A 72,089-nucleotide genomic window follows, 5' to 3' on the forward strand; every position below is an offset into this window, starting at 1 on the left:
CCTGACTATCAATTCCGCGACTACCTCTTGGTACCCTGACAAGAATTGCATACTCGACGGCCCTTCCAGTGCAAAAAGACAGAGACAAACATAAAAGAAGATCATAAATTTTGGAAAATTAGTATAAGCTAGTAACTATTAGAAAACAATATGTTTATAAAAAAATAAGGTTGTATAGTAGATTTTTTTTTCCCAAAAGACCCCCAGATTTATTAGCCACAGATCAACATTACAAGACAACCCTAAAAAAGAAAAATATTACAACTAGGTCCCTAGGATGCTTCACTCCTCCAATCTCCTAGATGGCCCGATGGTGCGCCATCGCAGCCGCTCCGGTAGGCTCCCCACTTCTAGATTTGGGCGAGCATTGCATTGTACTCTAACGCGCACCGTCAAACATCTTAGAGATGAACTTGTTGTAGCCAAATTCGACGTCCAAGCGTTGAGAGCATCGATGCTAACCAAGCCGACGCGGAAGCACGAGAACATGGCACACCGGCACTGCCCCCTAGGACAAAAACAAACAAGCGCACCCAAAGCCTACACAAACTCTTGAAGCTTCCCAGTGGTGCTGCATAAGTCGCTGCCACGACGCCTGCGAAGCTTGAGGACAAAACAGCCAACGGTACTGCTGCCATCGTTGCCTCCACAACAACACCATGCCAAACATCGACTGGTCCTTCAGCGCTGAAGCCCGGAGCGCCGTCGTTGAGGTGGAGCAAGGATTGGGAGGACATTATTTCCATACGCGTCGAGGCTGCTGCCCCAACCACAGCACCGCCTTACACGCAAGCCCACACCCTATTTCCACACCGGGCAGCCAGATCCGAGGGGTTCCTCCTCCCCCACCCTTCCACCGCCGGAGCGCCCGGGAAGGAGAGTTTAATTAGAAATCATAAGAGAGAGCAACAACTCACCGCCTTTACATTAAAAAAATGCACAGGCGAGCTAATAGGTGTCACAGAAGAAAAAAAACCTTCTCAACGATTTGAAATTGGCAACTGCATGCATCTGGAACAGCCAAGAGAATTTCGATTTGTCGACCTTTCGATGGTGCACAGGTTCGCATTGTCATCGCCGTCGTCTGTCTCTTCACTGTCGTGTTTTGGATCACACGTTAAGGTCCTGAAGCCTTCTCTCCAGTCCAATCCACAGCACATCCTACACAATCAATGATGGACAAGTTACGTACGAGCTACGACGGACACCGAATCGCATTGTGAGACTAATCTTGTGGACGTTCTCATCCACGAACGCAGAGCCACTCATTAATACGGTACATGATTAACTTGCTCGTTTTTCAGATGTACGTCACGTACTGGTGTCACATATGCCAGCTGCTGCAGATGTGACCACCTCCGACATTTTAGTACGTAGGTACGTGCTCCCGACGACGATTCAACCCCGCGCGTTTCGCCCGCGCGATCACATGTCACAGCTAGAACACAAGCTATTCATTCTCCGCGTCTGCAGGCTATAAACAGGAATTAATAAATCCATCATCAAAACTATATCAGCCAGCAAAAATTTATAATAGCATATTTCGGAAATCAACAAAATTACATATTTCAAAAATACCTTTTCAGATACATATATGCATATGATTTATAAACATCGTTTCTGCATATTTTTAAAGTTAATGAAACTAATAAAGAGAACTTGTAAAACAAATAAAACTCGAGCTTGGCTAGCTCTAAGCTCAGTTGGAGTTATTTCTTAAATGAGGTTTCTTTTTTTTAAATGGAGGCATACCCCTGGCCTCTGCATCATGATGATGCATGCATCCATCTTATTAACAATCCATAATCGTCATAAAAGTCTTACAGCTCACAAAACGGAGCAGATCAAAGTACCAAAAAAAAAGGAAAAAAATACATGTGAACCATATCAACCGGCACAATGAAGATAAAAAGGATAAGCTCTCTAGACTCCTATCCTGTTATGCGAGCGCCATCCGAACCGGTTGAAGATATCCCGAGCTACCATCTCCCATTGGTTGCACCCAGTAACCAAAGGCTCCCTGGAGTCCATAGGAGTGAGTAAGGACCACGTACGGTGCGAGTTTCTTAAATGAGGTGGCTGCGAGTCCCAGTCTCAGACCTGCCCTTTCCCCGGAGACATGTACTATTTTGTATTTGGTGTTAACATCGCTCCACAATTGGATTAGGGATTCATAGTTAACCATCGACTAAATCATCAGCAACACATGACAGATCACCGGGCATAAAGAAATATATAGATAACTAAATTCTTGAAAACACATAAAATAAATCAACAACGGATAAAAATTGCATTCCAACGGATTTGCAGGTCTGACTGTCTGCTGGACAAAAATTTAAAAAGAAAGAAACAGACATAAACCGAAAGGCCAGAAGTGTTTAGAAAACAATACAAATATATTAGATTATAATTTCCAGCAAAATTAAAACTTATCACATTTTTATAATATGAAATTAATGATTAAAATAAAAATTAAAGTCAACAAAATGCACAATTAATCTAAGAAAATTAAGAAAAAACTGAAAATACTTTAGGAACAATCACCTTTTTAATTCCCTAGTTAGTAAAGCAATGAATATCATGCAACCTAAAAGAAAAACGAGCAGATTGGTACAATATAAACTTGGAAACTCTATCCCCACCTATTATAGTCTACTTAAAACTGATATTTTTTTTCCTTTTGCAATACTAGATATGGAATTCATTGCATGGATGCAAATTGTACGATGTATGATATGATCTATGCCACATGTAGGTAGTCTATTCCATAAACACCTGTGGATAACGATGATTCTGTTATTTAGACCAGTTTGCAGTTTATGCCGAAAAGTATAATTACTATAGCAACTTTGCCCGCGTAATTCAGAAATAAATTTTTCTTTCTGTCTTTGTTGTTGCACTGATGAAATGAAGTGAAATTAATGAAATGAAGGACCTGCAGCAATAAACGAAAAGCTGACAGTACAAACCAAACAGCAAGAACTTACTCGTAGCATTATCAACAATAACCACTAGCCTGACAATACACTGTCCTGCATCATACAATTCATTAAACGTATGAAAACTAGAAAATTACTTCCAAAATTAGAATTCTCACATCGTTTTCAAGCACCAAGCCATTTCTTCGGACAACCTGTTTAACTTGAATATTAAGCAGAATCTGCCGCAGTCTAGTTCTTCAGAATTTTGGTTGTTTCAAAGGGAAATGAACCGGGCCTTGAGCCTGATTAGGATGAGCATTTTCCCTTTTTTCGCCATTTCGGTGATGGCGAACCTGCCCGGCTCGTTAATCATTGTGTATAAGTTTCTTTCTACTAAAATGCATCATGATACAGCTTTTATATCTCAGAAGAAAAGATTTCTCACAAAAAAACCCTAGTTAATAGAATATGAAAAAACTTAGTTCATAGAACAATAAGTTGGCAATACATAACATATTGATGCATGAATGACATAATTGTAAGACGGGGTCAAAGCTGGGCACACAATTGTACAGCCAGGCATGTATACAACATAAACATAAAACTTTTGTGCAATTCCAAGGATTATTTCATGGTACACCATAATGGAAAATACAGAGGTTTTGTTTTACATAATGATAAGTACACACATTACATTAGTGATGCAACCATCGATTGCTTCTTTGTTTCTGCACACATGCAGTGTCATAATATTAAAAGAGAACTGAACGTAGCGCCAGAAACATGTAACATACACTAGTTCCAGATACATTTTATTGACACATAAATGAGAAAACGCATATTAAATCTATTTAATTGGATCATATATAGAGATGTGCAGCCAATCGTGGTGTAGCTTGCAGAACAAGGGGTTCAGCTAGTGCAAGGCCCGCATTGCGTTCTTGGAGACTCATACTCTTAACGTCGGGAGGCTTTGTCCAAGTGAATCCCTGCAACATCCTTGCGAACAACATCATTGTCATAGAGGTACCAAGTGAAATCCCAGGACAACCCCTCCTCCCACTGCTAAATGAAATGAAACGTAGGCCTGGATCAGTGAGAAGTACATTCCCAGTGTTCAAATGCCTCTCAGGGTGAAACTCCAGTGGTTCAGTCCAAATCTTGGGATTGCGGCCAAGTCCAAGCCGGCTTAAAAGTATGTGGCTATCCTTGGGGATGGTGTAGCCAGCAATTGTTGTGTCCGCCATGGTGACATGGGGTACGTTAAGAGCATGGTATGTGTGTAAGCGGAAGGCCTCCCGGATGCACGATTTGAGATAGTTTAGCTGAGGAATGTCAGACTCCTGCACCAGTCTATCTTTACCGACAACGGCATCGAGTTCGTCGGTTGCTTTCTGCATGATCTCTGGCATGTTTATCATCTCAGCGAGTGCCCACTCAACCGCATTAGATGGGTTATCGACTGCTGCAAAGATCATTTCCTAGGTACATCCATAGATTTGAGAATAAATAAAGTAATCAGTATAACGCAACAGAAAAGGTCAATACACAGATAAAATGGATCGAAGAACAATGAAGAAACTTTTTATTGAGGTTAAGATGACATACTAACCGCTGTTTGTGCTCTAATGTCTTCTAGGGAAAGCATTGGTTGTCCCTCTGCATCTTTAAGATGAACCGGAACGTCCAAAAAGTCTCGGGGCCCTTTCTCAAGAGTGGATGACCTTTCACGCATCCACTCCTCTATAATAGGATCATGCAACTGGTTGATTGTTTGCATGGCAACCTTGGAAACCTTTTCATGGCCATCCAAGTCGAGGCCTATGAGGGCAGGGAAGTAGTCGGACACACAAAAGCTGTAGAGATGGTTGAGGGCCGTGAAGAGAGCGGCAACATGTGCCACCTCATCATGTCCAGGCCCACTAGTGGATGAAGCTGGTAGGTCACTAAAGTATCTTTTACCGAACACAAGCCTTCTTATCATGTTACCAACGAAGTGTTGGGTTACATGACGGACGTTGACAATGTTGCCTGGACATGCCATGTCGCTGCAATGAGTTTTATTAATGTACCTCACAAGGTGGTCGTACTCCTCTTTCCGGAGGTGGTGGAGCTTTCGCTCCATGGACGAGGCGAGAATCTCAACAGTAAGGACACGCCTCATCTTCTTCCACTGGTCTCCGTATGGTGAGAAGATGGAGCCCTTGTACCCGAAGCTGAATATGCCCGAGGCGAAGGTGGTGGGACGGGAGGCAAAAACTTCATCATTTTTTCGTAGTACCTCAGAGGCTATCTGTGGACATGCTACAACAATGACATGAGTAGCTCCGAGACGGAGGCACATGATGTCTGTGTCATCTCCTTGAGCAGGCCATGGATCCATCGGAACACCGCCGGCTTGCTCAGAATCACCTGATGCATGTTGCCAATGATGGGCAGTGCCGCAGGCCCCGGGGGCAGCCTGCATCGTCGCCCCCGTTGCTTCTGGGACAATAGCACTCTTTTATTTTTCCAGAGAAAATACACCAGCATGGTGACCATGATAACCAGAGTACCAAGAGCCATATTGCATGAGCTGGGCAGGGTGTTATATGAAGTAGGATAGAAGGCAATTTGTGGAACTGATAGGTAATGGACAGATGTTTTAACAGTTGTGTTTGAAGACACTCTTGCTTGGTGCATCTTTGTTGGTTAGTTGTGCGGGTATTTATAGGACAGCCGGGGAGCCAGGATCCTTGACGTACTAGTTATTTAATCAATTAGTGACTCCTTTCATTGCCCCACGTGGCCACATATACCATTCATGTCGCCTCATGCATGTTCAATGCATTCTGGAGAGCAAATTAAGTGAATGTTGGATACTCAGTTAGAGACGTTCTTCACTTGATCATCTACAGGAGCTCTTCCAGATTGGCATAGTCAGAGAAGGCCTTTGCTGAGCTAGCTCACATGGAGTCTTTCCTTCATTCAGAGAAGGAACCATCAGAGTTTTATGGAAATCCTTCTCATTTCCGGCCTCTATCGATTGTTGCACACAACCGTCTATTATCAGAAAGTTTCAACATCAGAAGTAAGAGCATCTACAGCCAGCCGCCTCATACTCGCCTCAAATGGCGGACAACCCCAGGTGCCGCAACCGCCTCGTGGTGGATTTCTTGGCCTCTGACCATGACGGATCCATCGTCGACCTCACTTTGATCGGCAACGTGCAGGTGACGACCTCCGGCAAGGAAGAGTAGGGCATGGGAGATGGCGGCGCCTCGAGTCCCGTGAGCCGGTGCATGTCCCATGTCCTACTATACCTCGTCGACGATCGCACCGACATTTCAAGGGGCGCAGCCAGCTGTCGGACAACGTCCGCTGAAGTTTAGGTTTCATGTGCATGTAATTGTATGGATTTGAGGATTCGTAATTGAGGTATCTGGTTCTGGAAACGCTAATTTGAGGTCTCATCGGTCACTGCCCGGCGTCCACGGGCATTTGAAGGGTCGGATTTGTTGTATCCAGTTGTAAATGCTCTAAATGTTACTTCCTCCGATTCAAAATAAGTGTCCTAGCTTTGAACTGAGCTTAGAGGTTAGAGAAATTAAGAACTCGACAGAAGTAAACTCCTGGAAGTATCATCACTAAAATGTGTTATTCATGGGAGCCAACCGAGGCAACTGCTCCTGTCTGCAGTCTCTTGGCCATGCCAAAATTTGATACCGATGCCAGTTCGGTCTTGCTTTGGAATTTTGCACTGAGGCTGTCCGGGTTTCCGTGGGTATCCGTCGACCCGTACGTTCACTGTCCGGAGCCATTCTCCTCTACAGAAACGCACTAGCTGCAGGTAGCACATGATGCACGAGTCTTCGCATCCATTCTCTTCCACACACGCACTAGCTGCAGGTATGTAGCCCATGATGGACGAGTGTCCGGATCCATTCTGCACTAGCTGCAGGCAACGGCTCCTGCTAGTCTCAGTACTGTGCTTCCAAGAGCATGAGGGAGATGTTGACGAGTTACCAACGCTCAAACCATTGGTTGACTAGTTATTACACATGCATAGCTCGTGTGATCCGTGATTTAAGGGCAAAGAATCGGAATCCAATTACCCTTTCTCTTATAGTACTGTCGTCTGTCGATCATTCTGACCTCCACCTTCTAGAGTGAGCGTCACATAGCTAAAGTTTGTTTATTTGATCCCGCCAAAAAAATGTGTGTACTCTTTGAGAAAAAATGTACTAGTGGCATGCGGACTAGAAGCCACGCCACATGACTTACGGATTTGGCATGCCAGGGTCTCACAATGATATCAACATGCTTCAGCGATCTCCGTTGTTAAAGAGACCTTGCGGTTGGCATTTCGAGTGCTCCAACTTCGTTGGGGTATTGTTCGTGGAGCTGCAAATATATGGGATCTTGAGATGCTGTGGACAGTGATGGCTTGTTGTATGATCATGCATAACATAAATGTAAAGGAAGAGGCTGACGATGCTCGCCATACCTCTGATATTTTATACATGTTCGCCTCCTAAAAGAAAATCCAGAGCATATCGTCATCTTTCTATAGATGCGTCAAAAACTTCGACATTAATAACCGCATGTGTAACTACTCGATGATCTTGTGAAGCATATCTGGATTCATGTAGGAAACCATTAGTTTTCTATTTGAGCGTTATCCTCTGAATGGTATTTATGTCTGAATTAACTATGCATTTTTAATTTGAATTATTTATTGCTGATTTTTTTTACATCTATGTGTATGGGAATGCATGGAAATGAGGACGTCGTTGCCCAGGCAGAAATATGGGCTCCATTGGCTACTGTCCGCCCACACGTCCGGACGTGTTTGTGGACAAGAGTCCACTGAGCCCCATTATCTAGTGCCCTCATTTCACACAGAGATAGAGGGGGGGGGGGGGGGGGGGGCGGAGGGGCTTAGCGCAGTTCGGCTAGAGAAGGACGCTAGTCACCAATCCTTGCTCCCTAGAGGGCCCACATTAGGTAGCTTATTTTTTTCTAAGGCCCACTTCAAGCTTCCTCGAGGTTTTTAGCGTCATATCCGAATTTTTTATTTTACTCTGAAATTGCACGAGTGCTATACCTCACATTCAGCGAGGCAGAAGGACCTCTCTCATCGAGTGCTAGATAATCGGGCTGGCCCACTAGCGCATATTTTCGACAAAATAGTTAAAAATAGGTGCGCGCGAGGGACCGGTTTTGGGATCTCCTCGTTGCTTGGTAGCACTCTTAGCCACTGCGCCAACATCGAGTCCGTGTACAATATGTAGGACGCGACCTACTAGAAGGAAAAGAACCGTCTTTTACACATATTTCTTCTTTTCTTTTCTTCGGTTTTTTCTTTCTTGCTTTTCAATGCTTTCCTCTGTTTTTTTTGTTTCCTTTCTTTCTGTGGGTGTCCGTCGACCCGTACGTTCACTGTCCGGAGCCATTCTCATCCACACACGCATTAGCTGCAGCCTGCAGGTGGCACATGATGCATGAGTGTCCGGATCCATTCTCTTCCACACACGCACTAGCTGCAGGCAACGGCTCATGCTAGTCTCAGTCCTGTGCTTCCATGAGCATGCGGGAGATGTTGACTGACTTACCCACGCTCAAACTATTGGTTGACTGGTTATTACACATGCATATTGCTCGCTAACTGACATCCATGCATAGCTCTTGTGATGCATGATTGAAGAGCAAAGAATCGGAATCGAATTACCATTTCTCTTATATTACTGTCGATCAGTCTGACCTCCACCTTCTAGAGTGAACATCACATAGCTAAAGTTTGTTCTCTCTGATCTCGCAAAAAGAGAAGTGTATATTCTTTGGGAAAATGTATTGTCACTAGTGAGAGAGTCGGGTGAGAGACGCGAGACAGAATGAAGGACGAGGAGGACAGCGGGCTAGGTCGGGCTTGGTTTTGGGTCGGGCCTGGTGGCGTCGCTTCTAGGCCACATGCCACTAGTAAATTTTGTCGGCGTTTTTTTTTAATTGAGTTGGCTGATACCAGTGGCATGCAAACTATTCGCACACCACCAACAACACATCAGTAGTGCCATTGTTATATGTTGGCATGCCACTAGTAACTCGGGCCATGTCCCACCCCTGGGGCTAGCTTACTAGTGGCATGGGCATATTTTAGCACACCACAATTTTGGCCACGCCACATTTATTTTGAATAATACCAGTGGCTAGTGTGTGGCGCGCCACTAGCATAGGATGTGTTTAGGCATTTCTCTACTAGTACCAAGGTCACATCAAACATGTCATATTTGAAGCAGTGGCATCAAACGACTTTTGGATTTGGCATGCTTTCTTTGTGCCAGGGTCTCACAATGATATTAACGTGCTTCAGCGATCTCTGATGTTTAAGAGACCTTGTGATGGGCCGAGATGCTCTGTCGTGCAACTACACCGTCAATGGCCATGATTACATCATGGGGTACTACCTTGCCGATAGTATGTATCCTTACTGGCAGCAGTTTATGATGACTATCCCCGAGCCTAGGTAGCAAAAGTTTTCTCTTGGCATAAATGCAAGGAGCTGCTAGGAAGGATGTGGAGGGGTCATTTCGAGTGCTCCAACCTCGTTGGGTTATTGTTTGTGGAGCTGCAAATAGGTGGGAACTTGAGACGTTGTGGGAGGTGATGACTTGTTCTACGATCATGCATAATATATTGTCGAGGATGAGGCTGACGATGCTCGCCATACCTCTTATATTTAGAGGCCTAAGGTACATGTTCCAGAGCATGTTGTCAACTTTCTAGAGATGCATCCACAACTTCGACATTAATAAGCGCACGTGTAACTACTCAGTAATTTTCTGAAGCATACGCGTATTTATACTGGAAACCATTAGTTTTATGTTTGAACTTTATCCTCTGAATAATATTTATCTTTTAATTAACTGCATTTTTAAATTGAATTACTTCTTGTTATTTTTTTTAAATTTTTATTGTTTGAACTATTTATATCCTTGATTGATCTATGTGTGTAGGAATGAATGCTACGTTGTCGCCTTATTAATTGCTCCAAGTTCAGTGCACCCCACAGTGGTTGTTGGTTTTAGTACTCTGCTTGACTAGCTTATAAGCAACCGATCGAGCTTGTGATGATAAACTAAGCTGGTTCCGAAGAACAATTGCGCCGAGAGCTCCAGCGGTTGTATTATATGTGTGTATTTTTTGCTAATGTAAAATGCGCAATTTCTATGTAAATTGTGTGTAATTTTTGTAATTTTTTATTTTCTTTCTTCATAACGGGTAATACCAACGCCACTAATTCATTCTTCTTTAGGAAACTTCCTATTTTGTTCCCTTTATTTCTGTTCATTTATTTTTATTTTTGCCTTGTGTCTTAACAGGTATTGGGTCAATTTCTGTTATGTTTCAGACCATGCCCATGTATTTAGTAGGCTTCCGTTTGGTGGTTGCAAAGAGTCGAGTGCTCCTCTAGAAAATTTACTGGCCCAAATAATTGCAAGTCGATTTTGATTTTGCTGCACTGAGAAAAGTGGACGTGCCCAAATTATTTTTTCAGCCAACTTGTCCCTAACCGGTCCCTTATATTTTCCACTTTTTCTTTTTTGAGCGGTCACAGAAAGTTCATAAAACATGTAACCAAGACCCAAAGACTACCTTGTACAGTATGTTTTTAAGAATGAAAGCTACGTTGTCGCCTAACTAATTGCTCCAAGTTCAGTGCACCCCACAGCGGTTGTCGTTTCAAGTACTCTGCCTGGCTAGCTTATAAGCAACTGATCGAGTTTGCGATGATAAAACTAAGCTGGTTCAGAAGAACAATTGCGCCGCATAGCTTCTGAAAGTGCTGTGCTAGACATTAACTTCCCATGGCAGATCTCGTCATGCTAGAGACGCTTCCGACGGGATGGTTTCTATTCCTCTTCCCGCTCTTCCTCTTGTTTGTGTTTTATTACTGGTTCACTTGGAAGTCAGGAAAAAGGCAACAGCTTGCAGGCAGACTCCCGCCATCACCACCGGCGCTGCCCATCATCGGCCACCTGCGCCTCCTCGGCTCGCTCCCGCACGTCTCGCTCCGCAGCCTCGCCAGGAAGTATGGCCCTGACGTGATGCTCCTCCGTCTCGGCGCCGTGCCAACGCTCGTCGTATCGTCGCCGCGTGCCGCAGAGGCCGTGCTGCGCACGCACGACCATGTCTTGGCATCACGGCCACACTCCATGGTCACGGACATCCTCATGTACGGCTCGTCCAACATCGGCTTTGCGCCATATGGCCAAGGCTGGCGGCAGGCAAGGAAGCTCCTCACCAACCACATGCTGAGCGTTAGAAAGGTGCAGTCTTTCCGCAGCGCCGTCATGGAGGAGGTAACTTTCAATGACTTTCTAGTTTTCGCCACACCACATTTGATAGAATTATTTTTAATATCTCGGCGTGAAACACATTATGAAGACATAAAATTGAAAAATGCATAAACTTCATCCTTTCCAAACCAAAAAAACTTAATATTTAAGATGATGAAGAAAATTGTGGATTGTTAAAAATCAAAATTAGATGGCGAGTTGACCAGAAGAAAATTAGAAAATGGGCTGGTCTGTCTATCCACAAGGCGGCGTAGTGCAGGTCCGTCGGACAAAAATATATCATCATATTTAATTAATATTTAACATAATTTGAAAGAAAAGCTATCCATAGATCATGAGGGTAAATAATATAGCTTGTGCTTCATTAAGAAATCTCAAAATAGAAAGGTGTGACAGCTCCCGGTGCCTAGGCACCGTCTACCAATAGTAAAATAAAAAAAAAATCTGAAACTTTGTAACATCAAAGATGATCAAACTTTGTAGGTTCTTGCAAGTTTTCATGCCAAAATATTATGTAGAGAAAGGTGTATGAACGAGTTTCAGATTTCAGTGCTAAAAATGCTCAAAACTTCAAGCACTGAGATCTTTTTCGTGTGTAGAGCTCCTCGAATGGTTTTTTGGTATGAAAACTGGCAAGCGCCTACAAAGTTTGACCATCTTTGATTCTGCAAAGTTTTAGATTTTTTCCTATTTGTTTTGATTTTAATGTTCATAGAGGGTGCCTAGGTACCCGGGAGCTGGAAAACTACTCTCGTCTCGAAACCAACTCAATCCAATTGGCACACCGAGGTCCTAGCAATTGCGAGAGGAAAGGTCATGGCTTGAAAATCCATCAGACATAGGAACGTGGAAACGCTCATACTACTCAACACCAGCAACAATCAAGAAAAGAGAGGTCAGGGCTTAGACGGTCTCCAGTTAACTGATGAATAAACAACATCCACTAGTTAGGATATTCCACATTTCTAAAAAAAATTGGGAGCTTGATTTTTTCTAGTTAATATGTCAGTTACCATCAGATAGGACGTCCCTTTTTATTCAATGATTTACTACTGTCAAGCCTTGTTGGTAATCTTCTTAGCATTTTCAGAAACTTACCATGTCAGAAACAAAATAAATAAAATTCACTTTCATTGTGCCCTCTGCTAACAATTGTGCATGCCATCATAGGTGAGCATGGTGATGGCCAAGATTCATGAGGCCGCCGCAGTCGTTGGTGTGGTGGACATGAGTGAGCTGCTCAAGACATTCACATATGACATGGCATGTCACATCGTGTCCGGAGAATTCTTCCTAAAAGAAGGACAGAGCAAGTTGTTCCAAGACCTCACCAATGATACGTCACTGCTGCTAGGAGGGTTCAAGGTGGAGGAGTACTTCCCAACATTGTCTAGGGTAGGACTGCTTAAAAGGACAGTCCGTGCAAAGGCTGAGAGACTAAGGCATAGATGGGCCGATCTGCTGGACAAGGTGATCGATTATCATGAGAACAAGGACAAGTCAGTGTTAGATAACCAGGGTAGTAATTTCGTCGATATTCTCTTGTCTGTTCAGCTCGAGTATGGTCTCACAAGAGAGCAGATGAAAGCTCTCCTAACCGTAAGTAAATATAATACCTTCCAGATTATTACAAATAAAAATTATTATAGTGTACTAATTAATTGATATCCACAGGATGTATTTTTCGGTTTAACTGACACATCATCTAACACCCTCGAATTCACAATGGCTGAGCTCATGAGGAGGCCCCGCCTGATTGGGAAGCTACAAGACGAGGTAAGGAGTATCGTACCCCAGGGACAGGAAATTGTTGATGAAGCCGACATTAGCAGTATGACATACCTAAGAGCAGTCCTAAAGGAGTCATTCCGATTTCATCCTGTTGCACCTTTACTTGCTCCACACCTTGCCATGGCTGACTGCAGCATCGATGGGTACATGATTCCTGCTGGGACGCATGTCTTTGTCAATGTATGGGCCATTGGTAGAGACTCTAGCTCATGGGAGGAAAGTGAAGAATTCATACCTGAAAGATTTACAGAGGAAGGCCGTGATGTGCATGTCAACTTTGTAGGGAGTAATTTTAAACTCTTGCCGTTCGGGGCAGGACGCAGGATATGCCCTGGTATAAACCTTGGAATCATGACTGTTGAGCTTATGTTGGCAAACTTGATGTACCATTTCGACTGGGAACTGCCAATAGGGGTTGAGAGGAAAGACATTGATATGACAGAGGTGTTTGGACTCACTGTGCGCCTGAAGGAGAAATTATGGTTAGTTCCAAAATCATGCATGTAACGGAACAAAATCTTCTAAGTAAATTTATGTTACCCGTATGTAGCCACTATAAAATAAAGGTTAATTCTAGCCATCAAAGGAGTCAGGATTTTCATCCTAGGCGTGGGAAAGAAAGTAATAACCACACAAGTATACCATGCATGTGATGTACTTTTCGTTTGAGCTTACTGTGGTTTTTTTATTATTGGCACAGTGTTTTATTAAGTTGGCATATCAACTGAAATGAGATCCGATCCGGATTAGCTCCATCTTCTCATTTAAATTTACAAATTGAAAAGTAAGGACTCATTCTGCTATTTTATTTTTATTCTTGAAATGTAACAAACTTAAAAAAATACTAGCACATATGCATGTGCGTTGCAACGGGATTACACCTGTTAAAATGCCGCTCCCAATCATAATAAGCGTAAACATACCCTTACTTTTTCAAGACTAATTATCCCATTGTTAATTGTGTCCAAGGATTTAAACATTTCGCTTAAACACACAATAGATAATAGAGACTGCCAAGTAAGAAAGCAAAGCTTAAAGGTCAGATCAATGGAACACCTTGTCAGCAACCTTCTTAGCTTCTTCATTGCCTAGAAATTCCTATAAACTAATCACTTATAATATCAAGTGGTTTATCTAGGACCTCTCATGCGGTGTGCTTACGCACAAAACTCACTTTACAGAGACAACATGGACTACTTTAACAAATAAACGTATGCATTGCAGTATCATGCACATGAGCAAATCGAATTGTAAAACCAAAATGCCTGGAAGGATGGAGAGTGTAAAAGGATAGACTACAAATACCTTCAGCCTATTTTGTAGCATTCCATCAATTCATGACCAAGCCTTAATAAAAACTGAGAATAGCTTACCATTGGATCTAGTAAATCAAGAATACCATAAGCAAGTCCGTAAGGAGAATTGTAGAATCATGACCAAAAAGTGCAAGAAAACACACACAAGAATTGCTTACACTGATACACTACAGCAGATCTCGTTCGGCCCCGACCAGGCAAGGAATCTGCGAAAAACTTGAATTATTTATGTTGTACAATGACCGGTCAAGTGGCATATAGTGATACACTACAGCTGACCCCGTTCAGCCCCAACCAGGCAAGGCCTTTATGCACATCACTATAAGCCTTGCAAGCAATGTAGCTAATGAGTTAGTTACGGGATGATGCATTACGTAATGAGTAAAGAGACTTGCCGGTAACGAGATTGAACTAGGTATTGAGATACCGACGATCGAATCTCGGGCAAGTAACATACCGATGACAAAGGGAACAACATATGTTGTTATGCGGTTTGACCGATAAAAATCTTCGTAGAATATGTGGGAGACAATATGAGCATCCATGTTCTGCTATTGGTTATTGACCGGAGACGTGTCTCGGTCATGTCTACATAGTTCTCGAACCCGTAGGGTCCGCACGCTTAAAGTTAGATGATGGTTATATTTTTTTTCGCTACATAAAAATTCTTTATGAATTTTACAGAATATTCTTGAATTATAAAAAAGGAAAAAAACAAAACAAAAAAAAAGTAAAAATGGAGAATGGAGAAAGAAATGAAATGAGAAAAAGGAGAAATTCATTATATATATCCAACCAAAAAATGAGAAAGTCAATGAATGGACAACTATCAGTTACCCTACTTGGGGTGGCCTAGTAGTTGGCTTTGCTCGACATGTTCACACAATGAGTATCAAATAGGAAGTCCTCCCCTAAAAAAAGGAAGTCCATCATCCAAAAAGACCAATGATACGGGCAGAAAAAGCTGAGCATTACCTTCCATTGTCCAAAAAATGGAAGAAAAATGAGGGAGAGGATTGGGCCAACGTGCTAAAGACCCATGTACTATCTGCTGCCCTTTGCGGGTGATTGGCGGGGAAACACACAGACGGTCGGCCAACTCGTGCATGCAGTGAAGCTAGCTTGAAACAAGGTACTGTAGCAAAACCAGACGAACACTGACACATATTGAACTGACTACTGTAGCAAACTGGAGCGAGGCAGTATAGCGAACTGACCTGATTTATTGTTGTGATTTTTTTAGGAAAACAATTGACAACAAGCTTTGAAAACACGAACATTTTTTACAATTTCAAAATAATTTAAAATCAAAATTTTATTTTGAAAAATATGATTTTTTTTTCAAAATCCCAAACAATTAAAAAATTTCTAACACTTTTTGATTATTCCAAACATTTTATAAATCAAAAACACAATTTTAATATTTTGAATTGTTTTCTAAAAATTCTGAAAAGTTCTTTGAAAATCACAAACTTTTTTTGAAAATGCGAAAATAAATAAATTATGCAAACAATATTATTTGCATTTGCTAATCACGATCATATTTTAAATTTGCCAATATTCTTTGAAAACACGGATATTTTCAGTTTTATGAACATTTTTTGAAATTTGAGAATTTTTGAAACAAAATGATGAAAGAAAAAAAACTGAAACAAAAAAGAAAAAAGGACAAAAGAACCCAATTAACAAGATAGAAAAAAACAGTTGAGGAACCATCTGGAAGGTTTCCAAAACCCTTCAGGAACCAACCAAAAAGTTCAAAAAATAGGGGTTCCTTCAGCAACTAACTAGCCCTAAATGGGCCCGTCCATATAACACTTGTGGCTAGCCTGTGTTTTTCAGCGACTACTTGACGGAAAGGTCGCCGAATAGGAAACACTGAACCCCACAACTCTCGTCGATCGACTTGATTAAAAAAAACAAAAGTTATCATTGATTTACAATGAGTCAATTACACTGGTGGTGCTAGAAGTTGGTGCAAATGACCACTTTGATGCTAGAACTTCCGGCATACATTGAACTGGTGCAATAACTTGGCTCTAGTATACAAATACCATGCAAATTTCGTTTGTGTACGCCCGAGCCGCTAACTAGGCATGCTAGCGTGGCATGGGACTAGCTGTCGGTGATTGAAAGGCAAAGGGGGGGGATTTTTTTGTGAAAACTCCCTCGATTTTCTGTGTCTCACAAAGAGCCCCTGCCGATGTTGCAAAGGTGGAGTTTCAGTTTTTCTGAAAAATTAACACAAAAAAGGAGTCTTCTGCGACTCAAACCACGACATGTGGCTAGCACATAGTCAGTCTTGCCCATTACACCCGTTCAACAGTCATATCGTCAATGGATAACTATTCTTTATGTAATGGAACAAAAGGGGCTCTTGGAGGTTAAATGGGCAGCCGGTGCGGCCCATTTGCACCAGCTTGTTTCTTTTGGAAATTTGTAAAAGGTATGTAAATTCTGATCTCTGTATTAAGATAACATACAAATGAAATAACTTGCTTTTAAAAACACAAGTACTATTTTAAAAATATTCATGTATTTAAAATAATTGTTATGTATTATAAAAATGTTTGTATAATTTAAAGCAATGCAATGTGAATATTAGTAGTTACAATTTTGAAAAACAATGGTTGTGTAATAAAATTATATGCATACACATAAAAATGTTTGTATAATTACAAACATTTCAATAATTATATGCAAATTTTGTGAAATTTAAATATAATCTGCAAATGTATTTTTTTATTAATTAGTTTCTATTAAAAAACATTTAAATGACCTTATTTACTAAACATTTTTATATAATACATGGCTGTATATTGAAATGTTTTTATTTACTAATCATTGTCTTTATGTATAATATTTTTATCGTTGTGGTTTTTATGCGTATGTGAGATTGGTTCTTGCTTAAGCCCGTAGCAGCCACGTAAAACTTGCAACAACAAAGTAGAGGACGTCTAACTTGTTTTTGCAGGGCATGTTGTGATGTGATATGGTCAAGGCATGATGCTGAATTTTATTGTATGAGATGATCATGTTTTTTAACCGAGTTATCGGCAACCGGCAGGAGCCATATGGTTGTCGCTTTATTGTATGCAATGCAATTGCGATGTAATGCTTTACTTTATTACTAAACGGTAGTGATAGTCGTGGAAGCATAAGATTCGCGAGACGACAACGATGCTACGATGGAGATCAAGATGTCGCGCCGGTGACAATGGTGATCATGACGGTGCTTCGGAGATGGAGATCACAGGCACAAGATGATGATGGCCATATCATATCACTTATATTGATTGCATGTGATGTTTTATGCATCTTATCTTGCTTTGATTGACGGTAGCATTATAAGATGATCTCTCACTAAATTATCAAGAAGTGTTCTCCCTGAGTATGCACCGTTGCCAAAGTTCATCGTGCCCAGACACCACGTGATGATCGGGTGTGATAAGCTCTACGTCCATCTACAACGGGTGCAAGCCAGTTTTGCACACGCAGAATACTCGGGTTATACTTGACGAGCCTAGCATATGCAGATATGGCCTCGGAACACAGAGACCGAAAGGTCAAGCGTGAATCATATATAGATATGATCAACATAATGATGTTCACCATTGAAGACTAATCCATCTCACGTGATGATCGGTTATGGTTTAGTTGATTTGGATCACGTGATCACTTAGAAGATTAGAGGGATGTCCATCTAAGTGGGAGTTCTTAAGTAATATGATTAATTGAACTTTAATTTATCATGAACTTAGTCCTGGTAGTATTAGCATATCTATGTTGTAGATCAATAGCTCGCGTTGTTGCTTTCATATGTTTATTTTGATATGTTCCTAGAGAAAATTGTGTTGAAAGATGTTAGTAGCAATGATGCAGATTGGATTCGTGATCTGAGGTTTATCCTCATTGCTGCACAGAAGAATTATGTCCTTGATGCACCGCTAGGTGACAGACCTATTGCAGGAGCAGATGCAGACGTTATGAACATTTGGCTAGCTCAATATGATGACTACTTGATGCTTTAAGTGCACCATGCTTAACGGCTTAGAATCGGGACTTCAAAGACGTTTTGAACGTCATGGACCATATGAGATGTTCCAGGAGTTGAAGTTAATATTTCAAGCAAATACCCGAGTTGAGAGATATGAAGTCTCCAACAAGTTCTATAGCTAAAAGATGGAGGAGAATCGCTCAACTAGTGAGCATGTGCTCAGATTGTCTGGGTACTACAATCGCTTGAATCAAGTGGGAGTTAATCTTCCAGATAAGATAGTGATTGACAGAATTCTCTAGTCACCATCACCAAGTTAGTAGAACTTCGTGATGAACTATAATATGCAAGGGATAACGGAAACAACTCCCAAGCTCTTCGTGATGCTGAAATCAGCGAAGATAGAAATCAAGAAAAACATCAAGTGTTGATGGTTGACAAGATCACTAGTTTCAAGAAAAGGGCAGAGGGAAGAAGGGGAACTTCAAGAAAAACAGCAAGCAAGTTGCTGCTCAAGTGAAGAAGCCCAAGTCTGGTCCTAAGCCTGAGACTAAGTGCTTCTACTACAAAGGGACTGGTCACTGGAAGCGGAACTACCCCAAGTGATTGGCGGATAAGAAGGATGGCAAAGTGAACATAAGTATATTTGATATACATGTTATTGGTGTACTTTACTAGTGTTTATAGCAAACCCTCAGTATTTGATACTAGTTCAGTTGCTATGATTAGTAACTCGAAACGGGAGTTGCAGAATAAACAGAGACTAGTTAAGGGTGAAGTGACGATGTGTGTTGGAAGTGGTTGCAAGATTGATATGATCATCATCGCACACTCCCTATAATTTTGAGATTAGTGTTGAACCTAAATAAGTGTTATTTGGTGTTTGCGTTGAGCATGAATATGATTTGATCATGTTTATTGTAATACGGTTATTCATTTAAGTAAGAGAATAAATTGTTGTTCTGTTTATATGAATAAACCTTATATGGTTACACACCCAATGAAAATAGTTCGTTGGATCTCGATCGTAGTGATACACATAATCATAATATTGAAACCAAAAGATGCAAAGTTAATAATGATAGTGCAACTTATTTGTAGCACTGTTGTTTAGGTCATATTGGTGTAAAGCGCATGAAGAAACTCCATGCTGATGGGCTTTTGGAATCACTTGATTATGAATCAGTTGATGCTTGCGAACCATGCCTCATGGGCAAGATGACTAAGACTCTGTTCTTCGGAACAATGGAGCGAGCAACGGATTTGTTGGAAATCATACATACTGATGTATATGGTCTGATGAATATTGAGGCTCGCGACAAGTATCATTATTTTCTGATCTTCACAGATGATTTGAGCAGATATGAGTATATCTACTTAATGAAACATAAGTCTGAAACATTTGAAAAGTTCAAAGAATTTCAGAGTGAAGTTGAAAATCATCGTAACAAGAAAATAAATCTGATCGTGGAGAAGAGTATTTGAGTTACGATTTTGGCCTTCAGTTAAAAATAATGTGAAATAGTTTCACTACTCATGCCACCTGGAACACCACAATGTAATGGTGTGTCCGAACGTCATAACCGTACTTTATTGGATATAGTGCAATCTATGATGTATCTTACCGATCTACCACTATCGTTTTAGGGTTATGCATTAGAGACAGCTGCATTCACGTTAAATAGGGCACCATCTAAATCCGTTGAGACGACACCGTATGAACTATGGTTTAGCAAGAAACCTAAGCTGTCGTTTCTTAAAGTTTGAGGTTGCAATGCTTATGTGAAAAAGTTTCAACCTGATAAGCTCAAACCCAAATCGGAGAAATATGTCTTCATAGGATACCCAAAGGAGATTGTTGGGTACACCTTCTATCACAGATCCGAAGGCAAGAATTTTATTGCTAAATTCGGAAACTTTCTGGAGAAGGAGTTTCTCTCGAAAGAAGTGAGTGGGAGGAAAGTAGAACTTAATGAGGTAACTGTACCTCCTCCCTTATTGGAAAGTAGTACATCACAGAAACCGGTTTCTGTGACACCTACACCAATTAGTGAGGAAGCTAATGATGATGATCATGAAACTTCAGATCAAGTTACTACCGAATCTCGTAGGTAAACCAGAGTGAGATCCGGACCAGAGTGGTACGGTAATCCTATTCTGGAAGTCATGTTACTAGACCATGACGAACTTGCGAACTATGAGGAAGCGATGATGAGCCCAGATTCCGCAAAATGGTTTGAGGCCATGAAATCTGAGATATGATCCATGTATGAGAACAAAGTATGGACTTTGATGGATTTGCCCGATGATCGGCAAGCCATAGAAAATAAATGGATCTTCAAGAGGAAGACGGACGCTGATAGTAGTGTTACTATCTACAAAGCTAGAATTGTCGCAAAAGGTTTTCGACAAGTTCAAGGTGTTGACTACGATGAGAGTTTCTCACTCGTATCTATGCTTAAGTCTGTTCGAATCATGTTAGCAATTGCCACATTTTATGAAATCTGGCAAATGGATAAACAAAACTGCATTCCTTAATGGATTTATTAAAGAAGAGTTGTATACGATGCAACTAGAAGGTTTTGTCGATCCTAAAGGTGTTAACAAAATATGCAAGCTCCAGCAATCAATCTATGGACTGGTACAAACATATCGGACTTGGAATATACGCTTTGATGAGTTGATCAAAGCATATAGTTTTATACAGACTTGCGGTGAAGCCTATATTTACAAGAAAGTGAGTGGGAGCACTACAGCATTTCTGATAAGTATATGTGAATGACATATTGTTGATCGGAAATAATGTAGAATTATTCTGTAAAGCATAAAGGAGTATTTGAAAGGAGTTTTTTCAAAGAAAGACTTCAGTGAAGCTGCTTACATATTGAGCTTCAAGATCTATAAAGATAGATCAAGACGCTTGATAAGTTTTTTCAATGAGTACATACCTTGACAAAATTTTTGAAGTAGTTCAAAATAGAGCAGTCAAAGAAAGAGTTCTTGCCTGTATTACAAGGTGTGAAGTTGAGTAAGACTCAAAACCCAACCACGGCAGAAGATAGAAAGAGAATGAAAGTCATCCCTATGCCTTGGCCATAGGTTCTATAAAGTATGTCATGCTGTATACTAGATCTATTGTATACCCTGCACTGATTTAGCAAGGGAGTACGATAGTGATCTAGGAGTAGATCACTGGACAGCGGTCAGAATTATCCTTAGTAAAATAAGGATATGTTTCTCGATTATGGACGTGACAAAAAGGTTCGTCGTAAAAAGTTACGTCAATGCAAGTTTTGACACAGATCTGGATGACTCTAAGTCTCGATCTAGATACATATTGAAAGTGGGAGCAATTAGCTAGAGTAGCTCCATGTAGAGCATTGTAGACATATAATTCGCAAAATACTTACGGATCTGTATGTGACAGACCCGTTGACTAATATTATCTCACAAGCAAAACATGATCACACCTTAGTACTCTTTGGGTGTTAATCACATAAAACAATGTGAACTAGATTATTGACTCTAGTAAACCCTTTGGGTGTTGGTCACATATCGATGTGGACTATGGGTGTTAATCACATGGTGATGTGAACTATTGCTGTTAAATCACATGGAGATGTGAACTAGATTATTGACTCTAGTGCAAGTGGGAGACTGAAGGAAATATGCCCTAGAGGCAATAATAAAGTTATTATTTATTTCCTTATATCATGATAAATGTTTATTATTCATGCTAGAATTGTATTAACCGGAAACATAATACATGTGTGAATACATAGACAAACAGAGTGTCACTAGTATGCCTCTACTTGACTAGCTCGTTAATCAAAGATGGTTATGTTTCCTAACCATGAACAATGAGTTGTTATTTGATTAACGGGATCACATCGTTAAGAGAATGATCTGATTGACATGACCCATTCCATTAGCTTAGCACCCGATCGTTTAGTATGTTGCTATTGCTTTCTTCATGACTTATACATGTTCCTATAACTATGAGATTATGCAACTCCCGTTTACCGGAGGAACACTTTGGGTACTACCAAACGTCACAACGTAACTGGGTGATTATAAAGGAGTACTACAGGTGTCTCCAAAGGTACATGTTAGGTTGGTGTATTTCGAGATTAGGTTTTGTCATTCCGATTGTCGGAGAGGTATCTCTGGGCCCTCTCGGTAATGCACATCACATAAGCCTTGCAAGCATTGCAACTAATGAGTTAGTTGCGAGATGATGTATTACAGAACGAGTAAAGAGACTTGCCGGTAACGAGATTGAACTAGGTATTGGATACCGACGATCGAATCTCGGGCAAGTAACATACCGATGACAAAGGGAACAACGTATGTTGTTATGCGGTATGACCGATAAAGATCTTCGTAGAATATGTAGGAGCCAATATGGGCATCCAGGTCCCGCTATTGGTTATTGACCGGAGACGTGTCTCGGTCATGTCTACATTGTTCTCGAACCCGTAGGGTCCGCACGCTTAAGGTTACGATGACAGTTATATTATGAGTTTATGCATTTTGATGTACCAAAGGTTGTTCGGAGTCCCGGATGTGATCACGGACATGACGAGGAGTCTCGAAATGGTCGAGACGTAAAGATTGATATATTGGAAGCCTATGTTTGGATATCGGAAGTGTTCCGGGTGAAATCGGGATTTTACCGGAGTACCGGGAGGTTACCGGAACCCCCCGGGAGCCATATGGGCCTTAATGGGCTTTAGTGGAAAGGAGAAAGGGGCAGCCCAAGGTGGCCGCGCGCCTCCCCCCTCCCCTAGTCCTATTAGGACTAGGAGAGGTGGCCGGCCCCCCTCTCCCTCTTTCCCCCTCGGGGAATCCTAGTCCAACTAGGATTGGGGGGGGGGGGAGTCCTACTCCTGGAAGGAGTAGGACTCCTCCTGCGCCCTCCTCCTGGCCGGCGCCCCCTCCCCCTTGGCTCCTTTATATACTGAGGCCGAGGCACCCCAGAAACAGACAAGTTGATCCACGTGATCTATTCCTTAGCCGTGTGAGGTGCCCCCAGCCACCGTATTCCTCGATAATACTGTAGCGGAGTTTAGGTGAAGCCCTGCTGCTGTAGTACATCAAGATCGTCACCACACCGTCGTGCTGACGGAACTCTTCCCCGACACTTTGCTGGATCGGAGTCCGGGGATCGTCATCGAGCTGAACGTGTGCTCGAACTCGGAGGTGCCGTAGTTTTGGTGCTTGATCGGTTGGATCGTGAAGACGTACGACTACTTCCTCTACGTTGTGTCAACGCTTCCGCGGTCGGTCTGCGTGGGTATGTAGACAGCACTCTCCCCTCTCGTTGCTATGCATCACATGATCTTGCGTGTGCGTAGGAATTTTTTTGAAATTACTACGAAACCCAATAGGAGAATACCTTGAGGGGTCGAAGGGAAGGATAAATCGCCGATTTGGAGTTCCGATTCACGAAATTTTGTGGGCATTAGGTAGGGGCTTGATTGGGGCGGCCGGGGTGGAGAAGGGGAAAAGTGAGGGTTTGTGGAGGGGAAAACAGGGGAGACTCTATTTTGTTCACGCAAGGGGCATGGCGCCCTGAGCAGGGGCGTCATGACCATCAACACGGCGCCCTGGCCTGGGGCGCCATGGTGGCAAGCCCTGCCAACGTGGCAAGTCAGCGCTGACCAATATGGCGCCCCTGACCGAGGCGTTATGATATCTAGCATGGCGCCCCTGGTGCAGGCGTCATGCGTGTAGGGCCATTTTATGAATTTTTTTCAAAAGAGGGCCATTTTGTGCTGAACTTTAGCCAAAGGGCCAGTTTAGTGATTTTTCATGGCATATGTATGTGTTTTTTATCTTTTTATCACGCAATAAAGGCGTCGAAACATTTTCGTACTACTGAAAAACGAGCCTAAATGGTTGTGGCTGTTTCACTCTCCTCTTTGTCTCTATAAGTGTAGCCTTCTAGAGTCTATAGGTTGCTTCTCTTCCACCAACACTGCCACTTCGGTTTCAGAGCTATGTGCCACCTAGTGCTTTCCCATTTGCTTCTTTGTGTGTGCCGCGTTGTGATAACATGGCTCCGAAAGACTGACTTGTGATCATGTAAGAGAGACAGGCGTTGAAGTTTTTTGGGGATCGTTCTCGTGCGACTTCTAGATTCTTCTCCACCATATGGATGCGCACGACCACTTCCCCGACACCAACAATCTCTTCGGCGATATGGCTACTAACACAAATTCCTCTTCTTTCACCACACTATATGTGTTCTTGTCCCTCCAACTAGGGATTGTGTTTGGACTACTAGGAATAGACATTGATACGATGCTTCTCGCTTATTTACCCAATTGCACGACTTGTTCAGTACTTTGTTACTGGAACCAATTATCATTTCTATTATGATTTCATGTTTGGTCTATTTTTTTGAATTAAACTTAATGGGAAATAGCTCTTCAACAATCCAAAAACCTGATTTGTTTAGGCAGTTTTCTCCAATTGCTTTTCCCGCAACCCTCAAACCTGCCACGTCCAAGGATGTGAATTACAAGAGATGGCATGTCAGGGTAGTTCTTTGGTTAACCACCATGAACTATTTTGATGCTTCCAAGGGCATACCGGAGGGACCACTAACTCGCAAACAGAGCAATTTTTCTAGGCTACAGACGCCTTTTTTGCATGTGTTGTTTTGAGTGTTGCTGGCGACAAGATGGTTGATCTCTCCATGACCATTGTGGTAAATTTCCTATTGATTCTTTCAATATGTCATTATTATGCTTAGTGGATTGACATGAGTGCCAATATACATGTGTGTTTTGATATCTCCATGTTTTTTTCTTATCAGGTCACAAGGACTGCAACCGTGCTGATCGGAAACATGTCCCATGCTTCTATTCATGGTGTTGGTACAGATGATCTAAAGTTTACTATGGGAAAGAGCATTCAGCAGTTACAACTTAGACATTTCTGAAGTGTGGGAGTCCAATGCTGAAGCTCATAATATTGCTAAGTAACCCCTTTCTCTTGATCATGGTTACCACCTATGGATTGGGCAACTGCCTCGGTCCCTATGGACCCCTATGTTTGTTAATGTTGATCAATAAAGCTTGTGAAGTTCTAAAAAAGGCTTTGAATGTCTACTTGGTCTCAATCACACACACCCGTCGACTTGCTCAATGACATTTATGCATTGTCGAACAATTAGGGAGAACCATGATGAGCCATTTCACCTATGAAAAAAACGATGCATAAGTCAAATGAATGCAAAGTAACTCACAAGAAGTAGAAGAAAAAAGGAACTAAAGTACATGAAGTGATAGCCGAGGAACGAGATGTGGGAGCACCAAGAGGCCATTGACAAGGAGGAGTGAAATAATGGACGGCAAGAAGGCCCATGGTCCTTGGGACTCTTCTTTATTCCCCTTTTATGTTAATTTTCTAAGTTTTCTCTTTTGTATATGGACTGTTGTTGTGTCTACAAGGCCCAAGGTCACTTCAAACACCCCGTCTATGACACACTATGATTCAATTTGACGACCAAACACACGTGCATGAATTCTGTGGGCTAGCCCAGTTCAAGCACCTGTATTGTTCTCCTCACTTCATACGGTTTTCCAATGGTTTTGTCTTAGGTTTTTTTGTTTTCTTCCTATTTTCAAATGGTTTTCTCATATTTTCAATGTTAGATTTATTCCCAAAATCTGCCAAAAAAATCATGAATTAAAAATTCTTACATTGAAAAATGTTCTTGACTTTAAAAAATGAATATGAATTCCAAAAATGATCACTAATATTTTTTCAAAAACCAGAAATTTAGCAAACATTTTGGTATTTTAAACATGATTGTGTATTAAAAAACTTATGACAAATTTTTAAAAAGTGTATGAATTTAATAAATACTCACAAATTTAAAGATTTACATGTATTTCAAAATTGACCCCCAGATTTTAAAAAACCTCAGATTTATTTTATATAAATATTAATGCATTTAGAAAATTCTCAAGGATTTACATATGTTCGCTACATAAAAATTCTTTATGAATTTTACAGAATATTCTTGAATTATAAAAAAGGAAAAAAACAAAACAAAAAAAAAGTAAAAATGGAGAATGGAGAAAGAAATGAAATGAGAAAAAGGAGAAATTCATTATATATATCCAACCAAAAAATGAGAAAGTCAACGAATGGACAACTATCAGTTACCCTACTTGGGGTGGCCTAGTAGTTGGCTTTGCTCGACATGTTCACACAATGAGTATCAAATAGGAAGTCCTCCCCTAAAAAAAGGAAGTCCATCATCCAAAAAGACCAATGATACGGGCAGAAAAAGCTGAGCATTACCTTCCATTGTCCAAAAAATGGAAGAAAAATGAGGGAGAGGATTGGGCCAACGTGCTAAAGACCCATGTACTATCTGCTGCCCTTTGCGGGTGATTGGCGGGGAAACACACAGACGGTCGGCCAACTCGTGCATGCAGTGAAGCTAGCTTGAAACAAGGTACTGTAGCAAAACCAGACGAACACTGACACATATTGAACTGACTACTGTAGCAAACTGGAGCGAGGCAGTATAGCGAACTGACCTGATTTATTGTTGTGATTTTTTTAGGAAAACAATTGACAACAAGCTTTGAAAACACGAACATTTTTTACAATTTCAAAATAATTTAAAATCAAAATTTTATTTTGAAAAATATGATTTTTTTTTCAAAATCCCAAACAATTAAAAAATTTCTAACACTTTTTGATTATTCCAAACATTTTATAAATCAAAAACACAATTTTAATATTTTGAATTGTTTTCTAAAAATTCTGAAAAGTTCTTTGAAAATCACAAACTTTTTTTGAAAATGCGAAAATAAATAAATTATGCAAACAATATTATTTGCATTTGCTAATCACGATCATATTTTAAATTTGCCAATATTCTTTGAAAACACGGATATTTTTAGTTTTATGAACATTTTTTGAAATTTGAGAATTTTTGAAACAAAATGATGAAAGAAAAAAAACTGAAACAAAAAAGAAAAAAGGACAAAAGAACCCAATTAACAAGATAGAAAAAAACAGTTGAGGAACCATCTGGAAGGTTTCCAAAACCCTTCAGGAACCAACCAAAAAGTTCAAAAAATAGGGGTTCCTTCAGCAACTAACTAGCCCTAAATGGGCCCGTCCATATAACACTTGTGGCTAGCCTGTGTTTTTCAGCGACTACTTGACGGAAAGGTCGCCGAATAGGAAACACTGAACCCCACAACTCTCGTCGATCGACTTGATTAAAAAAAACAAAAGTTATCATTGATTTACAATGAGTCAATTACACTGGTGGTGCTAGAAGTTGGTGCAAATGACCACTTTGATGCTAGAACTTCCGGCATACATTGAACTGGTGCAATAACTTGGCTCTAGTATACAAATACCATGCAAATTTCGTTTGTGTACGCCCGAGCCGCTAACTAGGCATGCTAGCGTGGCATGGGACTAGCTGTCGGTGATTGAAAGGCAAAGGGGGGGGGATTTTTTTGTGAAAACTCCCTCGATTTTCTGTGTCTCACAAAGAGCCCCTGCCGATGTTGCAAAGGTGGAGTTTCAGTTTTTCTGAAAAATTAACACAAAAAAGGAGTCTTCTGCGACTCAAACCACGACCTGTGGCTAGCACACAGTCAGTCTTGCCCATTACACCCGTTCAACAGTCATATCGTCAATGGATAACTATTCTTTATGTAATGGAACAAAAGGGGCTCTTGGAGGTTAAATGGGCAGCCGGTGCGGCCCATTTGCACCAGCTTGTTTCTTTTGGAAATTTGTAAAAGGTATGTAAATTCTGATCTCTGTATTAAGATAACATACAAATGAAATAACTTGCTTTTAAAAACACAAGTACTATTTTAAAAATATTCATGTATTTAAAATAATTGTTATGTATTATAAAAATGTTTGTATAATTTAAAGCAATGCAATGTGAATATTAGTAGTTACAATTTTGAAAAACAATGGTTGTGTAATAAAATTATATGCATACATATAAAAATGTTTGTATAATTACAAACATTTCAATAATTATATGCAAATTTTGTGAAATTTAAATATAATCTGCAAATGTATTTTTTTATTAATTAGTTTCTATTAAAAAACATTTAAATGACCTTATTTACTAAACATTTTTATATAATACATGGCTGTATATTGAAATGTTTTTATTTACTAATCATTGTCTTTATGTATAATATTTATATCCTCAAAAAAAATTATAACATAGGAATATATATTTGAACATTATTTTCATTAATTACTTTTTACAAATTCTTAAAAAACTAGTGCGTGCAAAATGGGCGGGACTATTTGCAATATTTTTAAGCCCCACATGCGTCCAGTTTATACTACATCAAGCAGCAGATCGTATTTCCGATACGTCGAGGCCATCCTTTTCCTGTTTAATTCCTATACTGATGTACTGACAGATGGGATCCGTGCCTCATAGAGGTGAAAAAATGCCACTTGACACGTAGACAAGTTTTCTTTATAAGGAATAAAAAACCAAGGGGGGTTTTGCACAAAAAAAAAGGCCATACGACCTCCTGTCTGCTTTACAGTAACTGACAACAGGTCCCACGCCATGCTCACGTGCCAAGTCAGCATCGATTTCATATCAAACATGATTTTGCACCGTATTTGCACGTCCGAACCAAGTTATTGTACTAGTTCAATGCATGCCACAAGTTCTAATACCAAAGTGACCGGTTGCGTCAAGTTCTGGCACCGCCGGTGTAATTGACTCATTTACAATCAAGTGTTGATTTGTTGTATCCCAATAGTGGTGCACCCTTGTCTGTCTAGTTTGCGTCAAGATTCATGCTCTTCTTATATAAAAAGTTATCTTTTTTGTTTCTTTGAAACAAGAGATCATTTGACCATGAAACTTTACCGGTCAACTATACACATGTGAATCTCATTGTGTAAAATGTTTTTGATTTTTTGATGAAACATAAATTATTCAAATTTCAAATTCTGAATGAGTCGTATTTTACCAATTATGTTACGCGAAAAAGTCGAAAAACTTTTTTGCACATAGTAGTACATGTGTGATATTGATCTGCAAAGTTTCGAGTTCAAAGGTTCTTTTATTTGGGAGAAATAAAAAAATTGCTTGCACAAATTTTGATGCAAAAATGAACGGGGAGGATAGAGTGTACAATGGTATGGGGTACAACCAGAATTTTCCCTTTACGATTCGCATGCACGCAAAATACGAGGGCCTCATCTTGTCGATCCTACTATATGCACAGGAGCCAGGAGGTCCTACAATCGTCGCTGTTTGTCTCGATCTTCTCTATTGCCATAGACGCAAGCGCATATGTAAGCCATAGACTTGATGCAAACGTAAGTAACTGACGTACTTGATGCTCGTGCCTACACAGAAGAAACAAATCGTTATGCTGAATGGTTAGCTAAAATATTGCCATATACTCCCTCCGTCCGGAAATACTTGTCATCAAACTGAATAAAAGGGGATGCATCTAGATGTATTTTAGTTTTAGATACATCCCTTTTTGTTCATTTTGATGACAAGTATTTTTGGACGGAGGGAGTACAACTAAAAATGAGTGAACCATGCTGGAATTTTGTTTATTTTGAGCCTAGTCCAATAGCAGTTTCAGAAATTCCTAATAAGTCCTAGAGGCCCATGCAGCCCATTCATGAAAGGCAAGAGGTGGAACTAAAGTTTAGTCCCACATTGCTAGTTTAGAGGGAGTTGTACCTTTTTATAAGGGAGGTTCTTTCCCCACTTGTATGAGCATGAGAATAAGAGGGACGTCCACACGCGCTCCTCCTCCGCCGCCCGCCGGCGCTGCGGCGCGGAATGAGCCGATGTCTAAATTTTTGCCACACACGACTAGTATACGAAAGGTCACACGGAAGCTGAAGAGATTTTTTGCGAAAGTGGAGTTCGAATGCGAATGGTGCAGCCCTCTCGCCTCCTTCTCTTGCGCCTATAAAAGGGAGGTCGCTCTTCTGAGAGAGACGCACCAGAACAACACAACCCTCCCGCCTCAGAGTTCCCGACCACTAAGCTACTGCTATGATCTTCCCCATCCCGGCTTGCGGCATGCACCGCAGGTCGGGACAGTAGGCCTCCAAAACCGCACCTTTTGAGTCCTGCACGGGAGAAGGATGATAAGGTTTTGGGGGAGCACTTCGCGCAACTACGGACTTCTTCGTCACGGACACCCCGGACTCTGACGACTACTTCCCCGACGATGACTTCTTCCCCGACGTCCACGACCTCCTCGACGACATGGCTGGCGAGGATACTGACCCCAAGTCCAGCGCTTCTGCTGTTGCTGTCCTGTACGTGTTCTTCCTCTTTCTATTGGAGGTCCTGCTACAGTTCCTTGTTCTAGTATTTGCCCTAGATATGTTAGACTATATTTCATATATGCAACATGCTATACTGTCTGCTCTAGATATGTTTAGTTATGGTTCATATATGAAGATGTTGTTTACCTTCTCTTTGTCAAATCGCATGGCTTGTTTTATCACTGCTATACTAGTCATGTTTTATCTAGTATTTCTGTCAATAAAATCATTCGGTAAATTGATCATATTCCCAACAAACTAATCCGTGGTTGGATGATTAGGAGGACAATGCTAGCCATAACCCATCAGAGTTCATGTCCTAGAGGTTCTCGGATTTTCCTGAGTTTATTTCATGCTTTCCAACAATGTGCGTTTAGTGGGAGATATGTCCCCGCCGACTACGAAGGCGTCTGTGGCGACTTCGTCAATCTCAAGATGATGTGCCGACTCAATCTCTCAGGATGCTCATAGGGATAGGGTGTGCGTGCGTGCATTCATAGGGATGAATGTATGTGCGCGTGTATGAGCGTCTGTGTTAAAATAAACTAAAAAAGGTAAATATTGCCCCACGATAAATTACGTACATCAATCGAATACACCTTCTCTTGAATCACTGCTGAAATTCTTGAGCAAAGGCGTCCTCATTTATATTGCTCTATTATGAAACAAAATCAATACCTACAAATAAATTAGCCCTGTACACCACCCACCAAGATGAAATAGTATCTACTCCTACTATGCATTCAAAGAAATTAGACACCTACCAATAGTTACTGTTATTTTTTTGCAAATTAATAGTTCTACTGTTATGAAAAATGTTCTATTGTTTCTCGCTTATGAAAGGCCCCAAGAACAATTCGACCCCACCTTGGTAAACACAGTGCGATATTCAGGCCATAGTCACGGATGTGTTGGCAAAAGGTCTAGAAAACCAGCAATGTTGGTAGGTGTCTTTGTTAATTGATGACGAATCATCCATGGTATGGTCTTCATAGCTTTTCGAGACTCTTGCTCATCAAGCTATTCTCCAACATATGGCTAGCTATGGAAGATGGTGCATCCCCTCTCTCTAGTTCAGCCTATCGTACATACTTTCACACAATACACGAAGGTAAATATCATGAGACCTCACAAAAAGATCCACGGCCAGACATGTTGGAGGAGGGGTTCGGCCATGGTGGATTCGGTCGAGGGTGGAGGGGGTCGACAATGACATTGGTCGGGGTGGGGGTCTGGAGAGGAGGCTCTAATTTGGGTAGAACTGGTTATGGCCATGAATATTACTATTTTTCGTTGTTTTCGACTCTTGCGTCCTCTTTCTTGCCAGCGCGTATTGACCCAATTATTTCATTCCCGCGCCACAGACGGTCCCGGCAAGCAGTGGGCCATGCTTGAGCTTTGCCAGCAGTTGCAATGAAAAACAATATTGTTTGCAGTGTATATGTCCTCATTTGTCAACTCCCGCCGGCAATTCTCTGCCCTTAAGTATTTCTGGTGGCAGTAACATGATTTTGGTTGCCTTTATTCAGATATTTCTCCCTACAGTTAATTGCTACCAATCAACAATTATGGTGTAGTGAGTTGTGTTGGGTTGGTAACTGTAACGTGGGCAACTTGGTAACATATTTGTGTGATGTTACTAATTATATCCCGAACAACTGGGTAACTACATAATTGCCATGTGGGTAACGATGATATATGCAATTGTGTAACTACATAATAATAATCATGTTGCTAACTGTAGAATTTACAACTAGGTAACTAAATAATTGTCGTGTTGGTGAGTTCAGCATAGGCACATGGTAACTAGTACATTATTGCCAAGTTGATAGTTGTAGCATATGAACATAAGAATGCCGGTAACAGTATGGTTCACATAATCACCATCTTGACCTGGTAGACCATGACCGTTAAATCTGACGACAAACACCGACATCAACCTCGTTCCTAGGGCGATGAACAAATTGTCATATGGGTTATCACCTGCTCATCCCATTTCATGATTTTTTTCGTTTAAATTGGGTCGCTTATTCTTGGGTTTTTGCTTACGTACAAATAAGCTATCAGTTACAAAACTTAGAAAAAAAGTTGTTGGTCTAGTTGGTTATGGGCTAGAACGACCAAACATTAATTCTTTTTTGGATTAATCTTCAAATCTGCAAATCTTTATGTCGCTATGAACACACGCAAGCCCAACTAAAAAAGAGCATGAGCATCTCTTCTCCTTGCGATTGGCCCGTCAGGCCGTCAGTGCATGCACTTATTAGCTGTTGTATTTTTGGATTTGTGATGGTGATTTGGAGGATTAATCTTCTGTATTTTTTGATGGATTTCCATGGTCTGCACAGCTCCGATGAAGATCAGTACCAATGGTGAGCTCGAGCCTCCTATATGTTCTGGATTTCTTTCTTTGTGATCAGATTAATTTCCTGTTCTTATGTTGTGTTTGCACGTTTTGTGCCGCTTGCTGGTAGTTCCGAGGTGCTTGCTAGCTTGAACTTGGCGAGAACGGCGACCTACGGACTACAACAACAACGCTTCTGCAGTTTAAGGTCAAGTGCTCCTGTGTTGATCTTCAGTTTGTTATTTTCCTACGAAGATGTACATGCTGGAACACTGTGCAGCCCAATTCCATGTTGTTCTCCGGATAAGTATAAATGACTGAGAATGAATTAGCGCTTCTTGATGTGCAGCCTAATCCTAATTCTGATTTCATATAAAACCATCTGGCAGGTTTGGTACGTACGAGCCCCATCTTTTACAAAATTTTGATTTTTATCTGCACTACACATGCATTGCATTGCATTCTGCATATCTTAGATAGCCAAATCATGTTATTTCTTATGTGTGCTACACAGCCTAACAGATAATCTTGCAGCACCCATACGAACTTTCTTAAACATTGGGTTAATTTTCTGAAAAAAATATTGGGCAATTATTCTCCTTCTGCATGGAAAAAATAAATAGATTAATTGACTTCACAAAGTAACAATTTGGTCCACTGTTTACATAAATTTAATTGTTACTACTACTCGTATTTCCATTGTAGGAATCATATGCATGGGTCCTCTCACACAGGTGATTTCTTTTGTTGGGAATAAAAGAAACATGTGATATGTTAATGGTTACACCAATACATCCTGTATATCAGGGTTGTGACCTTTCATCGCAAAGTTGATCAAAGTTTTCATTATTGAGTACATACAATAGCTGATTCATCGTATGCTTCCACCCATTAGTTTGTAAACACTTTCTCTCAGCGCCCGAGATGGCTTATGAGAATGTTACTTCTTTTCATAGTGGAACACTTGAGGAGGGTTACTAAATTGCTTCATGTATCTATATTACATGTTATGTAAATCTTTTTCCCTTGAAAAAATAGTTCTATAAGCCCAAATTTTCTATTCATTTTATATAATCGTTCCCGCAGCAACGCGCGGGGTATCTTCTAGTTGGCTATAACGACCAAACATTAATTCCTTTTTTTAGCGGGAGACGAAACATTAAATCCACCCTCAAGCATTTATAGCGACATAAAAGTTGGGAGGGAGAAACCAACATAGATGAACAAACAGTTCGGCTCTAAGCCTAAAAATGAAATTTGTCAGCTAACTTTAGCGATTCTTATAAAATGAACTATGCACCAAACGTTTCGTTGCAGCATCGTCGCTGAGAGGTTTGCTTGGTCATATGTCTCTCTCTTGCTCCTTTTCATGGCATCGTACATGTCTCCCTCTCTCACTTTCCAAGTTTCCATATATGTTGGCACAGGAAAGAGGTATCTCGTGTGATATATATGTACATCAGATGTGACAACCTTGTACGCGCTCTTAACGTCCACAAATCAACTCTCGATCGTGCGGGTGTGGTTTCTTTGAATCTTCTCTTCTCTCGTCCATACCGATGCTGCTTTGAATCTTCTCTTTTTTTCTCTCGTCCACAAACATAGGCTATTTGTTTGCAGTACATGACCACAAATTGAGCAGCCATATATAGAGTGAAATTATGACACTCGCACGTCCTCTGACTACCAATAATTAATGCGTGATAGAGCGAGCGTGGTTGCTTTGATTCTTCCTCACAGAGAATCTTTCTGCAGTACACGGTCATATGTAGCCAAACCATTGAAGACCGGCCAATGACCATGACTGATAATCACTCACAGGCTCACAGCTAGAAGACGAGCCAAGGTTGGTCGTGTGTCCCAGTCAAGTTGGCCTGTACCTGGAGACATGTACAAATGTGTATTTGATACACTAAGAAGGGTTGATATTTTGCTGGCCAATCTAACAGAAGTTGGATTAGTAGTTCCTCATTCAATCGCGCAGCCATGGATAATGGATAGTTTGAGATTCTGACACACTTAATTTTCACACTACTTCTTTCAGCCCCATAAGGAGTTTTCTAATGTGACCACACCTATAAGGAGTTTTCTAAAGGCTGTGTGGACTGGGATTTGGGTTATCAGGACGGTGTCGATCGGTCCAAATACAAGAGCATCTCTAATATTTTTCCTAAATTCATTATGGCCTATATATATAATTGACAACCCGATTTTAGAAAAATACATACAGATCACAATAAATCAAAATAATAATATTGAGCTTAGGAACAAAATTCAGCTCACGTGCATGTTTTAAAAATATTTTATTTAGAATATCTATTACGGGCCTTTATAATAGTTTCCTACAATACTTTATGGTTCAGATAGTCCCCATAATTTCTTTTAGAAGACCCGTATATGCAATGAAGCTCTATCAAAGGTATTCCAACATTACTTTCAAGAAGTCATATCTCCGCTTTTGTCTGAGTTGAAAACCAGTTTGAACATTCCAACATTGCATGAAACAATGATATGCAGGTGCTATGCTTCTATTAACATCCTAATTTGGAAAAGTGGGATGTTACATGACTAGAGGTTTTAGCTATGGGAATCATCTCTGTTGATCTCCTCTAATGGTCGTTTTTGTACTTGTCTAATCCGATTGATCGAGTACTACCGCTTACCTAAATGGAGGTGACGAAGACGATGTTTATAACTATAGGGACTTTGGATATAGTGCCTACTATGGAATGGTAGACTTCACAAAGCTCGGTGACTCGGAATGGCAAGCCATTTCCAGTGCCACCTATCTTCCTTAATAGATGTTCAATCATGCGTATTAGGGCTTGTAGCGGCAGACGTAGTACCAGTGCTCATCGTTCCTTCTGGATGCTCGTCTGGTGATGTACCACATATGAAAAATTGCTATTCCACGAGCATATTTAGGAGATATCATAATCTTGAACTTTTCAGGCATATCTATAAAGAAATACAAAATAAATATCAGATTTGCGCATTGCAATTAATTACTCTTTCATAGAAAATTTAAAGGGATAATCCAAGAACATTCTTCGGAATATCAAGATCCAACTGTGGAAACGAAGCGTGTAAGATCCGCTCATACATTTTTCCCAAGCTTAACTATTAATCGTGCATGAGCATGAATGATCCATAAGGAATGTAAAGTTTAATCTTGTAATTTGAAGAAGTTAGTGTTATAGCGTTCTTCGTTGCCGCCCATCTACTTAATCAAGGTGACATGATCAATATCATGAAATTATTCTCTTTCCTCCTCCACAACAAAAGTACCCAAGGCTTCCCTTCCATCAACGCCACTGATGGCCTTTTTTATTAGATTTAACATCTTGGTTGGGGTTGTGTGGAGACGACGATGTCCCTCAGTAGGAATAATTTCTCCACATTATATCCCCGTCCGAATGGTGCGTCTAGCATCGTCAGAGGGTGTGTAGAGATGTGTCTCCGTCGGATCTCATGGGATTCGTCCTATGCTAGTCTTTGGTGGATCTATTTGGAACCGGTCTTCCTTCGTCTTTGTTTGGGTGCTTACACGTTTGATCCATTTGAACTACAAATGTTTTCATCGGCCATGGTCGCTACTCTGGTGCGCTAGCCCTATGAGGCCTTGACACAATGACTTCCCCACTATCTACTACAACAAGGTTTGTACGGCTTCGGTGAGGGGCGATGACAGCGACGCGCCTTCGGCTCGTCCTTGATCTTCATCAAAGTGGTGTGATCATCCAAGAAGATGATTTTCCAACCTGACTATGAATTCCGCGACTACCTCTTGGTACCCTGACAAGAATTGCATACTCGACGGCCCTTCCAGTGCAAAAAGACAGAGACAAACATAAAAGAAGATCATAAATTTTGGAAAATTAGTATAAGCTAGAAACTATTAGAAAACAATATGTTTATAAAAAAATAAGGTTGTATAGTAGATTTTTTTTCCCAAAAGACCCCCAGATTTATTAGCCACAGATCAACATTACAAGACAACCCTAAAAAAGAAAAATATTACAACTAGGTCCCTAGGATGCTTCACTCCTCCAATCTCCTAGATGGCCCGATGGTGCGCCATCGCAGCCGCTCCGGTAGGCTCCCCACTTCTAGATTTGGGCGAGCATTGCATTGTACTCTAACGCGCACCGTCAAACATCTTAGAGATGAACTTGTTGTAGCCAAATTCGACGTCCAAGCGTTGAGAGCATCGATGCTAACCAAGCCGACGCGGAAGCACGAGAACATGGCACACCGGCACTGCCCCCTAGGACAAAAACAAACAAGCGCACCCAAAGCCTACACAAACTCTTGAAGCTTCCCAGTGGTGCTGCATAAGTCGCTGCCACGACGCCTGCGAAGCTTGAGGACAAAACAGCCAACGGTACTGCTGCCATCGTTGCCTCCACAACAACACCATGCCAAACATCGACTGGTCCTTCAGCGCTGAAGCCCGGAGCGCCGTCGTTGAGGTGGAGCAAGGATTGGGAGGACATTATTTCCATACGCGTCGAGGCTGCTGCCCCAACCACAGCACCGCCTTACACGCAAGCCCACACCCTATTTCCACACCGGGCAGCCAGATCTGAGGGGTTCCTCCTCCCCCACCCTTCCACCGCCGGAGCGCCCGGGAAGGAGAGTTTAATTAGAAATCATAAGAGAGAGCAACAACTCACCGCCTTTACATTAAAAAATGCATAGGCGAGCTAATAGGTGTCACAGAAGAAAAAAAACCTTCTCAACGATTTGAAATTGGCAACTGCATGCATCTGGAACAGCCAAGAGAATTTCGATTTGTCGACCTTTCGATGGTGCACAGGTTCGCATTGTCATCGCCGTCGTCTGTCTCTTCACTGTCGTGTTTTGGATCACACGTTAAGGTCCTGAAGCCTTCTCTCCAGTCCAATCCACAGCACATCCTACACAATCAATGATGGACAAGTTACGTACGAGCTACGACGGACACCGAATCGCATTGTGAGACTAATCTTGTGGACGTTCTCATCCACGAACGCAGAGCCACTCATTAATACGGTACATGATTAACTTGCTCATTTTTCAGATGTACGTCACGTACTGGTGTCACATATGCCAGCTGCTGCAGATGTGACCACCTCCGACATTTTAGTACGTAGGTACGTGCTCCCGACGACGATTCAACCCCGCGCGTTTCGCCCGCGCGATCACATGTCACAGCTAGAACACAAGCTATTCATTCTCCGCGTCTGCAGGCTATAAACAGGAATTAATAAATCCATCATCAAAACTATATCAGCCAGCAAAAATTTATAATAGCATATTTCGGAAATCAACAAAATTACATATTTCAAAAATACCTTTTCAGATACATATATGCATATGATTTATAAACATCGTTTCTGCATATTTTTAAAGTTAATGAAACTAATAAAGAGAACTTGTAAAACAAATAAAACTCGAGCTTGGCTAGCTCTAAGCTCAGTTGGAGTTATTTCTTAAATGAGGTTTCTTTTTTTTAAATGGAGGCATACCCCTGGCCTCTGCATCATGATGATGCATGCATCCATCTTATTAACAATCCATAATCGTCATAAAAGTCTTACAGCTCACAAAACGGAGCAGATCAAAGTACCAAAAAAAGGAAAAAAATACATGTGAACCATATCAACCGGCACAATGAAGATAAAAAGGATAAGCTCTCTAGACTCCTATCCTGTTATGCGAGCGCCATCCGAACCGGTTGAAGATATCCCGAGCTACCATCTCCCATTGGTTGCACCCAGTAACCAAAGGCTCCCTGGAGTCCATAGGAGTGAGTAAGGACCACGTACGGTGCGAGTTTCTTAAATGAGGTGGCTGCGAGTCCCAGTCTCAGACCTGCCCTTTCCCCGGAGACATGTACTATTTTGTATTTGGTGTTAACATCGCTCCACAATTGGATTAGGGATTCATAGTTAACCATCGACTAAATCGTCAGCAACACATGACAGATCACCGGGCATAAAGAAATATATAGATAACTAAATTTTTGAAAACACATAAAATAAATCAACAACGGATAAAAATTGCATTCCAACGGATTTGCAGGTCTGACTGTCTGCTGGACAAAAATTTAAAAAGAAAGAAACAGACATAAACCGAAAGGCCAGAAGTGTTTAGAAAACAATACAAATATATTAGATTATAATTTCCAGCAAAATTAAAACTTATCACATTTTTATAATATGAAATTAATGATTAAAATAAAAATTAAAGTCAACAAAATGCACAATTAATCTAAGAAAATTAAGAAAAAACTGAAAATACTTTAGGAACAATCACCTTTTTAATTCCCTAGTTAGTAAAGCAACGAATATCATGCAACCTAAAAGAAAAACGAGCAGATTGGTACAATATAAACTTGGAAACTCTATCCCCACCTATTATAGTCTACTTAAAACTGATATTTTTTTTCCTTTTGCAATACTAGATATGGAATTCATTGCATGGATGCAAATTGTACGATGTATGATATGATCTATGCCACATGTAGGTAGTCTATTCCATAAACACCTGTGGATAACGATGATTCTGTTATTTAGACCAGTTTGCAGTTTATGCCGAAAAGTATAATTACTATAGCAACTTTGCCCGCGTAATTCAGAAATAAATTTTTCTTTCTGTCTTTGTTGTTGCACTGATGAAATGAAGTGAAATTAATGAAATGAAGGACCTGCAGCAATAAACGAAAAGCTGACAGTACAAACCAAACAGCAAGAACTTACTCGTAGCATTATCAACAATAACCACTAGCCTGACAATACACTGTCCTGCATAATACAATTCATTAAACGTATGAAAACTAGAAAATTACTTCCAAAATTAGAATTCTCACATCGTTTTCAAGCACCAAGCCATTTCTTCGGACAACCTGTTTAACTTGAATATTAAGCAGAATCTGCCGCAGTCTAGTTCTTCAGAATTTTGGTTGTTTCAAAGGGAAATGAACCGGGCCTTGAGCCTGATTAGGATGAGCATTTTCCCTTTTTTTGCCATTTCGGTGATGGCGAACCTGCCCGGCTCGTTAATCATTGTGTATAAGTTTCTTTCTACTAAAATGCATCATGATACAGCTTTTATATCTCAGAAGAAAAGATTTCTCACAAAAAAACCCTAGTTAATAGAATATGAAAAAACTTAGTTCATAGAACAATAAGTTGGCAATACATAACATATTGATGCATGAATGACATAATTGTAAGACGGGGTCAAAGCTGGGCACACAATTGTACAGCCAGGCATGTATACAACATAAACATAAAACTTTTGTGCAATTCCAAGGATTATTTCATGGTACACCATAATGGAAAATACAGAGGTTTTGTTTTACATAATGATAAGTACACACATTACATTAGTGATGCAACCATCGATTGCTTCTTTGTTTCTGCACACATGCAGTGTCATAATATTAAAAGAGAACTGAACGTAGCGCCAGAAACATGTAACATACACTAGTTCCAGATACATTTTATTGACACATAAATGAGAAAACGCATATTAAATCTATTTAATTGGATCATATATAGAGATGTGCAGCCAATCGTGGTGTAGCTTGCAGAACAAGGGGTTCAGCTAGTGCAAGGCCCGCATTGCGTTCTTGGAGACTCATACTCTTAACGTCGGGAGGCTTTGTCCAAGTGAATCCCTGCAACATCCTTGCGAACAACATCATTGTCATAGAGGTACCAAGTGAAATCCCAGGACAACCCCTCCTTCCACTGCTAAATGAAATGAAACGTAGGCCTGGATCAGTGAGAAGTACATTCCCAGTGTTCAAATGCCTCTCAGGGTGAAACTCCAGTGGTTCAGTCCAAATCTTGGGATTGCGGCCAAGTCCAAGCTGGCTTAAAAGTATGTGGCTATCCTTGGGGATGGTGTAGCCAGCAATTGTTGTGTCTGCCATGGTGACATGGGGTACGTTAAGAGCATGGTATGTGTGTAAGCGGAAGGCCTCCCGGATGCACGATTTGAGATAGTTTAGCTGAGGAATGTCAGACTCCTGCACCAGTCTATCTTTACTGACAACGGCATCGAGTTCGTCGGTTGCTTTCTGCATGATCTCTGGCATGTTTATCATCTCAGCGAGTGCCCACTCAACCGCATTAGATGGGTTATCGACTGCTGCAAAGATCATTTCCTAGGCACATCCATAGATTTGAGAATAAATAAAGTAATCAGTATAACGCAACAGAAAAGGTCAATACACAGATAAAATGGATCGAAGAACAATGAAGAAACTTTTTATTGAGGTTAAGATGACATACTAACCGCTGTTTGTGCTCTAATGTCTTCTAGGGAAAGCATTGGTTGTCCCTCTGCATCTTTAAGATGAACCAGAACGTCCAAAAAGTCTCGGGGCCCTTTCTCAAGAGTGGATGACCTTTCACGCATCCACTCCTCTATAATAGGATCATGCAACTGGTTGATTGTTTGCATGGCAACCTTGGAAACCTTTTCATGGCCATCCAAGTCGAGGCCTATGAGGGCAGGGAAGTAGTCGGACACACAAAAGCTGTAGAGATGGTTGAGGGCCGTGAAGAGAGCGGCAACATGTGCCACCTCATCATGTCCAGGCCCACTAGTGGATGAAGCTGGTAGGTCACTAAAGTATCTTTTACCGAACACAAGCCTTCTTATCATGTTACCAACGAAGTGTTGGGTTACATGACGGACGTTGACAATGTTGCCTGGACATGCCATGTCGCTGCAATGAGTTTTATTAATGTACCTCACAAGGTGGTCGTACTCCTCTTTCCGGAGGTGGTGGAGCTTTCGCTCCATGGACGAGGCGAGAATCTCAACAGTAAGGACACGCCTCATCTTCTTCCACTGGTCTCCGTATGGTGAGAAGATGGAGCCCTTGTACCCGAAGCTGAGTATGCCCGAGGCGAAGGTGGTGGGACGGGAGGCAAAAACTTCATCATTTTTTCGTAGTACCTCAGAGGCTATCTGTGGACATGCTACAACAATGACATGAGTAGCTCCGAGACGGAGGCACATGATGTCTGTGTCATCTCCTTGAGCAGGCCATGGATCCATCGGAACACCGCCGGCTTGCTCAGAATCACCTGATGCATGTTGCCAATGATGGGCAGTGCCGCAGGCCCCGGGGGCAGCCTGCATCGTCGCCCCCGTTGCTTCTGGGACAATAGCACTCTTTTATTTTTCCAGAGAAAATACACCAGCATGGTGACCATGATAACCAGAGTACCAAGAGCCATATTGCATGAGCTGGGCAGGGTGTTATATGAAGTAGGATAGAAGGCAATTTGTGGAACTGATAGGTAATGGACAGATGTTTTAACAGTTGTGTTTGAAGACACTCTTGCTTGGTGCATCTTTGTTGGTTAGTTGTGCGGGTATTTATAGGACAGCCGGGGAGCCAGGATCCTTGACGTACTAGTTATTTAATCAATTAGTGACTCCTTTCATTGCCCCACGTGGCCACATATACCATTCATGTCGCCTCATGCATGTTCAATGCATTCTGGAGAGCAAATTAAGTGAATGTTGGATACTCAGTTAGAGACGTTCTTCACTTGATCATCTACAGGAGCTCTTCCAGATTGGCATAGTCAGAGAAGGCCTTTGCTGAGCTAGCTCACATGGAGTCTTTCCTTCATTCAGAGAAGGAACCATCAGAGTTTTATGGAAATCCTTCTCATTTCCGGCCTCTATCGATTGTTGCACACAACCGTCTATTATCAGAAAGTTTCAACATCAGAAGTAAGAGCATCTACAGCCGGCCGCCTCATACTCGCCTCAAATGGCGGACAACCCCAGGTGCCGCAACCGCCTCGTGGTGGATTTCTTGGCCTCTGACCATGACGGATCCATCGTCGACCTCACTTTGATCGGCAACGTGCAGGTGACGACCTCCGGCAAGGAAGAGTAGGGCATGGGAGATGGCGGCGCCTCGAGTCCCGTGAGCCGGTGCATGTCCCATGTCCTACTATACCTCGTCGACGATCGCACCGACATTTCAAGGGGCGCAGCCAGCTGTCGGACAACGTCCGCTGAAGTTTAGGTTTCATGTGCATGTAATTGTATGGATTTGAGGATTCGTAATTGAGGTATCTGGTTCTGGAAACGCTAATTTGAGGTCTCATCGGTCACTGCCCGGCGTCCACGGGCATTTGAAGGGTCGGATTTGTTGTATCCAGTTGTAAATGCTCTAAATGTTACTTCCTCCGATTCAAAATAAGTGTCCTAGCTTTGAACTGAGCTTAGAGGTTAGAGAAATTAAGAACTCGACAGAAGTAAACTCCTGGAAGTATCATCACTAAAATGTGTTATTCATGGGAGCCAACCGAGGCAACTGCTCCTGTCTGCAGTCTCTTGGCCATGCCAAAATTTGATACCGATGCCAGTTCGGTCTTGCTTTGGAATTTTGCACTGAGGCTGTCCGGGTTTCCGTGGGTATCCGTCGACCCGTACGTTCACTGTGCGGAGCCATTCTCCTCTACAGAAACGCACTAGCTGCAGGTAGCACATGATGCACGAGTCTTCGCATCCATTCTCTTCCACACACGCACTAGCTGCAGGTATGTAGCCCATGATGGACGAGTGTCCGGATCCATTCTGCACTAGCTGCAGGCAACGGCTCCTGCTAGTCTCAGTACTGTGCTTCCAAGAGCATGAGGGAGATGTTGACGAGTTACCAACGCTCAAACCATTGGTTGACTAGTTATTACACATGCATAGCTCGTGTGATCCGTGATTTAAGGGCAAAGAATCGGAATCCAATTACCCTTTCTCTTATAGTACTGTCGTCTGTCGATCATTCTGACCTCCACCTTCTAGAGTGAGCGTCACATAGCTAAAGTTTGTTTATTTGATCCTGCCAAAAAAATGTGTGTACTCTTTGAGAAAAAATGTACTAGTGGCATGCGGACTAGAAGCCACGCCACATGACTTACGGATTTGGCATGCCAGGGTCTCACAATGATATCAACATGCTTCAGCGATCTCCGTTGTTAAAGAGACCTTGCGGTTGGCATTTCGAGTGCTCCAACTTCGTTGGGGTATTGTTCGTGGAGCTGCAAATATATGGGATCTTGAGATGCTGTGGACAGTGATGGCTTGTTGTATGATCATGCATAACATAAATGTAAAGGAAGAGGCTGACGATGCTCGCCATACCTCTGATATTTTATACATGTTCGCCTCCTAAAAGAAAATCCAGAGCATATCGTCATCTTTCTATAGATGCGTCAAAAACTTCGACATTAATAACCGCATGTGTAACTACTCGATGATCTTGTGAAGCATATCTGGATTCATGTAGGAAACCATTAGTTTTCTATTTGAGCGTTATCCTCTGAATGGTATTTATGTCTGAATTAACTATGCATTTTTAATTTGAATTATTTATTGCTGATTTTTTTTACATCTATGTGTATGGGAATGCATGGAAATGAGGACGTCGTTGCCCAGGCAGAAATATGGGCTCCATTGGCTACTGTCCGCCCACACGTCCGGACGTGTTTGTGGACAAGAGTCCACTGAGCCCCATTATCTAGTGCCCTCATTTCACACAGAGATAGAGGGGGGGGGGGGGGGGGGGGGGGCGGAGGGGCTTAGCGCAGTTCGGCTAGAGAAGGACGCTAGTCACCAATCCTTGCTCCCTAGAGGGCCCACATTAGGTAGCTTATTTTTTTTCTAAGGCCCACTTCAAGCTTCCTCGAGGTTTTTAGCGTCATATCCGAATTTTTTATTTTACTCTGAAATTGCACGAGTGCTATACCTCACATTCAGCGAGGCAGAAGGACCTCTCTCATCGAGTGCTAGATAATCGGGCTGGCCCACTAGCGCATATTTTCGACAAAATAGTTAAAAATAGGTGCGCGCGAGGGACCGGTTTTGGGATCTCCTCGTTGCTTGGTAGCACTCTTAGCCACTGCGCCAACATCGAGTCCATGTACAATATGTAGGACGCGACCTACTAGAAGGAAAAGAACCGTCTTTTACACATATTTCTTCTTTTCTTTTCTTCGGTTTTTTCTTTCTTGCTTTTCAATGCTTTCCTCTGTTTTTTTTGTTTCCTTTCTTTCTGTGGGTGTCCGTCGACCCGTACGTTCACTGTCCGGAGCCATTCTCATCCACACACGCATTAGCTGCAGCCTGCAGGTGGCACATGATGCATGAGTGTCCGGATCCATTCTCTTCCACACACGCACTAGCTGCAGGCAACGGCTCATGCTAGTCTCAGTCCTGTGCTTCCATGAGCATGCGGGAGATGTTGACGACTTACCCACGCTCAAACTATTGGTTGACTGGTTATTACACATGCATATTGCTCGCTAACTGACATCCATGCATAGCTCTTGTGATGCATGATTGAAGAGCAAAGAATCGGAATCGAATTACCATTTCTCTTATATTACTGTCGATCAGTCTGACCTCCACCTTCTAGAGTGAACATCACATAGCTAAAGTTTGTTCTCTCTGATCTCGCAAAAAGAGAAGTGTATATTCTTTGGGAAAATGTATTGTCACTAGTGAGAGAGTCGGGTGAGAGACGCGAGACAGAATGAAGGACGAGGAGGACAGCGGGCTAGGTCGGGCTTGGTTTTGGGTCGGGCCTGGTGGCGTCGCTTCTAGGCCACATGCCACTAGTAAATTTTGTCGGCGTTTTTTTTTAATTGAGTTGGCTGATACCAGTGGCATGCAAACTATTCGCACACCACCAACAACACATCAGTAGTGCCATTGTTATATGTTGGCATGCCACTAGTAACTCGGGCCATGTCCCACCCCTGGGGCTAGCTTACTAGTGGCATGGGCATATTTTAGCACACCACAATTTTGGCCACGCCACATTTATTTTGAATAATACCAGTGGCTAGTGTGTGGCGCGCCACTAGCATAGGATGTGTTTAGGCATTTCTCTACTAGTACCAAGGTCACATCAAACATGTCATATTTGAAGCAGTGGCATCAAACGACTTTTGGATTTGGCATGCTTTCTTTGTGCCAGGGTCTCACAATGATATTAACGTGCTTCAGCGATCTCTGATGTTTAAGAGACCTTGTGATGGGCCGAGATGCTCTGTCGTGCAACTACACCGTCAATGGCCATGATTACATCATGGGGTACTACCTTGCCGATAGTATGTATCCTTACTGGCAGCAGTTTATGATGACTATCCCCGAGCCTAGGTAGCAAAAGTTTTCTCTTGGCATAAATGCAAGGAGCTGCTAGGAAGGATGTGGAGGGGTCATTTCGAGTGCTCCAACTTCGTTGGGTTATTGTTTGTGGAGCTGCAAATAGGTGGGAACTTGAGACGTTGTGGGAGGTGATGACTTGTTCTACGATCATGCATAATATATTGTCGAGGATGAGGCTGACGATGCTCGCCATACCTCTTATATTTAGAGGCCTAAGGTACATGTTCCAGAGCATGTTGTCAACTTTCTAGAGATGCATCCACAACTTCGACATTAATAAGCGCACGTGTAACTACTCAGTAATTTTCTGAAGCATACGCGTATTTATACTGGAAACCATTAGTTTTATGTTTGAACTTTATCCTCTGAATAATATTTATCTTTTAATTAACTGCATTTTTAAATTGAATTACTTCTTGTTATTTTTTTTAAATTTTTATTGTTTGAACTATTTATATCCTTGATTGATCTATGTGTGTAGGAATGAATGCTACGTTGTCGCCTTATTAATTGCTCCAAGTTCAGTGCACCCCACAGTGGTTGTTGGTTTTAGTACTCTGCTTGACTAGCTTATAAGCAACCGATCGAGCTTGTGATGATAAACTAAGCTGGTTCAGAAGAACAATTGCGCCGAGAGCTCCAGCGGTTGTATTATATGTGTGTATTTTTTGCTAATGTAAAATGCGCAATTTCTATGTAAATTGTGTGTAATTTTTGTTATTTTTTATTTTCTTTCTTCATAACGGGTAATACCAACGCCACTAATTCATTCTTCTTTAGGAAACTTCCTATTTTGTTCCCTTTATTTCTGTTCATTTATTTTTATTTTTGCCTTGTGTCTTAACAGGTATTGGGTCAATTTCTGTTATGTTTCAGACCATGCCCATGTATTTAGTAGGCTTCCGTTTGGTGGTTGCAAAGAGTCGAGTGCTCCTCTAGAAAATTTACTGGCCCAAATAATTGCAAGTCGATTTTGATTTTGCTGCACTGAGAAAAGTGGACGTGCCCAAATTATTTTTTCAGCCAACTTGTCCCTAACCGGTCCCTTATATTTTCCACTTTTTCTTTTTTGAGCGGTCACAGAAAGTTCATAAAACATGTAACCAAGACCCAAAGACTACCTTGTACAGTATGTTTTTAAGAATGAAAGCTACGTTGTCGCCTAACTAATTGCTCCAAGTTCAGTGCACCCCACAGCGGTTGTCGTTTCAAGTACTCTGCCTGGCTAGCTTATAAGCAACTGATCGAGTTTGCGATGATAAAACTAAGCTGGTTCAGAAGAACAATTGCGCCGCATAGCTTCTGAAAGTGCTGTGCTAGACATTAACTTCCCATGGCAGATCTCGTCATGCTAGAGACGCTTCCGACGGGATGGTTTCTATTCCTCTTCCCGCTCTTCCTCTTGTTTGTGTTTTATTACTGGTTCACTTGGAAGACAGGAAAAAGGCAACAGCTTGCAGGCAGACTCCCGCCATCACCACCGGCGCTGCCCATCATCGGCCACCTGCGCCTCCTCGGCTCGCTCCCGCACGTCTCGCTCCGCAGCCTCGCCAGGAAGTATGGCCCTGACGTGATGCTCCTCCGTCTCGGCGCCGTGCCAACGCTCGTCGTATCGTCGCCGCGTGCCGCAGAGGCCGTGCTGCGCACGCACGACCATGTCTTGGCATCACGGCCACACTCCATGGTCACGGACATCCTCATGTACGGCTCGTCCAACATCGGCTTTGCGCCATATGGCCAAGGCTGGCGGCAGGCAAGGAAGCTCCTCACCAACCACATGCTGAGCGTTAGAAAGGTGCAGTCTTTCCGCAGCGCCGTCATGGAGGAGGTAACTTTCAATGACTTTCTAGTTTTCGCCACACCACATTTGATAGAATTATTTTTAATATCTCGGCGTGAAACACATTATGAAGACATAAAATTGAAAAATGCATAAACTTCATCCTTTCAACCAAAAAAACTTAATATTTAAGATGATGAAGAAAATTGTGGATTGTTAAAAATCAAAATTAGATGGCGAGTTGACCAGAAGAAAATTAGAAAATGGGCTGGTCTGTCTATCCACAAGGCGGCGTAGTGCAGGTCCGTCGGACAAAAATATATCATCATATTTAATTAATATTTAACATAATTTGAAAGAAAAGCTATCCATAGATCATGAGGGTAAATAATATAGCTTGTGCTTCATTAAGAAATCTCAAAATAGAAAGGTGTGACAGCTCCCGGTGCCTAGGCACCGTCTACCAATAGTAAAATCAAAAAAAAAAAATCTGAAACTTTGTAACATCAAAGATGATCAAACTTTGTAGGTTCTTGCAAGTTTTCATGCCAAAATATTATGTAGAGAAAGGTGTATGAACGAGTTTCAGATTTCAGTGCTAAAAATGCTCAAAACTTCAAGCACTGAGATCTTTTTCGTGTGTAGAGCTCCTCGAATGGTTTTTTGGTATGAAAACTGGCAAGCGCCTACAAAGTTTGACCATCTTTGATTCTGCAAAGTTTTAGATTTTTTCCTATTTGTTTTGATTTTAATGTTCATAGAGGGTGCCTAGGTACCCGGGAGCTGGAAAACTACTCTCGTCTCGAAACCAACTCAATCCAATTGGCACACTGAGGTCCTAGCAATTGCGAGAGGAAAGGTCATGGCTTGAAAATCCATCAGACATAGGAACGTGGAAACGCTCATACTACTCAACACCAGCAACAATCAAGAAAAGAGAGGTCAGGGCTTAGACGGTCTCCAGTTAACTGATGAATAAACAACATCCACTAGTTAGGATATTCCACATTTCTAAAAAAAATTGGGAGCTTGATTTTTTCTAGTTAATATGTCAGTTACCATCAGATAGGACGTCCCTTTTTATTCAATGATTTACTACTGTCAAGCCTTGTTGGTAATCTTCTTAGCATTTTCAGAAACTTACCATGTCAGAAACAAAATAAATAAAATTCACTTTCATTGTGCCCTCTGCTAACAATTGTGCATGCCATCATAGGTGAGCATGGTGATGGCCAAGATTCATGAGGCCGCCGCAGTCGTTGGTGTGGTGGACATGAGTGAGCTGCTCAAGACATTCACATATGACATGGCATGTCACATCGTGTCCGGAGAATTCTTCCTAAAAGAAGGACAGAGCAAGTTGTTCCAAGACCTCACCAATGATACGTCACTGCTGCTAGGAGGGTTCAAGGTGGAGGAGTACTTCCCAACATTGTCTAGGGTAGGACTGCTTAAAAGGACAGTCCGTGCAAAGGCTGAGAGACTAAGGCATAGATGGGCCGATCTGCTGGACAAGGTGATCGATTATCATGAGAACAAGGACAAGTCAGTGTTAGATAACCAGGGTAGTAATTTCGTCGATATTCTCTTGTCTGTTCAGCTCGAGTATGGTCTCACAAGAGAGCAGATGAAAGCTCTCCTAACCGTAAGTAAATATAATACCTTCCAGATTATTACAAATAAAAATTATTATAGTGTACTAATTAATTGATATCCACAGGATGTATTTTTCGGTTTAACTGACACATCATCTAACACCCTCGAATTCACAATGGCTGAGCTCATGAGGAGGCCCCGCCTGATTGGGAAGCTACAAGACGAGGTAAGGAGTATCGTACCCCAGGGACAGGAAATTGTTGATGAAGCCGACATTAGCAGTATGACATACCTAAGAGCAGTCCTAAAGGAGTCATTCCGATTTCATCCTGTTGCACCTTTACTTGCTCCACACCTTGCCATGGCTGACTGCAGCATCGATGGGTACATGATTCCTGCTGGGACGCATGTCTTTGTCAATGTATGGGCCATTGGTAGAGACTCTAGCTCATGGGAGGAAAGTGAAGAATTCATACCTGAAAGATTTACAGAGGAAGGCCGTGATGTGCATGTCAACTTTGTAGGGAGTAATTTTAAACTCTTGCCGTTCGGGGCAGGACGCAGGATATGCCCTGGTATAAACCTTGGAATCATGACTGTTGAGCTTATGTTGGCAAACTTGATGTACCATTTCGACTGGGAACTGCCAATAGGGGTTGAGAGGAAAGACATTGATATGACAGAGGTGTTTGGACTCACTGTGCGCCTGAAGGAGAAATTATGGTTAGTTCCAAAATCATGCATGTAACGGAACAAAATCTTCTAAGTAAATTTATGTTACCCGTATGTAGCCACTATAAAATAAAGGTTAATTCTAGCCATCAAAGGAGTCAGGATTTTCATCCTAGGCGTGGGAAAGAAAGTAATAACCACACAAGTATACCATGCATGTGATGTACTTTTCGTTTGAGCTTACTGTGGTTTTTTTATTATTGGCACAGTGTTTTATTAAGTTGGCATATCAACTGAAATGAGATCCGATCCGGATTAGCTCCATCTTCTCATTTAAATTTACAAATTGAAAAGTAAGGACTCATTCTGCTATTTTATTTTTATTCTTGAAATGTAACAAACTTAAAAAAATACTAGCACATATGCATGTGCGTTGCAACGGGATTACACCTGTTAAAATGCCGCTCCCAATCATAATAAGCGTAAACATACCCTTACTTTTTCAAGACTAATTATCCCATTGTTAATTGTGTCCAAGGATTTAAACATTTCGCTTAAACACACAATAGATAATAGAGACTGCCAAGTAAGAAAGCAAAGCTTAAAGGTCAGATCAATGGAACACCTTGTCAGCAACCTTCTTAGCTTCTTCATTGCCTAGAAATTCCTATAAACTAATCACTTATAATATCAAGTGGTTTATCTAGGACCTCTCATGCGGTGTGCTTACGCACAAAACTCACTTTACAGAGACAACATGGACTACTTTAACAAATAAACGTATGCATTGCAGTATCATGCACATGAGCAAATCGAATTGTAAAACCAAAATGCCTGGAAGGATGGAGAGTGTAAAAGGATAGACTACAAATACCTTCAGCCTATTTTGTAGCATTCCATCAATTCATGACCAAGCCTTAATAAAAACTGAGAATAGCTTACCATTGGATCTAGTAAATCAAGAATACCATAAGCAAGTCCGTAAGGAGAATTGTAGAATCATGACCAAAAAGTGCAAGAAAACACACACAAGAATTGCTTACACTGATACACTACAGCAGATCTCGTTCGGCCCCGACCAGGCAAGGAATCTGCGAAAAACTTGAATTATTTATGTTGTACAATGACCGGTCAAGTGGCATACAGTGATACACTACAGCTGACCCCGTTCAGCCCCAACCAGGCAAGGCCTTTCATGCACTAATGATGAATCTTGTTCTTTATCCCCCATCCAGATGCCAGAATAGCAAAGTCTTTAGGAGAACAACACTGGAGTATGTGAGTTTGAGAAGGTTGTTCTTTATCTTCCATCTAGATGCTTAGATCCTCCAAACCCATCCTCCAACTATCATGAGACAAACTGAGAAAGTCGCACAAAAAGATAACGTCGGTGTGCTGTTGTGCTCTATCTAACCTGCAATTGCGTGTATCCTCAGATTTTTGTTAAGCACTGCATGGACATGTGCATCGAGAGCAATAAATATTCATGACGCTGATAGTAAGACCTCACCTTGAAAATCTGGTTCAGGAGGCAACACGCTCGCACACTCGCCACCAGCACTGTAGAATGGGCAAACACCTTGATGGTCGCGATGTAGGCAGCTCTTACGGTCTGTGGTGGCAGCGGAGACTGTGGAGAACAGGGAGGCGGCACTGATCATGACAGGCGAGTTAGTATGGACAGACAGGATGCTAGTACTCAGAGTCATCCTCGATGGTTGGCACTCGATGATGCATCGGTTTCTTATACATGAGCAAACCATCTCCCTGTTTATCAGCCATCATAGGGCCATCAAATTCAACGGGGCGGCCTCGTCGAGTACGGCGTCTCCACCGTCTCTGACATCTTCATCCACCCCAACCCCTACGCTCTGTCCTTCTTGTCACCGACCTCTCCTTCCTTGCCTCTCTCGGGTCTAGCGCGAGTTGCACGTACAACAAAATAGGTCAAAGGAGAGACGATCAGATTGAATAAGAAAAGCCTAGAGGGCAGAAGATTCCGAGCCATGAAAGAGGTGTCGGGCTGGTGCCGATGCGCGGCAGTAAGGCGGCGAAGCAACAGGGCGATGCGGGGAGGGGACGTGAGCACCGAGATCCAGTCTAGTGCACCCCTCGCCCAGTCGACGACAGTCGCACGTTTTCCTCCTCCTCGTGAGGCTTGGTCCCCACCATGGTTTCTACCTCCTCTCTCTTTTGATAGTGGTATACCATATACGATATGGGCTGGACGTGTCTGTTTTGGTAGCAACATAGCAAGGGTGTTTTTCAAGTTGTGTACAACATGTGCGCCTCAGAAACATTATCAAATTTCCTTTTTCTTTTGCAGGAACGGACCGATCCATCGACGTGCGTCTTTTGCAGGAACAGATCACTCACATTGATTTTTTTTCTTGAGGGAACGGATCCATCCATCGATAGGTCGTGCCTGAGGAAAGATCAATCGCTTTTTTATCGGAACAGATCCATCCATCTTTCAAATCTCAACCGTCAATATTTATTGGTTACCATAAAATCAACGGTGATAAATACATGACGTATGGAGAACTATGAAAGCCTCCATCTTTTATTATTAGGAAAAGAAACGAAATAGACTTCCAAATGAATCTTTGGTTTTTTTCCTTGTGTGGCTCTACGACAGTATATACAAGCCATGCTAAAGGTACATAATTAGTAGTTTTGTCGAAACTACCTAACTGGTTGTTCGAACCGATTTAATTAGTATTTTAAATATGAACCTATGAGCCTTCCCTCATTGATTTCTATTAGAGAAACCCCTAGCATAACATGGTCCTTACACACTGAAACAGGAAAGAAGAGAAAGTAGAAGCTGCCATCTGCAGCACATCACCAGCATCAGCCAATCTAAAAGGCTAGTTCCTCTATCCTAGCTCATAATAAATAAGCTGAAAAGTATTTGGAAATGCCCTAGCAACATAAGCACGACACGAAGGTGGGGCCTCAAAATTTTTCACCCAAATTGAGTACATAATATTATCAAACAAGCATCTTGATCTAGCAAATCATCCTACAATTCTTCTCCTCGTCATCTAGCCATCACCTCTTGCGAAAGCCTCTTGCACCGACTGTTTGATCGTCTCCACACTAGCATCAATGCTTCTTTACTCATGGATTTTCCGCAACATACCCTTGTAGCTAATGCTATGACATTTACTATATATTTCCTCTACAAGATCAACAGGGATTTTTTTAATCAAAGCAAGCTTTGTTTCTAGTTTTCTAGATAGTTCAACAAAATGTTGGTCCTCCACAGAGCACGGGTATATGTTGGGATCTAGGAAAATATTGTATCCAATCACCAACCATAGCAGATGTGTGTTCGGGGCATCTATTTAAGTCAAGAGCATAAGCATCAATCTGCTAAGTTAATCTAGTCATGTTACATCCAAAGAAAGAGGTGATCCATTGTATCTTTATTGCAACATAAGTGGCACTACTCATTACCATCCCATCCTCTCTGCACCAAATTATCTCAGTCAGGATTCTACACTTTAACATCGCCCACAGAAAGATCTTAATCGTCATTCATATCTTTAAGTTCAAAATGATATTGTATTCATAAGTAACCCGGATTTGAGGTGCAAAACAAGTTTTTAACTCTGAAATCACCTTTCTGATTTAGCTTCCACCTTGCCCTATCCTTATCTCTAGGCAAGGTAAAATTATCCGCAACATGTTTCAACTCAGTCCATTGAGAAGAAGCCTCTGAAGGAAATATGCCCTATAGGCAATAATAAAGTTATTTTTTATTTCCTTATATCATGATAAAATTTTATTATTCATGCTAAAATTGTATTAACCGGAAACATAATACATGTGTGAATACATGGACAAACATAGTGTCACCAGTATGCCTCTACTTGACTAGCTCGTTAATCAAAGATGGTTGTGTTTCCTAAACCATATACATGAGTTGTCATTTGATTAACGGGATCACATCATTAGGAGAATGATGTGATTGACTTGACCCATTCTGTTAGCTTAGCACTTGATCGTTTAGTATGTTGCTATTGCTTTCTTCATGACTTATACATGTTCCTACAACTATGAGATTATGCAACTCCAGTTTAGCGCAGGAACACTTTGTGTGCTACTAAACGTCACAACGTAACTGGGTGATTATAAAGGAGCTCTACAGGTGTCTCCGAAGGTACATGTTGAGTTGGCGTATTTCGAGATTAGGATTTGTCACTCTGATTGTCGGAGAGGTATCTCTGGGCCCTCTCGGTAATGCACATCACTATAAGCCTTGCAAGCAATGTAGCTAATGAGTTAGTTACGGGATGATGCATTACGTAATGAGTAAAGAGACTTGCCGGTAACGAGATTGAACTAGGTATTGAGATACCGACGATCGAATCTCGGGCAAGTAACATACCGATGACAAAGGGAACAACATATGTTGTTATGCGGTTTGACCGATAAAAATCTTCGTAGAATATGTGGGAGACAATATGAGCATCCATGTTCTGCTATTGGTTATTGACCGGAGACGTGTCTCGGTCATGTCTACATAGTTCTCGAACCCGTAGGGTCCGCACGCTTAAAGTTAGATGATGGTTATATTTTTTTTCCTTTTGCAATACTAGATATGGAATTCATTGCATGGATGCAAATTGTACGATGTATGATATGATCTATGCCACATGTAGGTAGTCTATTCCATAAACACCTGTGGATAACGATGATTCTGTTATTTAGACCAGTTTGCAGTTTATGCCGAAAAGTATAATTACTATAGCAACTTTGCCCGCGTAATTCAGAAATAAATTTTTCTTTCTGTCTTTGTTGTTGCACTGATGAAATGAAGTGAAATTAATGAAATGAAGGACCTGCAGCAATAAACGAAAAGCTGACAGTACAAACCAAACAGCAAGAACTTACTCGTAGCATTATCAACAATAACCACTAGCCTGACAATACACTGTCCTGCATAATACAATTCATTAAACGTATGAAAACTAGAAAATTACTTCCAAAATTAGAATTCTCACATCGTTTTCAAGCACCAAGCCATTTCTTCGGACAACCTGTTTAACTTGAATATTAAGCAGAATCTGCCGCAGTCTAGTTCTTCAGAATTTTGGTTGTTTCAAAGGGAAATGAACCGGGCCTTGAGCCTGATTAGGATGAGCATTTTCCCTTTTTTCGCCATTTCGGTGATGGCGAACCTGCCCGGCTCGTTAATCATTGTGTATAAGTTTCTTTCTACTAAAATGCATCATGATACAGCTTTTATATCTCAGAAGAAAAGATTTCTCACAAAAAAACCCTAGTTAATAGAATATGAAAAAACTTAGTTCATAGAACAATAAGTTGGCAATACATAACATATTGATGCATGAATGACATAATTGTAAGACGGGGTCAAAGCTGGGCACACAATTGTACAGCCAGGCATGTATACAACATAAACATAAAACTTTTGTGCAATTCCAAGGATTATTTCATGGTACACCATAATGGAAAATACAGAGGTTTTGTTTTACATAATGATAAGTACACACATTACATTAGTGATGCAACCATCGATTGCTTCTTTGTTTCTGCACACATGCAGTGTCATAATATTAAAAGAGAACTGAACGTAGCGCCAGAAACATGTAACATACACTAGTTCCAGATACATTTTATTGACACATAAATGAGAAAACGCATATTAAATCTATTTAATTGGATCATATATAGAGATGTGCAGCCAATCGTGGTGTAGCTTGCAGAACAAGGGGTTCAGCTAGTGCAAGGCCCGCATTGCGTTCTTGGAGACTCATACTCTTAACGTCGGGAGGCTTTGTCCAAGTGAATCCCTGCAACATCCTTGCGAACAACATCATTGTCATAGAGGTACCAAGTGAAATCCCAGGACAACCCCTCCTCCCACTGCTAAATGAAATGAAACGTAGGCCTGGATCAGTGAGAAGTACATTCCCAGTGTTCAAATGCCTCTCAGGGTGAAACTCCAGTGGTTCAGTCCAAATCTTGGGATTGCGGCCAAGTCCAAGCCGGCTTAAAAGTATGTGGCTATCCTTGGGGATGGTGTAGCCAGCAATTGTTGTGTCCGCCATGGTGACATGGGGTACGTTAAGAGCATGGTATGTGTGTAAGCGGAAGGCCTCCCGGATGCACGATTTGAGATAGTTTAGCTGAGGAATGTCAGACTCCTGCACCAGTCTATCTTTACCGACAACGGCATCGAGTTCGTCGGTTGCTTTCTGCATGATCTCTGGCATGTTTATCATCTCAGCGAGTGCCCACTCAACCGCATTAGATGGGTTATCGACTGCTGCAAAGATCATTTCCTAGGTACATCCATAGATTTGAGAATAAATAAAGTAATCAGTATAACGCAACAGAAAAGGTCAATACACAGATAAAATGGATCGAAGAACAATGAAGAAACTTTTTATTGAGGTCAAGATGACATACTAACCGCTGTTTGTGCTCTAATGTCTTCTAGGGAAAGCATTGGTTGTCCCTCTGCATCTTTAAGATGAACCAGAACGTCCAAAAAGTCTCGGGGCCCTTTCTCAAGAGTGGATGACCTTTCACGCATCCACTCCTCTATAATAGGATCATGCAACCGGTTGATTGTTTGCATGGCAACCTTGGAAACCTTTTCATGGCCATCCAAGTCGAGGCCTATGAGGGCAGGGAAGTAGTCGGACACACAAAAGCTGTAGAGATGGTTGAGGGCCGTGAAGAGAGCGGCAACATGTGCCACCTCATCATGTCCAGGCCCACTAGTGGATGAAGCTGGTAGGTCACTAAAGTATCTTTTACCGAACACAAGCCTTCTTATCATGTTACCAACGAAGTGTTGGGTTACATGACGGACGTTGACAATGTTGCCTGGACATGCCATGTCGCTGCAATGAGTTTTATTAATGTACCTCACAAGGTGGTCGTACTCCTCTTTCCGGAGGTGGTGGAGCTTTCGCTCCATGGACGAGGCGAGAATCTCAACAGTAAGGACACGCCTCATCTTCTTCCACTGGTCTCCGTATGGTGAGAAGATGGAGCCCTTGTACCCGAAGCTGAGTATGCCCGAGGCGAAGGTGGTGGGACGGGAGGCAAAAACTTCATCATTTTTTCGTAGTACCTCAGAGGCTATCTGTGGACATGCTACAACAATGACATGGGTAGCTCCGAGACGGAGGCACATGATGTCTGTGTCATCTCCTTGAGCAGGCCATGGATCCATCGGAACACCGCCGGCTTGCTCAGAATCACCTGATGCATGTTGCCAATGATGGGCAGTGCCGCAGGCCCCGGGGGCAGCCTGCATCGTCGCCCCCGTTGCTTCTGGGACAATAGCACTCTTTTATTTTTCCAGAGAAAATACACCAGCATGGTGACCATGATAACCAGAGTACCAAGAGCCATATTGCATGAGCTGGGCAGGGTGTTATATGAAGTAGGATAGAAGGCAATTTGTGGAACTGATAGGTAATGGACAGATGTTTTAACAGTTGTGTTTGAAGACACTCTTGCTTGGTGCATCTTTGTTGGTTAGTTGTGCGGGTATTTATAGGACAGCCGGGGAGCCAGGATCCTTGACGTACTAGTTATTTAATCAATTAGTGACTCCTTTCATTGCCCCACGTGGCCACATATACCATTCATGTCGCCTCATGCATGTTCAATGCATTCTGGAGAGCAAATTAAGTGAATGTTGGATACTCAGTTAGAGACGTTCTTCACTTGATCATCTACAGGAGCTCTTCCAGATTGGCATAGTCAGAGAAGGCCTTTGCTGAGCTAGCTCACATGGAGTCTTTCCTTCATTCAGAGAAGGAACCATCAGAGTTTTATGGAAATCCTTCTCATTTCCGGCCTCTATCGATTGTTGCACACAACCGTCTATTATCAGAAAGTTTCAACATCAGAAGTAAGAGCATCTACAGCCGGCCGCCTCATACTCGCCTCAAATGGCGGACAACCCCAGGTGCCGCAACCGCCTCGTGGTGGATTTCTTGGCCTCTGACCATGACGGATCCATCGTCGACCTCACTTTGATCGGCAACGTGCAGGTGACGACCTCCGGCAAGGAAGAGTAGGGCATGGGAGATGGCGGCGCCTCGAGTCCCGTGAGCCGGTGCATGTCCCATGTCCTACTATACCTCGTCGACGATCGCACCGACATTTCAAGGGGCGCAGCCAGCTGTCGGACAACGTCCGCTGAAGTTTAGGTTTCATGTGCATGTAATTGTATGGATTTGAGGATTCGTAATTGAGGTATCTGGTTCTGGAAACGCTAATTTGAGGTCTCATCGGTCACTGCCCGGCGTCCACGGGCATTTGAAGGGTCGGATTTGTTGTATCCAGTTGTAAATGCTCTAAATGTTACTTCCTCCGATTCAAAATAAGTGTCCTAGCTTTGAACTGAGCTTAGAGGTTAGAGAAATTAAGAACTCGACAGAAGTAAACTCCTGGAAGTATCATCACTAAAATGTGTTATTCATGGGAGCCAACCGAGGCAACTGCTCCTGTCTGCAGTCTCTTGGCCATGCCAAAATTTGATACCGATGCCAGTTCGGTCTTGCTTTGGAATTTTGCACTGAGGCTGTCCGGGTTTCCGTGGGTATCCGTCGACCCGTACGTTCACTGTCCGGAGCCATTCTCCTCTACAGAAACGCACTAGCTGCAGGTAGCACATGATGCACGAGTCTTCGCATCCATTCTCTTCCACACACGCACTAGCTGCAGGTATGTAGCCCATGATGGACGAGTGTCCGGATCCATTCTGCACTAGCTGCAGGCAACGGCTCCTGCTAGTCTCAGTACTGTGCTTCCAAGAGCATGAGGGAGATGTTGACGAGTTACCAACGCTCAAACCATTGGTTGACTAGTTATTACACATGCATAGCTCGTGTGATCCGTGATTTAAGGGCAAAGAATCGGAATCCAATTACCCTTTCTCTTATAGTACTGTCGTCTGTCGATCATTCTGACCTCCACCTTCTAGAGTGAGCGTCACATAGCTAAAGTTTGTTTATTTGATCCCGCCAAAAAAATGTGTGTACTCTTTGAGAAAAAATGTACTAGTGGCATGCGGACTAGAAGCCACGCCACATGACTTACGGATTTGGCATGCCAGGGTCTCACAATGATATCAACATGCTTCAGCGATCTCCGTTGTTAAAGAGACCTTGCGGTTGGCATTTCGAGTGCTCCAACTTCGTTGGGGTATTGTTCGTGGAGCTGCAAATATATGGGATCTTGAGATGCTGTGGACAGTGATGGCTTGTTGTATGATCATGCATAACATAAATGTAAAGGAAGAGGCTGACGATGCTCGCCATACCTCTGATATTTTATACATGTTCGCCTCCTAAAAGAAAATCCAGAGCATATCGTCATCTTTCTATAGATGCGTCAAAAACTTCGACATTAATAACCGCATGTGTAACTACTCGATGATCTTGTGAAGCATATCTAGATTCATGTAGGAAACCATTAGTTTTCTATTTGAGCGTTATCCTCTGAATGGTATTTATGTCTGAATTAACTATGCATTTTTAATTTGAATTATTTATTGCTGATTTTTTTTACATCTATGTGTATGGGAATGCATGGAAATGAGGACGTCGTTGCCCAGGCAGAAATATGGGCTCCATTGGCTACTGTCCGCCCACACGTCCGGACGTGTTTGTGGACAAGAGTCCACTGAGCCCCATTATCTAGTGCCCTCATTTCACACAGAGATAGAGGGGGGGGGGGGGGGGGGGGGCGGAGGGGCTTAGCGCAGTTCGGCTAGAGAAGGACGCTAGTCACCAATCCTTGCTCCCTAGAGGGCCCACATTAGGTAGCTTATTTTTTTTCTAAGGCCCACTTCAAGCTTCCTCGAGGTTTTTAGCGTCATATCCGAATTTTTTATTTTACTCTGAAATTGCACGAGTGCTATACCTCACATTCAGCGAGGCAGAAGGACCTCTCTCATCGAGTGCTAGATAATCGGGCTGGCCCACTAGCGCATATTTTCGACAAAATAGTTAAAAATAGGTGCGCGCGAGGGACCGGTTTTGGGATCTCCTCGTTGCTTGGTAGCACTCTTAGCCACTGCGCCAACATCGAGTCCGTGTACAATATGTAGGACGCGACCTACTAGAAGGAAAAGAACCGTCTTTTACACATATTTCTTCTTTTCTTTTCTTCGGTTTTTTCTTTCTTGCTTTTCAATGCTTTCCTCTGTTTTTTTGTTTCCTTTCTTTCTGTGGGTGTCCGTCGACCCGTACGTTCACTGTCCGGAGCCATTCTCATCCACACACGCATTAGCTGCAGCCTGCAGGTGGCACATGATGCATGAGTGTCCGGATCCATTCTCTTCCACACACGCACTAGCTGCAGGCAACGGCTCATGCTAGTCTCAGTCCTGTGCTTCCATGAGCATGCGGGAGATGTTGACGACTTACCCACGCTCAAACTATTGGTTGACTGGTTATTACACATGCATATTGCTCGCTAACTGACATCCATGCATAGCTCTTGTGATGCATGATTGAAGAGCAAAGAATCGGATATTGTATTCATAAGTAACCCGGATTTGAGGTGCAAAACAAGTTTTTAACTCTGAAATCACCTTTCTGATTTAGCTTCCACCTTGCCCTATCCTTATCTCTAGGCAAGGTAAAATTATCCGCAACATGTTTCAACTCAGTCCATTGAGAAGAAGCCTCTGAAGGAAATATGCCCTATAGGCAATAATAAAGTTATTTTTTATTTCCTTATATCATGATAAAATTTTATTATTCATGCTAAAATTGTATTAACCGGAAACATAATACATGTGTGAATACATGGACAAACATAGTGTCACCAGTATGCCTCTACTTGACTAGCTCGTTAATCAAAGATGGTTGTGTTTCCTAAACCATATACATGAGTTGTCATTTGATTAACGGGATCACATCATTAGGAGAATGATGTGATTGACTTGACCCATTCTGTTAGCTTAGCACTTGATCGTTTAGTATGTTGCTATTGCTTTCTTCATGACTTATACATGTTCCTACAACTATGAGATTATGCAACTCCAGTTTAGCGCAGGAACACTTTGTGTGCTACTAAACGTCACAACGTAACTGGGTAATTATAAAGGAGCTCTACAGGTGTCTCCGAAGGTACATGTTGAGTTGGCGTATTTCGAGATTAGGATTTGTCACTCTGATTGTCGGAGAGGTATCTCTGGGCCCTCTCGGTAATGCACATCACTATAAGCCTTGCAAGCAATGTAGCTAATGAGTTAGTTACGGGATGATGCATTACGTAATGAGTAAAGAGACTTGCCGGTAACGAGATTGAACTAGGTATTGAGATACCGACGATCGAATCTCGGGCAAGTAACATACCGATGACAAAGGGAACAACATATGTTGTTATGCGGTTTGACCGATAAAAATCTTCGTAGAATATGTGGGAGACAATATGAGCATCCATGTTCTGCTATTGGTTATTGACCGGAGACGTGTCTCGGTCATGTCTACATAGTTCTCGAACCCGTAGGGTCCGCACGCTTAAAGTTAGATGATGGTTATATTATGAGTTTATATGTTTTGATGTACCGAAGATAGTTCGGAGTCCCGGATGTGATCACGGACATGACGAGGAGTCTCGAAATGGTCAAGACATAAAGATTGATATATTGGACGACTATATTCGGACACCGGAATGGTTCCGAGGGTTATCAGATGTATACCGGAGTACCGGGGGGTTACCGGAACCCCGGGGGGGTTAATGGGCCTCATGGGCCCAAAGTGGAGCAGAGGAGGGGCGGCCAGGGCAGGCCGCGTGCCCCCTCCCCCTCTAGTTCGAATAGGACAAGGAGGGGACCGGCGCCCCCCTTTCCTTCCTCTCCTCTCTTCCCTTCCTTCCCCCTCTCCTACTTGGACAAGGAAAGGAGGGAGTCCTACTCCTGGTGGGAGTAGGACTCCTCCCTGGCGCGCCTCCTCCTGGACGCCCCCCCCTTGCTCCTTTATATACGGGGGCATGGGGGGCACCTCTAGACACAACAATTGATCCTTGAGATCTATTAGCCGTGTGCGGTGCCCCCCTCCACCATATTCCACCTCGATAATATCATAGTGGTGCTTAGGCGAAGCCCTGCGTCGGTAGAACATCATTATTGTCACCACGCCGTCGTGCTAACGGAACTCTCCCTCAAAGCTCGGCTGGATCGGAGTTCGAGGGACGTCATCGAGCTGAACGTATGCTGAACTCGGAGGTGCCGTGCGTTCGGAACTTGATCGGTCAGATCGTGAAGACGTACGACTACATCAACCGCGTTGTGCTAACACTTCCGCTTTCGGTCTACGAGGGTATGTGGACAACACTCTCCCCTCTCGTTGCTATGCATCACCATGATCTTGCGTGTGCGTAGGAAATTTTATGAAATTACTACGTTCCCCAACAGTGGCATCCGAGCCTGGTTTGATGCATGCGTAGATGTTATATGCACGAGTAGAACACAAGTGAGTTGTGGGCGATACAAGTCATACTGCTTACCAGCATGTCATACTTTGGTTCGGCGGCATTGTTGGATGAAGCGGCCCGGACCGACATTACGCGTACACTTACGCGAGACTGGTTCTACCGACGTGCTTTGCACATAGGTGGCTGGCAGGTGTAAGTTTCTCCAACTTTAGTTGAACCGAGTGTGGCTACGCCCGGTCTTTGAGAAGGTTAAAACAGCACTAACTTGACGAACTATCGTTGTGGTCTTTGATGCGTAGGTGAGAACGGTTCTTTCTCTGCCCGTAGCAGCCACGTAAAACTTGCAACAACAAAGTAGAGGACGTCTAACTTGTTTTTGCAGGGCATGTTGTGATGTGATATGGTCAAGACGTGATTCTATATTTTATTGTATGAGATGATCATGTTTTGTAACCGAGTTATCGGCAACTGGCAGGAGCCATATGGTTGTCGCTTTATTGTATGCAATGCAATCGCCCTGTAATTGCTTTACTTTATCACTAAGCGGTAGCGATAGTCGTAGAATCAATAGGTGGCGAAACGACAACGATGCTATGATGGAGATTTCTTTATAAGGAATAAAAAACCAAGGGGGGTTTTGCACAAAAAAAAAGGCCATACGACCTCCTGTCTGCTTTACAGTAACTGACAACAGGCCCCACGCCATGCTCACGTGCCAAGTCAGCATCGATTTCATATCAAACATGATTTTGCACCGTATTTGCACGTCCGAACCAAGTTATTGTACTAGTTCAATGTATGCCACAAGTTCTAATACCAAAGTGACCGGTTGCGTCAAGTTCTGGCACCGCCGGTGTAATTGACTCATTTACAATCAAGTGTTGATTTGTTGTATCCCAATAGTGGTGCACCCTTGTCTGTCTAGTTTGCGTCAAGATTCATGCTCTTCTTATATAAAAAGTTATCTTTTTTGTTTCTTTGAAACAAGAGATCATTTGACCATGAAACTTTACCGGTCAACTATACACAAGTGAATCTCATTGTGTAAAATGTTTTTGATTTTTTGATGAAACATAAATTATTCAAATTTCAAATTCTGAATGAGTCGTATTTTACCAATTATGTTACGCGAAAAAGTCGAAAAACTTTTTTGCACATAGTAGTACATGTGTGATATTGATCTGCAAAGTTTCGAGTTCAAAGGTTCTTTTATTTGGGAGAAATAAAAAAATTGCTTGCACAAATTTTGATGCAAAAATGAACGGGGAGGATAGAGTGTACAATGGTATGGGGTACAACCAGAATTTTCCCTTTACGATTCGCATGCACGCAAAATACGAGGGCCTCATCTTGTCGATCCTACTATATGCACAGGAGCCAGGAGGTCCTACAATCGTCGCTGTTTGTCTCGATCTTCTCTATTGCCATAGACGCAAGCGCATATGTAAGCCATAGACTTGATGCAAACGTAAGTAACTGACGTACTTGATGCTCATGCCTACACAGAAGAAACAAATCGTTATGCTGAATGGTTAGCTAAAATATTGCCATATACTCCCTCCGTCCGGAAATACTTGTCATCAAACTGAATAAAAGGGGATGCATCTAGATGTATTTTAGTTTTAGATACATCCCTTTTTGTTCATTTTGATGACAAGTATTTTTGGACGGAGGGAGTACAACTAAAAATGAGTGAACCATGCTGGAATTTTGTTTATTTTGAGCCTAGTCCAATAGCAGTTTCAGAAATTCCTAATAAGTCCTAGAGGCCCATGCAGCCCATTCATGAAAGGCAAGAGGTGGAACTAAAGTTTAGTCCCACATTGCTAGTTTAGAGGGAGTTGTACCTTTTTATAAGGGAGGTTCTTTCCCCACTTGTATGAGCATGAGAATAAGAGGGACGTCCACACGCGCTCCTCCTCCGCCGCCCGCCGGCGCTGCGGCGCGGAATGAGCCGATGTCTAAATTTTTGCCACACACGACTAGTATACGAAAGGTCACACGGAAGCTGAAGAGATTTTTTGCGAAAGTGGAGTTCGAATGCGAATGGTGCAGCCCTCTCGCCTCCTTCTCTTGCGCCTATAAAAGGGAGGTCGCTCTTCTGAGAGAGACGCACCAGAACAACACAACCCTCCCGCCTCAGAGTTCCCGACCACTAAGCTACTGCTATGATCTTCCCCATCCCGGCTTGCGGCATGCACCGCAGGTCGGGACAGTAGGCCTCCAAAACCGCACCTTTTGAGTCCTGCACGGGAGAAGGATGATAAGGTTTTGGGGGAGCACTTCGCGGAACTACGGACTTCTTCGTCACGGACACCCCGGACTCTGACGACTACTTCCCCGACGATGACTTCTTCCCCGACGTCCACGACCTCCTCGACGACATGGCTGGCGAGGATACTGACCCCAAGTCCAGCGCTTCTGCTGTTGCTGTCCTGTACGTGTTCTTCCTCTTTCTATTGGAGGTCCTGCTACAGTTCCTTGTTCTAGTATTTGCCCTAGATATGTTAGACTATATTTCATATATGCAACATGCTATACTGTCTGCTCTAGATATGTTTAGTTATGGTTCATATATGAAGATGTTGTTTACCTTCTCTTTGTCAAATCGCATGGCTTGTTTTATCACTGCTATACTAGTCATGTTTTATCTAGTATTTCTGTCAATAAAATCATTCGGTAAATTGATCATATTCCCAACAAACTAATCCGTGGTTGGATGATTAGGAGGACAATGCTAGCCATAACCCATCAGAGTTCATGTCCTAGAGGTTCTCGGATTTTCCTGAGTTTATTTCATGCTTTCCAACAATGTGCGTTTAGTGGGAGATATGTCCCCGCCGACTACGAAGGCGTCTGTGGCGACTTCGTCAATCTCAAGATGATGTGCCGACTCAATCTCTCAGGATGCTCATAGGGATAGGGTGTGCGTGCGTGCATTCATAGGGATGAATGTATGTGCGCATGTATGAGCGTCTGTGTTAAAATAAACTAAAAAAGGTAAATATTGCCCCACGATAAATTACGTACATCAATCGAATACACCTTCTCTTGAATCACTGCTGAAATTCTTGAGCAAAGGCGTCCTCATTTATATTGCTCTATTATGAAACAAAATCAATACCTACAAATAAATTAGCCCTGTACACCACCCACCAAGATGAAATAGTATCTACTCCTACTATGCATTCAAAGAAATTAGACACCTACCAATAGTTACTGTTATTTTTTTGCAAATTAATAGTTCTACTGTTATGAAAAATGTTCTATTGTTTCTCGCTTATGAAAGGCCCCAAGAACAATTCGACCCCACCTTGGTAAACACAGTGCGATATTCAGGCCATAGTCACGGATGTGTTGGCAAAAGGTCTAGAAAACCAGCAATGTTGGTAGGTGTCTTTGTTAATTGATGACGAATCATCCATGGTATGGTCTTCATAGCTTTTCGAGACTCTTGCTCATCAAGCTATTCTCCAACATATGGCTAGCTATGGAAGATGGTGCATCCCCTCTCTCTAGTTCAGCCTATCGTACATACTTTCACACAATACACGAAGGTAAATATCATGAGACCTCACAAAAAGATCCACGGCCAGACATGTTGGAGGAGGGGTTCGGCCATGGTGGATTCGGTCGAGGGTGGAGGGGGTCGACAATGACATTGGTCGGGGTGGGGGTCTGGAGAGGAGGCTCTAATTTGGGTAGAACTGGTTATGGCCATGAATATTACTATTTTTCGTTGTTTTCGACTCTTGCGTCCTCTTTCTTGCCAGCGCGTATTGACCCAATTATTTCATTCCCGCGCCACAGACGGTCCCGGCAAGCAGTGGGCCATGCTTGAGCTTTGCCAGCAGTTGCAATGAAAAACAATATTGTTTGCAGTGTATATGTCCTCATTTGTCAACTCCCGCCGGCAATTCTCTGCCCTTAAGTATTTCTGGTGGCAGTAACATGATTTTGGTTGCCTTTATTCAGATATTTCTCCCTACAGTTAATTGCTACCAATCAACAATTATGGTGTAGTGAGTTGTGTTGGGTTGGTAACTGTAACGTGGGCAACTTGGTAACATATTTGTGTGATGTTACTAATTATAGCCCGAACAACTGGGTAACTACATAATTGCCATGTGGGTAACGATGATATATGCAATTGTGTAACTACATAATAATAATCATGTTGCTAACTGTAGAATTTACAACTAGGTAACTAAATAATTGTCGTGTTGGTGAGTTCAGCATAGGCACATGGTAACTAGTACATTATTGCCAAGTTGATAGTTGTAGCATATGAACATAAGAATGCCGGTAACAGTATGGTTCACATAATCACCATCTTGACCTGGTAGACCATGACCGTTAAATCTGACGACAAACACCGACATCAACCTCGTTCCTAGGGCGATGAACAAATTGTCATATGGGTTATCACCTGCTCATCCCATTTCATGATTTTTTTCATTTAAATTGGGTCGCTTATTCTTGGGTTTTTGCTTACGTACAAATAAGCTATCAGTTACAAAACTTAGAAAAAAAGTTGTTGGTCTAGTTGGTTATGGGCTAGAACGACCAAACATTAATTCTTTTTTGGATTAATCTTCAAATCTGCAAATCTTTATGTCGCTATGAACACACGCAAGCCCAACTAAAAAAGAGCATGAGCATCTCTTCTCCTTGCGATTGGCCCGTCAGGCCGTCAGTGCATGCACTTATTAGCTGTTGTATTTTTGGATTTGTGATGGTGATTTGGAGGATTAATCTTCTGTATTTTTTGATGGATTTCCATGGTCTGCACAGCTCCGATGAAGATCAGTACCAATGGTGAGCTCGAGCCTCCTATATGTTCTGGATTTCTTTCTTTGTGATCAGATTAATTTCCTGTTCTTATGTTGTGTTTGCACGTTTTGTGCCGCTTGCTGGTAGTTCTGAGGTGCTTGCTAGCTTGAACTTGGCGAGAACGGCGACCTACGGACTACAACAACAACGCTTCTGCAGTTTAAGGTCAAGTGCTCTTGTGTTGATCTTCAGTTTGTTATTTTCCTACGAAGATGTACATGCTGGAACACTGTGCAGCCCAATTCCATGTTGTTCTCCGGATAAGTATAAATGACTGAGAATGAATTAGCGCTTCTTGATGTGCAGCCTAATCCTAATTCTGATTTCATATAAAACCATCTGGCAGGTTTGGTACGTACGAGCCCCATCTTTTACAAAATTTTGATTTTTATCTGCACTACACATGCATTGCATTGCATTCTGCATATCTTAGATAGCCAAATCATGTTATTTCTTATGTGTGCTACACAGCCTAACAGATAATCTTGCAGCACCCATACGAACTTTCTTAAACATTGGGTTAATTTTCTGAAAAAAATATTGGGCAATTATTCTCCTTCTGCATGGAAAAAATAAATAGATTAATTGACTTCACAAAGTAACAATTTGGTCCACTGTTTACATAAATTTAATTGTTACTACTACTCGTATTTCCATTGTAGGAATCATATGCATGGGTCCTCTCACACAGGTGATTTCTTTTGTTGGGAATAAAAGAAACATGTGATATGTTAATGGTTACACCAATACATCCTGTATATCAGGGTTGTGACCTTTCATCGCAAAGTTGATCAAAGTTTTCATTATTGAGTACATACAATAGCTGATTCATCGTATGCTTCCACCCATTAGTTTGTAAACACTTTCTCTCAGCGCCCGAGATGGCTTATGAGAATGTTACTTCTTTTCATAGTGGAACACTTGAGGAGGGTTACTAAATTGCTTCATGTATCTATATTACATGTTATGTAAATCTTTTTCCCTTGAAAAAATAGTTCTATAAGCCCAAATTTTCTATTCATTTTATATAATCGTTCCCGCAGCAACGCGCGGGGTATCTTCTAGTTGGCTATAACGACCAAACATTAATTCCTTTTTTTAGCGGGAGACGAAACATTAAATCCACCCTCAAGCATTTATAGCGACATAAAAGTTGGGAGGGAGAAACCAACATAGATGAACAAACAGTTTGGCTCTAAGCCTAAAAATGAAATTTGTCAGCTAACTTTAGCGATTCTTATAAAATGAACTATGCACCAAACGTTTCGTTGCAGCATCGTCGCTGAGAGGTTTGCTTGGTCATATGTCTCTCTCTTGCTCCTTTTCATGGCATCGTACATGTCTCCCTCTCTCACTTTCCAAGTTTCCATATATGTTGGCACAGGAGAGAGGTATCTCGTGTGATATATATGTACATCAGATGTGACAACCTTGTACGCGCTCTTAACGTCCACAAATCAACTCTCGATCGTGCGGGTGTGGTTTCTTTGAATCTTCTCTTCTCTCGTCCATACCGATGCTGCTTTGAATCTTCTCTTTTTTTCTCTCGTCCACAAACATAGGCTATTTGTTTGCAGTACATGACCACAAATTGAGCAGCCATATATAGAGTGAAATTATGACACTCGCACGTCCTCTGACTACCAATAATTAATGCGTGATAGAGAGAGCGTGGTTGCTTTGATTCTTCCTCACAGAGAATCTTTCTGCAGTACACGGTCATATGTAGCCAAACCATTGAAGACCGGCCAATGACCATGACTGATAATCACTCACAGGCTCACAGCTAGAAGACGAGCCAAGGTTGGTCGTGTGTCCCAGTCAAGTTGGCCTGTACCTGGAGACATGTACAAATGTGTATTTGATACACTAAGAAGGGTTGATATTTTGCTGGCCAATCTAACAGAAGTTGGATTAGTAGTTCCTCATTCAATCGCGCGGCCATGGATAATGGATAGTTTGAGATTCTGACACACTTAATTTTCACACTACTTCTTTCAGCCCCATAAGGAGTTTTCTAATGTGACCACACCTATAAGGAGTTTTCTAAAGGCTGTGTGGACTGGGATTTGGGTTATCAGGACGGTGTCGATCGGTCCAAATACAAGAGCATCTCTAATATTTTTCCTAAATTCATTATGGCCTATATATATAATTGACAACCCGATTTTAGAAAAATACATACAGATCACAATAAATCAAAATAATAATATTGAGCTTAGGAACAAAATTCAGCTCACGTGCATGTTTTAAAAATATTTTATTTAGAATATCTATTACGGGCCTTTATAATAGTTTCCTACAATACTTTATGGTTCAGATAGTCCCCATAATTTCTTTTAGAAGACCCGTATATGCAATGAAGCTCTATCAAAGGTATTCCAACATTACTTTCAAGAAGTCATATCTCCGCTTTTGTCTGAGTTGAAAACCAGTTTGAACATTCCAACATTGCATGAAACAATGATATGCAGGTGCTATGCTTCTATTAACATCCTAATTTGGAAAAGTGGGATGTTACATGACTAGAGGTTTTAGCTATGGGAATCATCTCTGTTGATCTCCTCTAATGGTCGTTTTTGTACTTGTCTAATCCGATTGATCGAGTACTACCGCTTACCTAAATGGAGGTGACGAAGACGATGTTTATAACTATAGGGACTTTGGATATAGTGCCTACTATGGAATGGTAGACTTCACAAAGCTCGGTGACTCGGAATGGCAAGCCATTTCCAGTGCCACCTATCTTCCTTAATAGATGTTCAATCATGCGTATTAGGGCTTGTAGCGGCAGACGTAGTACCAGTGCTCATCGTTCCTTCTGGATGCTCGTCTGGTGATGTACCACATATGAAAAATTGCTATTCCATGAGCATATTTAGGAGATATCATAATCTTGAACTTTTCAGGCATATCTATAAAGAAATACAAAATAAATATCAGATTTGCGCATTGCAATTAATTACTCTTTCATAGAAAATTTAAAGGGATAATCCAAGAACATTCTTCGGAATATCAAGATCCAACTGTGGAAACGAAGCGTGTAAGATCCGCTCATACATTTTTCCCAAGCTTAACTATTAATCGTGCATGAGCATGAATGATCCATAAGGAATGTAAAGTTTAATCTTGTAATTTGAAGAAGTTAGTGTTATAGCGTTCTTCGTTGCCGCCCATCTACTTAATCAAGGTGACATGATCAATATCGTGAAATTATTCTCTTTCCTCCTCCACAACAAAAGTACCCAAGGCTTCCCTTCCATCAACGCCACTGATGGCCTTTTTTATTAGATTTAACATCTTGGTTGGGGTTGTATGGAGACGACGATGTCCCTCAGTAGGAATAATTTCTCCACATTATATCCCCGTCCGAATGGTGCGTCTAGCATCATCAGAGGGTGTGTAGAGATGTGTCTCCGTCGGATCTCATGGGATTCGTCCTATGCTAGTCTTTGGTGGATCTATTTGGAACCGGTCTTCCTTCGTCTTTGTTTGGGTGCTTACACGTTTGATCCATTTGAACTACAAATGTTTTCATCGGCCATGGTCGCTACTCTGGTGCGCTAGCCCTATGAGGCCTTGACACAATGACTTCCCCACTATCTACTACAACAAGGTTTGTACGGCTTCGGTGAGGGGCGATGACAGCGACGCGCCTTCGGCTCGTCCTTGATCTTCATCAAAGTGGTGTGATCATCCAAGAAGATGATTTTCCAACCTGACTATCAATTCCGCGACTACCTCTTGGTACCCTGACAAGAATTGCATACTCGACGGCCCTTCCAGTGCAAAAAGACAGAGACAAACATAAAAGAAGATCATAAATTTTGGAAAATTAGTATAAGCTAGAAACTATTAGAAAACAATATGTTTATAAAAAAATAAGGTTGTATAGTAGATTTTTTTTCCCAAAAGACCCCCAGATTTATTAGCCACAGATCAACATTACAAGACAACCCTAAAAAAGAAAAATATTACAACTAGGTCCCTAGGATGCTTCACTCCTCCAATCTCCTAGATGGCCCGATGGTGCGCCATCGCAGCCGCTCCGGTAGGCTCCCCACTTCTAGATTTGGGCGAGCATTGCATTGTACTCTAACGCGCACCGTCAAACATCTTAGAGATGAACTTGTTGTAGCCAAATTCGACGTCCAAGCGTTGAGAGCATCGATGCTAACCAAGCCGACGCGGAAGCACGAGAACATGGCACACCGGCACTGCCCCCTAGAACAAAAACAAACAAGCGCACCCAAAGCCTACACAAACTCTTGAAGCTTCCCAGTGGTGCTGCATAAGTCGCTGCCACGACGCCTGCGAAGCTTGAGGACAAAACAGCCAACGGTACTGCTGCCATCGTTGCCTCCACAACAACACCATGCCAAACATCGACTGGTCCTTCAGCGCTGAAGCCCGGAGCGCCGTCGTTGAGGTGGAGCAAGGATTGGGAGGACATTATTTCCATACGCGTCGAGGCTGCTGCCCCAACCACAACACCGCCTTACACGCAAGCCCACACCCTATTTCCACAC

The 72,089-nt window shown here is 42.0% G+C and overlaps 2 protein-coding genes and 3 pseudogenes across 2 annotated transcripts; 2 read left to right on the forward strand and 3 right to left on the reverse strand.

Moving 5' to 3' along the window:
- Positions 1 to 3,781: 3,781 nt before the first annotated feature.
- On the reverse strand, positions 3,782 to 5,582 carry LOC125528284 (tyrosine N-monooxygenase-like; annotated as a pseudogene).
- Positions 5,583 to 10,711: 5,129 nt separating this feature from the next.
- LOC147982882 (indole-2-monooxygenase-like) lies at positions 10,712 to 13,768 on the forward strand. The gene is made up of 3 exons (XM_087539386.1): positions 10,712 to 11,260; positions 12,428 to 12,856; positions 12,932 to 13,768. The coding sequence occupies exons 1-3, from the start codon at positions 10,766 to 10,768 to the stop codon at positions 13,553 to 13,555; spliced, it is 1,548 nt and encodes a 515-aa protein (XP_087395512.1). The 5' UTR covers positions 10,712 to 10,765; the 3' UTR covers positions 13,556 to 13,768.
- A 26,810-nt stretch (positions 13,769 to 40,578) lies between these two features.
- LOC147982883 (tyrosine N-monooxygenase-like) lies at positions 40,579 to 42,379 on the reverse strand (annotated as a pseudogene).
- A 5,138-nt stretch (positions 42,380 to 47,517) lies between these two features.
- LOC147982884 (indole-2-monooxygenase-like) lies at positions 47,518 to 50,569 on the forward strand. The gene is made up of 3 exons (XM_087539387.1): positions 47,518 to 48,060; positions 49,229 to 49,657; positions 49,733 to 50,569. Exons 1-3 carry the CDS (start codon positions 47,566 to 47,568, stop codon positions 50,354 to 50,356), a joined length of 1,548 nt encoding a protein of 515 aa, XP_087395513.1. The 5' UTR covers positions 47,518 to 47,565; the 3' UTR covers positions 50,357 to 50,569.
- Positions 50,570 to 55,976: 5,407 nt separating this feature from the next.
- LOC147982885 (tyrosine N-monooxygenase-like) lies at positions 55,977 to 57,755 on the reverse strand (annotated as a pseudogene).
- Between the last annotated feature and the right edge of the window lie 14,334 nt (positions 57,756 to 72,089).

This window comes from Triticum urartu, chromosome 2A (assembly GCF_056163025.1).
Source record: "Triticum urartu cultivar PI428250 chromosome 2A, HENAU_Tu73, whole genome shotgun sequence".
Classification (NCBI taxonomy): Eukaryota; Viridiplantae; Streptophyta; class Magnoliopsida; order Poales; family Poaceae; genus Triticum; species Triticum urartu.

Bases quoted from the DNA above. Each gene is read 5' to 3' on its own strand.
- LOC147982882 (XM_087539386.1), top strand. From the start codon at position 10,766: ATGGCAGATCTCGTCATGCTAGAGACGCTTCCGACGGGATGGTTTCTA. The intron at 11,261-12,427 runs GTAACTTTCAAT...ATGCCATCATAG, and splicing joins GCAGCGCCGTCATGGAGGAG to GTGAGCATGGTGATGGCCAA. The intron at 12,857-12,931 runs GTAAGTAAATAT...TGATATCCACAG, and splicing joins AGATGAAAGCTCTCCTAACC to GATGTATTTTTCGGTTTAAC.
- LOC147982884 (XM_087539387.1), top strand. From the start codon at position 47,566: ATGGCAGATCTCGTCATGCTAGAGACGCTTCCGACGGGATGGTTTCTA. The intron at 48,061-49,228 runs GTAACTTTCAAT...ATGCCATCATAG, and splicing joins GCAGCGCCGTCATGGAGGAG to GTGAGCATGGTGATGGCCAA. The intron at 49,658-49,732 runs GTAAGTAAATAT...TGATATCCACAG, and splicing joins AGATGAAAGCTCTCCTAACC to GATGTATTTTTCGGTTTAAC.